The sequence below is a fragment of the Oncorhynchus nerka genome, linkage group LG6, assembly GCF_034236695.1.
Source record: "Oncorhynchus nerka isolate Pitt River linkage group LG6, Oner_Uvic_2.0, whole genome shotgun sequence".
NCBI lineage: Eukaryota > Metazoa > Chordata > Actinopteri > Salmoniformes > Salmonidae > Oncorhynchus > Oncorhynchus nerka.
The window spans coordinates 16,970,128-17,041,068 of NC_088401.1; the positions used below are offsets into that span (position 1 = coordinate 16,970,128).

The 70,941-nt window shown below is 44.8% G+C and overlaps 4 protein-coding genes across 7 annotated transcripts in view; 1 reads left to right on the forward strand and 3 right to left on the reverse strand.

Moving 5' to 3' along the window:
• The first annotated feature begins 8,639 nt into the window (after nt 1–8,639).
• LOC115116304 (zinc-binding protein A33-like) lies at nt 8,640–18,201 on the forward strand. Of its 2 annotated transcripts, none has more exons than XM_029644781.2 (6): nt 8,640–9,084; nt 15,903–15,998; nt 16,122–16,352; nt 16,445–16,467; nt 16,553–16,671; nt 16,886–18,201. In XM_029644781.2, exons 1-6 carry the CDS (start codon nt 8,677–8,679, stop codon nt 17,422–17,424), a joined length of 1,416 nt encoding a protein of 471 aa, XP_029500641.2. In that variant the 5' UTR covers nt 8,640–8,676; the 3' UTR covers nt 17,425–18,201. The 2 variants fall into 2 exon arrangements, with proteins under 2 accessions (XP_029500641.2, XP_064875365.1); XM_065019293.1 differs by lacking the exon at nt 8,640–9,084 and adding an exon at nt 9,574–11,380.
• A 10,500-nt stretch (nt 18,202–28,701) lies between these two features.
• On the reverse strand, nt 28,702–41,518 carry LOC115116302 (histone-lysine N-methyltransferase EZH2-like). 3 transcript variants are annotated; one of them, XM_029644779.2, is made up of 20 exons: nt 41,117–41,518; nt 39,151–39,262; nt 38,939–39,067; nt 38,220–38,339; nt 37,462–37,582; nt 37,218–37,385; nt 36,894–36,999; nt 36,651–36,820; nt 36,466–36,563; nt 36,169–36,382; nt 35,930–36,090; nt 35,688–35,785; nt 35,512–35,552; nt 35,252–35,347; nt 34,957–35,135; nt 34,187–34,282; nt 33,970–34,051; nt 33,816–33,896; nt 33,508–33,592; nt 28,702–29,035 (listed from the first exon to the last, which is right to left on the reverse strand). In XM_029644779.2, exons 2-20 carry the CDS (start codon nt 39,253–39,255, stop codon nt 28,975–28,977), a joined length of 2,211 nt encoding a protein of 736 aa, XP_029500639.1. In that variant the 5' UTR covers nt 39,256–39,262; nt 41,117–41,518; the 3' UTR covers nt 28,702–28,974. The 3 variants fall into 3 exon arrangements, with proteins under 3 accessions (XP_029500639.1, XP_029500638.1, XP_029500637.1); XM_029644778.2 differs by having other exon boundaries at nt 35,222–35,347; nt 36,657–36,820; nt 41,117–41,517; XM_029644777.2 differs by having other exon boundaries at nt 35,222–35,347; nt 41,117–41,517.
• Nucleotides 41,519–47,037: 5,519 nt separating this feature from the next.
• On the reverse strand, nt 47,038–53,625 carry LOC115116301 (protein disulfide-isomerase A4-like). Its single transcript, XM_029644776.2, has 10 exons — nt 53,342–53,625; nt 52,850–53,024; nt 52,506–52,711; nt 52,156–52,294; nt 49,954–50,159; nt 49,660–49,818; nt 49,326–49,477; nt 48,534–48,690; nt 48,089–48,322; nt 47,038–47,851 (listed from the first exon to the last, which is right to left on the reverse strand). Exons 1-10 carry the CDS (start codon nt 53,418–53,420, stop codon nt 47,436–47,438), a joined length of 1,923 nt encoding a protein of 640 aa, XP_029500636.1. The 5' UTR covers nt 53,421–53,625; the 3' UTR covers nt 47,038–47,435.
• A 17,226-nt stretch (nt 53,626–70,851) lies between these two features.
• LOC115116307 (sperm-associated antigen 6-like) overlaps nt 70,852–70,941 on the reverse strand; it is a 7,684-nt gene continuing 7,594 nt past the window's right edge. Inside the window, exon 11 of the mRNA XM_065019117.1 lies at nt 70,852–70,941. This exon is cut by the window's right edge and continues 99 nt beyond it. The gene's annotated coding sequence lies outside the window, so the exon portion shown is untranslated.

A 70,941-nucleotide genomic window follows, 5' to 3' on the forward strand; every position in this document is an offset into this window, starting at 1 on the left:
GCCTGCTCGCTGAAGTGTTTCAGGGAGCGTTTGACAGTGATGAGTGGAGGTCGTTTGAACGCTGACCCATTACGGATGCAGGCAATGAGGCAGTGATCACTGAGATCTTGGTTGAAAACAGCAGAGGTGTATTTAGAGGGCAAGTTGGTTAGGATGATATCTATGAGGGTGCCCGTGTTTACGGCTTTGGGCTGGTACCTGGTAGGTTCATTGATCATTTGTGTGAGATTGAGGGCATCAAGCTTAGATTGTAGGATGGCTGGGGTGTTAAGCATGTTCCAGTTTAGGTCGCCTAGCAGCACGAGCTCTGAAGATAGATGGGAGTCAATCAGTTCACATATGGTGTCCAGAGCACAGCTGGGGACAGAGGGTGGTCTATAGCAGGCGGCAACAGTGAGAGAGGTGGATGTTTTTAGAGAGGTGGATTTTTAAAAGTAGAAGTTAAAATTGTTTGGGTACAGACCTGGATAGTAGGATAGAACTCTGCAGGCTATCTTTGCAGTAGATTGCAACACCGCCCCCTTTGGCCGTTCTATCTTGTCTGAAAATGTTGTAGTTAGGGATGGAGATTTCAGAATTTTTGGTGGTCTTCCTAAGCCAGGATTCAGACACGGCTAGAACATCCGGGTTGGCAGAGTGTGCTAAAGCAGTGAATAAAACAAACTTAGGGAGGAGGCTTCTAATGTTAACATGCATGAAACCAAGGCTATTAAGGTTACAGAAGTCATCAAAAGAGAGCGCCTGGGGAATAGGAGTGGAGCTAGGCACTGCAGGGCCTGGATTAACCTCTACATCACCAGAGGAACAGAGGAGGAGTAGGATAAGGGGACGGCTAAAAGCTATGAGAATTGGTCGTCTAGAATGTCCGGAACAGAGTGTAAAAGGAGGTTTCTGGGGGCAATAAAATAGCTTCAAGGTATAATGTACAGACAAAGGTATGGTAGGATGTGAATACAGTGGAGGTAAACCTAGGTATTGAGTGATGATGAAAGAGATATTGTCTCTAGAAACATCATTGAAACCAGGTGATGTCATTGCATGTGTGGGTGGTGGAACTGAAAGGTTGGATAAGGTATAATGAGCAGGGCTAGAGGCTCTACAGTGAAATAATCCAATAAACACTAACCAGAACAGCAATGGACAAGGCATATTGACATTAAGGAGAGGCATGCTTAGCCGAGTGATCATAAGGGTCCAGTGAGTAGTGAGGTTGGTTGGGGTCACGGCGATTCAGACAGCTGGCCGGGCCATCGGTAGCAAGCTAGCAGAGGATGGAGGTCTGTTTTTAGCCACCCCGTGCGTTTCCGTCGGTAGATTAGTGGGGTTCCGTGTGGTAGAGGGGACAATCCAATTGGCAAAATAGATATAGTTATAGTGACCCAAGATAATTGACCCAAGAAAGTGATGAAGGAGAATATTGAGGAGATGAGCAGAGAGATATCGTCACAGCAACTAACTAGGATAGTAAGTAATAGTGTAATGTCAACAAATATGTTTTATTAACATTCAAGAAACTCAAGCAAATATTGAACCATTTTTGTGAAACATCAAATACCAACCAGTGGTATGATTGTTTCTCAACTTGTTTTCAAAGATAAGCTTTGCTTCCACTATATTCACCTCACTAAAGTACCTCACTAGAGTGTCTCTAACGGCTTTGTTCTACTGTTACAGAGGTCTTCCCTGTTAAGATACACAAGGAGAGAAGTTTGTAGCCATGTATAGAAAGCAGCTGCGTTCTGATCCTCTGTGCTACTGTGAGGAGAGTGAGAGGTCTTGGTGGGGAAAATGCCTTGCATGTACTATGGAGTTGCCATCCATACCGTCTCTTCTTTCCTTCTTCTGGACAGACTATCACACCCAGGGTCTAGTTGTTACTGTCCCCTACCTCAACGTCCCAGCTGTGTCCCTGAGTTAAAGCCCAAGACTATTTTATAGTAATTAAACCTCTCCGGGTTGTCAGGAAGCTGCTGTCTCTCTTTATTGTATATGGCACTGTTCCACTGTTCAGGTTCTCAGACAGGATGAGACTGGTGTAGGCAGTGTTGGGGTCCAGAATCACAGGATCAGAGGAGGGAGATCAGAGATCCAGTGTTGTTACCACCTATAGACCTAGTTGTGGCCTCTTACTTCCATTTAGTAGTACCATTCACTGTATGTCACATAGTTTTTTCGCATTGTTTGTCACTTATTTTGTACATAATGTTGCTGCTACCATCTCTTATGACCAAAAAGAGCTTCTGGATATCAGAACAGCGTTTTCTCACCTTGAACTGGATGAATAATTTTTCTTTAATGAGAGGGATTTACTCCAGACACCCGAACAGGCCCTCATCCCTGTCATTCGCAGGAGAAAAAGATATCGAGGAAGGAGATCGGGGTGCCTTGTAAGGATCTGGCGATGAGTGGCTAATCTTCCTTTGCCATCGGTACTATTGGCCAACGTACAATCGCTGGATAATAAAGTGGACGAACTACAAGCACATATATCCTACCAAAGGGACATTTAAAAACTGTAATAATCTAATGTTTCTGCGAGTCGTGGCTGAACGACGGCATGAGTAACATACAGCTGGCGGGTTAAACACTGTATCGGCAGGATAGAACAACAGCCTCTGGTAAGACACGGGGTGGCGGTCTATGTACTGTATATTTGTAAACAACAGCTGGTGCACGATATCTAAGGAAGTCTCTAGGTTTTGCTCGCCTGAGGTAGAGTATCTCATGATAAGCTGTAGACCGCCAAGAATCTACCAAGAGAGTTTTCATCTATATTCTTAGTAGCCATCTATTTACCACCACAAACTGATGCACTAAGACCGCACTCAATGAGCTGTGGAAGGCCATAAGCAAACTAGAAAACGCTCATCCAGAGGCGGCGCTCTTTGTTGCCGGGGACTTTAAGGCAATTTAAATCGGTTTTACCTCATTTCTACCAGCATGTTAAATGTGCAACCAGAGGGGGGGAAAAAACTCTAGACCACCTTTACTCCACATACAGAGATGAATACATGTGCTTTAAAATAGTGTCTTATTCCTCCTCTGGGATGACACTCGTATTACATCTGTTTTCGTAAGCTCAACCAAGTTAAGCCAGGTGGTATGCATTATTTTTGGGGAAAGTGCTTGCAACAATGTTGACAGGAGATATATTTTGAAAGGTTCACATTCATGGTTAAGTAATTAGAGCCTATTGAACATAGAGTATAATCTCTCAGAAACCCAGCGCATCCACAAGGGATCCCAAACTTTGTCACAGAAACCCAGCGCATCCACAAGGGATCCCAAACTTTGTCACAGAAACCCAGCGCATCCACAAGGGATCCCAAACTTTGTCACAGAAACCCAGCGCATCCACAAGGGATCCCAAACTTTGTCACAGTTGTTAATTAATTGGATGCAGCTGAGAAGAAGCAAAACACTAAGTTGGGGAATTTAGTGGAAACCTGCCCATTTGTAGCAAGCATGGTAACAAGCATTCGTTGCTACACTTCTGTAGTTACAGACCACACTTACTACCAGGTACATGTTGTTAGTACATTGTAAAATATGAATTGTTACAGTTACTGTAACTACAATACTTGATACAGTGTATTTACAAATGTGATTACACAGTAATAAGGACCCTTGAAAGGAAGTGTTAACCTAAATTCACATGTGATTACACAGTAATAAGGACCCTTGAAAGGAAGTGTTAACCTAAATTCACATGTGATTACACAGTAATAAGGACCCTTGAAAGGAAGTGTTAACCTAAATTCACATGTGATTACACAGTAATAAGGACCCTTGAAAGGAAGTGTTAACCTAAATTCACATGTGATTACACAGTAATAAGGACCCTTGAAAGGAAGTGTTAACCTAAATTCACATGTGATTACACAGTAATAAGGACCCTTGAAAGGAAGTGTTAACCTAAATTCACATGTGATTACACAGTAATAAGGACCCTTGAAAGGAAGTGTTAACCTAAATTCACATGTGATTACACAGTAATAAGGACCCTTGAAAGGAAGTGTTAACCTAAATTCACATGTGATTACACAGTAATAAGGACCCTTGAAAGGAAGTGTTAACCTAAATTCACATGATTTGTCGGTTTTTATTGATTGACAGATTGTTATTGATTGTTTGATTGTTAAATACATTTAATATGGCCTTTTGTTCCTCTGCAGAACTTTAATAGCCTCTGAGCCGCCTGATCCCCCGAGCTTTCATGAACGGTTCACTGCAGCTGTAATCAGCCTGGTAATTACTTTAAGGCCTTCAGGGAAAGTTAAGTGACCCTCCTCCTCTCTCTCTTCTCTTTCACTCTGAACCTAACCAAATGTAGCAGGCGTAGAAGATACAAAAAAAACTGCAGGTTCTCTTCTGCACTGTAGAACCAATCCAGTAAATGTGAGTTAGGATGGAGTGTCACCTTGTTAACATCCAAAAGAGGAAGTGGTGTCACAGGCTCTCTTTCCATTTCCCCTGAAAACCGGATGCATCCGATTGCTTTGCGACCCTGCAGGTGGTCTGACTACATTCCTAACTAAAATAATGTACTTTTTACTCCATACATTTGCCCTGGCACCCAAAAGTACTCGTTATATTTCAAAGGCTTAGCAGGACAGGAAAAAAGTCAATTCACACAGAGAACATCCCTGGTCATACCTACTGACTCTGATCTGGTGGACTAAACACAAATGCTTCGTTTGTAAATGATGTCTGAGTGTTTAAGTGTGTCCTGGCTATCTGTAAATAAAATAAAACAAGAAAATGGTGCAGTCTGGTATGCTTCAGCAAATACTTTCAGACTTTTACTCAAATTTTACTTTAACTTAATTAAGTAGTATTTTACTTTTACTCAAGTAGTATTTTACTTTTACTCAAGTAGTATTTACTTTCACTCAAGTAGTATTTACTTTTACTCAAGTAGTATTTTACTTTTACTCAAGTAGTATTTACTTTTACTCAAGTAGTATTTACTTTTACTTAAGTAGTATTTTACTTTTACTCAAGTAGTATTTACTTTTACTCAAGTAGTATTTACTTTTACTCAAGTAGTATTTACTTTTACTCAAGTAGTATTTTACTTTTACTCAAGTAGTATTTACTTTTACTCAAGTAGTATTTACTTTTACTTAAGTAGTATTTTACTTTTACTCAAGTAGTATTTACTTTTACTCAAGTAGTATTTACTTTTACTCAAGTAGTATTTACTTTTACTTAAGTAGTATTTCACTTTTACTTAAGTAGTATTTCACTTTTACTTAAGTAGTATTTCACTTTTACTCAAGTAGTATTTTACTTTTACTCAAGTAGTATTTACTTTTACTCAAGTAGTATTTACTTTTACTCAAGTAGTATTTACTTTTACTCAAGTAGTATTTTACTTTTACTCAAGTAGTATTTTACTTTTACTCAAGTAGTATTTACTTTTACTCAAGTAGTATTTACTTTTACTCAAGTAGTATTTTACTTTTACTTAAGTATGACAATTGGGTGCTTTTTCCACCACTGCAAACACCTGGGCAACCTGCAGTACACAGTCTGGGAGAAGATGCAGGGGGTTGTGAAATACAATGAGTATTAATTCAATCAATCAATCACATTTTACTTTGATTAAATATAAATATTGCAATACAGTATGGAGGGAACCAGTATAGTCTAAAATCACAGATATTTGTATTGTGTCTAATCTCTGTTTTCTCTGTTCATCTCCTGTGATTCTGGACCCGAACACCGCCCACCCGCGTCTCATTGTGGGATCTGATGAATGTGAGACGCAGTGAAGAGCAAGAGCAGCTTCCTGTCAACACAGAGAGGTTTAATAGATATGTATGGCTCCTGGACTGAGGGCTTTAACTCAGGGACTCACCACTTGGATGTTGAGGTAGGGGACAGTTATGAATGGTCACTGGGTGTTATACAAGAGTCGGTCCAGAGGAAGGAAGCAGTTAGGAGCTGTAGCGGTCCCTGGGTAAAATCCCTGGGGAAGCCCCTCCCCCAAAACGTCATATTACAACCTATATGTTGTGATAATTGTGTTGTTTGCTCTATAAACTGTTAGTTCATATGTCTTGACACCGTGATATATACTGTAGGTCTAAAGGCCGAGACACTAAGAAGACACAGTGGCAGAATAAATTCAACCACATCTTTGTTTCATCACAAAACCGGACAGTGACCTCTTGTCTGATGAAGTCCACAAAGCATGTTGAATGTAACAGACAGTTACATGACCTACAGCATGGTCTAGCAAGTTAACGTTTCCCACATTTTCGGACCACTGAACAACTATTGATTAAGTTTTTCTGTCAATGACATATGCTCTCAATGGGATTTGATAGGAGTGAGGCCAAATCCAAGCTGGTTTCCCTTGACACTTTTTTTTTGGTGTGCCAGGACCATTCACAGTTGAGCTCACTCAGTTTAGCTCAAAGCTGACTGACAAATGTTGTATACTTTTTTGTCAAGGGAGGCCAGATGCTCGCTGGCTTCCCTTGCCTTCAACGCTACAGGCAGCAACAATGTCATAGTGGTTTGGAACAGACATCATCAGATCGATGGCCTACACTTAGAGACAGAGGGGTGCTGTTTCACTCGGAGGCTTTCTCATTTGAGATACATTCAGACTATTGTGAATTGAAGGAAAATTATGAAACACAGAGAGACAAAAGATAATTTATTTGATGTTTTATCATTTTTATGTTGGTCAATTATTTTGGGAAGGCTGGCATCCCTGGGCATCCATGAATACACACCACTGGTTAGGACTAGATACTGGTGACTGAAGCAGTTTGATGATAAATACACAGCACGGTCTCCACCAGAGCCCTTGACCTGACCATTGACCTAACAGTAGACCTGACAGTAGACCTGACTGTAGACCTGACCATTGACCTGACAGTAGACACAGTACCTGACAGTATACACGGGACCTGACAGTAGACCTGACAGTAGACACAGTACCTGACAGTATACCAGACAGTAGACCTGACAGTAGACACGGGACCTGACAGTAGACCAGACAGTAGACCTGACAGTAGACACGGGACCTGACAGTAGACCAGACAGTAGACCTGACAGTAGACACAGTACCTGACAGTAGACCTGACAGTAGACACAGTACCTGACAGTATACCTGACAGTATACCTGACAGTAGACCTGACAGTAGACCTGACAGTAGACACGGTACCTGACAGTAGACCTGACAGTAGACACGGTACCTGACAGTAGACATGACAGTAGACCTGACAGTAGACCTGACAGTAGACACGGTACCTGGCAGTAGACCAGACAGTGGACCTGACAGTAGACCAGACAGTAGACCTGACAGTAGACCTGACAGTAGACACGGTACCTGACAGTAGACCTGACAGTAGACACGGTACCTGACAGTAGACCTGACAGTAGACACAGTACCTGACAGTAGACCTGACAGTAGACACGGTACCTGACAGTAGACCTGACAGTAGACCTGACAGTAGACACAGTACCTGACAGTAGACCTGACAGTAGACACGGTACCTGACAGTAGACCTGACAGTATACCTGACAGTAGACCTGACACAATTGCTGTAAACTCCACCCTCTGAGGATGTTACCATTCAAGGCCTCTGTAACAGTGGAAAAGCCCAGTCATGTTACATCTCCTCTGCCTGCTGCAGCTACCGAGAGATTCATATTACTATGGTTTGGGTTGCATACTCATTACATCACTGATTAGTCCCTACCCAAGGTTCCTAACCGCTCCCGAGTGGGGCAGCTGTCTGAGGCACAGCATCTCAGTGCTAGAGGCCTTACTACAGTCCCTTGTTCAAATCCAGGCTGTATCATATTCGGCTGTGATTGGGAGTCCCATAGGGCGGCGCACAATTGGCCCAGTGTCGTCTGGGTTAGGGTTTGACTGGGGTAGGCCGTCATTGAAAATAAGAATTTGTTCTTAACTGACTTGCTTAGTTAAATAAAGGTTAAATTGCATAGGCATATTATTATTTTGTATAGGCCTACAGATAATTGGTTTATAAAGGCCTTGATTGCCAATAGTCTGCAAATAGTAATAAATAGTGATAAACATTGACTGAAATTGTGAGCTTGTCCTTGAGCTGCTTGCAAAATTGCTTCCTTTTTCCTCATGTTCAGCTGTTGGCAGAGAAGGGACAGTGTGGTGAGGGTAGCTGTGTCTCTCAGACAGTCTAGCCCTACCTCTTAGCCACTCCCTCTTGCCCCTATGCTTCCTGATTTCTCTATGCGTGCTCACTAAGGTATAATAAGAACGCATGCACTGCCATGCCAAATAGGTTTTCTGGTCTCAGAAAGCTCCACCCCTTTGGAATAAAGGGAACGAGCTCAGTTCCTCCCAGTGACTAGAGACTGCCTTTACACAGCAAGGATTACTAGCCAAACACTGACCTCAAGCGGCTGCTGGCTGAATCACAGTTTCGTTTCTAAAGCCTTGAAAGTTAACTTTGGTACTTGGCAGAGGGTGAATCTCAATATCATACTCCTTGTAATCCTCCCTCCTTGCCTCCTTCTCAAAACCCATTGGATGAGAAAGCCAGAGGTCCCGCCCCTCTGACTTTCTCCTCCAATGGGTTTTGAGAAGGAGGCAAGGAGAGAAGATGCGAGGAGTATGAAATTAAGATTTCTCTAAATCCTTCCAGATAAGGGAGTGTCTCAAAAACAGAATGGCTTCCAGATCAGCTTCTCCTGAGGAGGATCTCTCCTGTCCTTTTTGCCGTGAGATCTTCAAAGATCCTGTGGTCTTGTTGTGTAGCCACAGCGTCTGTAAAGCCTGTCTGCAGGAATACTGGAAACAGAGGCGATCTCGGGAATGTCCAGTGTGCAGGAAGAGAAGCAAATCAAAAGGCAATCCTCCCTGTAACCTGGTCTTAAAGAACCTGTGTGAGGCCTTCTTACAGGAGAGGAGAGGGAGAGATTCAGGGGAGTCTGAGGAGCACTGCAATCTGCACAACGAGAAACTCAAGCTCTTCTGTCTGGATGATAAACAGCCCATCTGTGTTGTGTGTCAGGCCTCCAGAAAACATAAAAACCACAACTGCTGCCCCATAGATGAAACTGCACAGTATCAAAAGGTACAGTAGCATAAACAGGTGAATTTAAAATACAGTACATAATTTATATATAATATACAATATACAGTTAGTATCAATGTGTTGTATTTCCGGTACTTCCGTGTGTGAAACCAGTGTCAAATCTATATTTTCCAAGTATTTTTCTCAATATTCCTTTCCGGTCACAACTTGTAGACTTGTTTACGTGTTGTTGTGCGTTTTGTTGCCAACCTATTTTGCTACCTGACAACTTTACGGTTTTTACTTTTTAATTACCGTTCATATTTTTGTTTTTTCCCTCAACTTTTTCACTCCGGACGCTTTATCTGGACACGGTTCGTCAGGACCTCCAACAGCCGAAGCTAAGTAGTAACAGTAGTAACATTAACATGATGCCTTCTAATTGCAGTCGCTGTACTCATAATATACAGGAGAACGATCGCCTTACGGCGAGGATAGCTGCGCTTACAAGCCCAGCTTCAGACGCAATCGTTAGGCAAGGGTAATTTCAGTGTAGGAAAGGATGAAACCGCGTCTGTGCCACCAGTAAGTACAGATAGTAACGTTAGTATTAAATCCCCTCGCACGGTCCCGGCAGCCGGACAACTTTCTCACGGTTGTAGAAATACTCAACCGGTGTCGCTCATTCAGCCGACAGAAACTTTCAACCGGTTTTCCCCATTAAGCAGCGAGTCGGAGTCAGAGGCGGAGCCTTCTCTTGTCTCTACTCCCCCCGTTACGGGGTCTGAGACGCCGAAGCCTCCCACCATTAGCTCTGACAAATTGAAAACTCTAGTCATTGGCGACTCCATTACCCGCAGTATTAGACTTAAAAACGAATCATCCAGCGATCATACACTGTTTACCATGGGGCAGGGCTACCGAAGTTAAGGCTAATCTGAAGATGGTGCTGGCTAAAACTGGCGAGTATAGAGATATTGTTATCCACGTCGGCACCAAGGATGTTAGGATGAAACAGTCAGAGGTCACCAAGTGCAACATAGCTTCAGCGTGTAAATCAGCTAGAAAGATGTGTCAGCATCGAGTAATTGTCTCTGGCCCCCTCCCAGTTAGGGGGAGTGATGAGCTCTACAGCAGTCTCACAACTCAATCGCTCGTTAAATTGTTTTCTGCCCCTCCCAAAAGATAGAATTTGTAGATAATTGGCCCTCTTTCTGGGACTCACCCACAAACAGGACCAAGCCTGACCTGCTGAGGAGTGACGGACTCCATCCTAGCTGGAGGGGTGCTCTCATCTTATCTACCAACATAGACAGGGCTCTAGCTCCACAATGAAATAGGGTGCAGGCCAGGCAGCAGGCTGTTAGCCAGCCTGCCAGCATAGTGGAGTCTGCCACTAGCACAGTCAGTGTAGTCAGCTATCACCATTGAGACTGATTGAGTGTCTGTGCCTCGACCTAGGTTGGGCAAAACTAAACATGGCGGTGTTCGCCTTAGCAATCTCACTAGGATAAAGCCCTCCTCCATTCCTGTCATTATTGAAAGAGATCATGATACCTCACATCTAAAAATAGGGCTACTTAATGTTAGATCCCTTACTTCAAAGGCAATTATAGTCAATGAACTAATCACTGATCATAATCTTGATGTGATTGGCCTGACTGAAACATGGCTTAAGCCTGATGAATTTGCTGTGTTAAATGAGGCCTCACCGCCTGGCTACACTAGTGACCATATCCCCCGTGCATTCTGCAAAGGTGGAGGTGTTGCTAACATTTACGATAGCAAATTTCAATTTACCAAAAAAAAATGATGTTTTCGTCTTTTGAGCTTCATGAAATCTACAGTGGGGCAAAGAAGTATTTAGTCAGCCACCAATTGTGCAAGTTCTCCCACTTAAAAAGATGAGAGAGGCCTGTAATTTTCATCATAGGTACACTTCAACTATGATGGACAAAATGAGAGAGAAAAAAATCCAGAAAGTCACATTGTAGGATTTTTAATGAATTCATTTGCAAATTATGGTGGAAAATAAGTATTTGGTCAATAACAAAAGTTTAATTCAATACTTTGTTATATACCCCTTGTTGGCAATGACAGAGGTCAAATGTTTTCTGTAAGTCTTCACAAGGTTTTCACACACTGTTACTGTCTACTGTCAAAAAGTTATATTTTTGTTTCATCTGACCATATTTTTGTTTCATCTGACCATATGACATTCTCCCAATCTTCTTCTGGATCATCGAAATGCTCTCTAGCAAACTTCAGACGGGCCTGGACATGTACTGGCTTAAGCAGGGGGACACGTCTGGCACTGCAGGATTTGAGTCCCTGGCGGCGTAGTGTGTTACTGATGGTAGGCTTTGTTACTTTGGTCCCAGCTCTCTGCAGGTCATTCACTAGGTCCCCCCGTGTGGTTCTGGGATTTTTGCTCACCGTTCTTGTGATCATTTTGACCCCACGGGGTGAGATCTTGCGTGGAGCCCCAGATCGAGGGAGATTATCAGTGGTCTTGTATGTCTTCCATTTCCTAATAATTGCTCCCACAGTTGATTTCTTCAAACCAAGCTGCTTACCTATTGCAGATTCAGTCTTCCCAGCCTGGTGCAGGTCTACAATTTTGTTTCTGGTGTCCTTTGACAGCTCTTTGGCCTTGGCCATAGTGGAGTTTGGAGTGTGACTGTTTGAGGTTGTGGACAGGTGTCTTTTATACTGATAACAAGTTCAAACAGGTGCCATTAATACAGGTAACGAGTGGAGGACAGAGGAGCCTCTTAAAGAAGAAGTTACAAGTCTGTGAGAGCCAGAAATCTTGCTTGTTTGTAGGTGACCAAATACTTATTTTCCACCATAAATTCCAAATAAATTCATTAAAAATCCTACAATGTGATTTTCTGGATTTTTTTCTCTCATTTTGTCTGTCATAGTTGAAGTGTACCTATGATGAAAATAACAGGCCTCTCTCATCTTTTTAAGTGGGAGAACTTGCACAATTGGTGGCTGACTAAATACTTTTTTGCCCCACTGTATGCAGCCTACTCAATCACTTTTTATAGCTACTGTTTACAGGCCTCCTGGGTCATATACAGCATTCCTCATTGAGTTCCCTGAATTCCTATCGGAACTTGTAGTCATAGCAGATAATATTCTAATCTTTGGTGACTTTAATATTCACATGGAAAAGTCCACAGACTCACTCCAAAAGGCTTTCGGAGTCATCGACTCAGTGGGTTTTGTCCAACATGTCTCTGGACCCACTCACTGTCACAGTCATACTCTGGACCTAGTTTTGTCCCATGGAATAAATGTTGTGGATCTTAATGTTTTTCCTCATAATCCTGGACTATCGGACCACCATTTTATTACGTTTGCAATTGCAACAAATAAATTGCTCAGACCCCAACCAAGGAACATCAAAAGTCGTGCTATAAATTCACAGACAACACAAAGATTCCTTGATGTCCTTCCAGATTCCCTCTGTCTACCCAAGGATGCCAGAGGACAAAAATCAGTTAACCACCTAACTGAGGAACTCAATTTAACCTTGCGCAATACCCTAGATGCAGTTGCACCCCTAAAAACTAAAAACATTTCTCATAAGAAACTAGCTCCCTGGTACACAGAAAATATCCGAGCCCTGAAGCAAGCGTCCAGAAAATTGGAACGGAAATGGCGCCAAACTGGAAGTCTTCCGACTAGCTTGGAAAGACAGTACCGTGCAGTACCGAAGAGCCCTTACTGCTGCTCGATCATCCTATTTTTCTAACTTAATTGAGGAAAATAAGAACAATCCGAAATTTATTTTTGATACTGTCGCAAAGCTAACTAAAAAGCAGCTTTCCCCAAGAGAGGATGGCTTTCACTTTAGCAGTGATAAATTCATGAACTTCTTTGAGGAAAAGATCATGATTATTAGAAAGCAAATTACAGACTCCTCTTTAAATCTGCGTTTTCCTTCAAAGCTCAGTTGTCCTGCGTCTGCACAACTCTGCCAGGACCTAGGATCAAGAGAGACGCTCAAGTGTTTTAGTACTATATCTCTTGACACAATGATGAAAATAATCATGGCCTCTAAACCTTCAAGCTGCATACTGGACCCTATTCCAACTAAACTACTGAAAGAGCTGCTTCCTGTGCTTGCCCCTCCTATGTTGAACATAATAAACAGCTCTCTATCCACCGGATGTGTACCAAACTCACTGAAAGTGGCAGTAATAAAGCCTCTCTTGAAAAAGCCAAACCTTGACCCAGAAAATATTTAAAAAACTATCTGCCTATATCGAATCTTCCATTCCTCTCAAAAATTTTAGAAGAGGCTGTTGCGCAGCAAATCACTGCCTTCCTGAAGACAAACAATGTATACGAAATGCTTCAGTCTGGTTTTAGACCCCATCATAGCACTGAGACAGCACTTGTGAAGGTGGTAAATTACCTTTTAATGGCATCAGACCGAGGCTCTGCATCTGTCCTTGTGCTCCTAGACCTTAGTGCTGCTTTTGATACCATCGATCACCACATTCTTTTGGAGAGATTGGAAACCCAAATTGGTCTACACGGACAAGTTCTGGCCTGGTTTAGATCTTATCTGTCGGAAAGATATCAGTTTTTCTCTGTGAATGGTTTGTCCTCTGACAAATCAACTGTACATTTCGGTGTTCCTCAAGGTTCCGTTTTAGGACCACTATTGTTTTCACTGGGCGGCAGGGTAGCCTAGTGGTTAGAGCATTGGACTAGTAACCGAAAGGTTGCAAGTTCAAATCCCCGAGCTGACAAGGTACAAAATCTGTCGTTCTGCCCCTGAACAGGCAGTTAACCCACTCTTCCTAGGCCGTCATTGAAAATAAGAATTTGTTCTTAACTGACTTGCCTAGTAAAATAAAGGTAAAATAAAAAATTGTTTTCACTATATATTCTACCTCTTGGGGATGTCATTCGAAAACATAATGTTAACTTTCACTGCTATGCGGATGACACACAGCTGTACATTTCAATGAAACATGGTGAAGCCCCAAAATTGCCGTCTCTAGAAGCATGCGTTTCAGACATAAGGAAGTGTATGGCTGCAAACGTTCTACTTTTAAACTCGGACAAAACAGAGATGCTTGTTCTAGGTCCCAAGAAACAAAGAGATCTTCTGTTGAATCTGACAATTAATCTTAATGGTTGTACAGTCGTCTCAAATAAAACTGTGAAGGACCTCGGCATTACTCTGGACCCTGATCTCTCTTTTGAAGAACATATCAAGACCATTTCAAGGACAGCTTTTTTCCATCTACGTAACATTGCAAAAATCCCGGTTCCCCTCTTTCCACTGGGATTCTCTGCCTCTAAACCTATTACAGGGGCTGAGTCATTGGCTTACTGGGGCTCTCATACCGTCCCTGGAGGGGGTGCGTCACCTGAGTGGGTTGATTCACTGATCTGGTCATCCTGTCTGGGTTGGCGCCCCCCCTTGGGTTGTGCCGTGGCGAAGATCTTTGTGGGCTATACTCAGCCTTGTCTCAGGATGGTAAGTTGGTGGTTGAAGATATCCCTCTAGTGGTGTGGGGGCTGTGCTTTGGCAAAGTGGGTGGGGTTATATCCTTCCTGTTTGGCCCTGTCCGGGGGTGTCCTCGGATGGGGCCACAGTGTCTCCTGCAGTAGTTTGTGTCGGGGGGCTAGGGTCAGTTTGTTATATCTGGAGTACTTCTCCTGTCCTATTCGGTGTCCTGTGTGAATTTAAGCGTGCTCTCTCTAATTCTCTCTTTCTCTCGGAGGAGGACCTGAGCCCTAGGACCATGCCTCAGGACTACCTGACATGACTCCTTGCTGTCCCCAGTCCACCTGGCCGTGCTGCTGCTCCAGTTTCAACTGTTCTGCCTTATTATTATTCGACCATGCTGGTCATTTATGAACATTTGAACATCTTGGCCATGTTCTGTTATAATCTCCACCCGGCACAGCCAGAAGAGGACTGGCCACCCCACGTAGCCTGGTTCCTCTCTAGGTTTCTTCCTAGGTTTTGGCCTTTTTAGGGAGTTTTTCCTAGCCACCGTGCTTCTACACCTGCATTGCTTGCTGTTTGGGGTTTTAGGCTGGGTTTCTGTACATCACTTTGAGATATCAGCTGATGTACGAAGGGCTATATAAATAAATTTGATTTGAAATCATTTCCTAATTCCTGTAAAAAAAACAGATCTATCTGGATTGAAGGCGTACAAACATCTAACCACACACATATAGCGTGACACCTATCTACTATACTCACCAAGAGACACCTAACTACTATACTCACCAAGTGACACCTAACTACTATTCTCACCAAGTGACACCTAACTACTATACTCACCACGTGACACCTAACTACTATACTCACCACGTGACACCTAACTACTATACTCACCACGTGACACCTAACTACTATACTCACCAAATGACACCTAACTACTATACTCACCAAATGACACCTAACTACTATACTCACCAAGTGACACCTAACTACTATACTCACCAAGTGACACCTAACTACTATACTCACCACGTGACACTTAACTACTATACTCACCACGTGACACCTAATTACTATACTCACCACGTGACACCTAACTACTATACTCACCACGTGACACCTAACTACTATACTCACCACGTGACACCTAACTACTATACTCACCACGTGACACCTAACTACTATACTCACCACGTGACACCTAACTACTATACTCACCACGTGACACCTAACTACTATACTCACCACGTGACACCTAACTACTATACTCACATACCCTGGCTTGTACACAGAGGGGAACAGTCCATTCACCTTCCCCTCCATGTCGATCAACTCTGTAATGAAACAACAAAGTACAAATTCTCTTCAATAAAACAATGTCTCTTTCCAGGAGGAACTCCAGACTTTCCTGAAGCCCTTAAAGGAGAAGCTGGAGGTCTTTAATAAAGTTAAACAAACCTGTGACCAAACAGTGAAACACATTAAGGTGAGGATGCTGAGTTGTAAGAGAACATAGAATTGTATGGATTTTACTCAAAAGTATTTTGTGGATAAACTGTGAAAATGAACATTTAAATAATGTAATGCCTTTGTTATCTCTTGTGTCCAGAACAAGGCCCAGCACACAGAGATGGTGATTAAAAAAGATTTTCAGAAGCTCCACCAGTTTCTACGAGAGGAAGAGGGGGTGAGGATAGCTGTTCTGAGGGAGGAAGAGAAGCAGAAGAGTCAGGTGATGAAGGAGAAGATTGAGGAGATGAGCAGAGAGATATCATCACTTTCAGACACAATCAGAGCCTTAGAGGAGGAGCTGAGAGCTGAAGACATCTCATTCCTGAAGGTCAGCACTGCTCTCTCTAAATTTTAGGGTATGTTTATCGGTTGACTGGTTAATATTGATTGACTGACTCAATCTATTATTTTGTTCTGTAGAACTACAAGGCCATAGTGAGAAGGTAAGTCATCTGTCTGCTGTCTCTCTCTGTTCTGTGGTTCTGAATCCAACCCTACAGCAACACTGACTCCTGAATGTTCTTCCAGAACCCAGTGCACATTGCCGGATCCACAGCTGGTCTCAGGGTCGCTGATAGACGTGGCCAAACACCTGGGAAACCTGCAGTTCAGAGTCTGGGAGAAAATGCAAGGGATTGTGAAATACAGTAAATAAATATCAATTTATGATGATACTAAAATGCATTTATCTGCCTGACCGTCAACTGTGCAGTACAAGTAACCAGTATCATTGACAGTGGTACAAAACTATTATAAATTTGACTTGTTCTTCCAGGCATCCAAAAATATATATATTTTTAAACCGCATCAACCAGAAATCACCCACCGTTCTAATCTAGTAAATTTGCTCTTTGCACTCAGGTCCTGTCACTCTGGACCCCAACACTGCCCACCTAGGTCTCCTCCTATCTGAGAATCTGACCATTGTGGAATGCACAAATGAGAAACAGCAGCTCCCTGATAACCCAGAGAGGTTTGATTACTATGCATGGGTCTTGGGTTCTGAGGGATTTAACTCAGGGACACACAGCTGGGACGTTGAGGTTGGGAACAATACATTCTGGTCACTGGGTGTGATGGAAAAGTCTGTCCAGAGGAAGGGAGCAGTTAATACTGGACACTGGCGATTCTGGCACTTCAAAGGTAAATATGGAGCATTTTCCCCACCAGAATCAACCAGTGTCCTCCCTGTGGCAAAGAAACCCAAAAGGATCAGAGTTCAGCTGGACTGGGACAGAGGAGCGCTGTCATTCTCTGACCCTGATGAGAACACATGTTGTTTACACACTATTTCACACACTTTCACTGAGAGAGTCTTTCCATACTTGGGTAGTTACTGCAAGCTCTCCCCTCTGAGAATCGTACCAGCGAAGACCTCTGTAAAAGTACAGCATAGTTAGAATCTCTGTCTAGCGCAACAGCATCTATTGATCATGATACGTGTGTCAATACATGTTTTATAGGTAAAAAATAATCTTACAAATCAACTCAATTTTATTTTACAATGAACATAAAATAGTTTGACAGTGAAATGTATAGAATGTTAAAGGTAATGGAGCCCTTTTTCTTGATCACCCTCATCACAGTGCACTACCCTTCCCCTTCATGTGATGTTTCTGCTCATCTTACAAATTTACTTGACAGTCAGTCACACTTAACTGTATATTCATCGTAACATTATTTGGGAAGCTTAGCCATTAGAGGCTTCTGTTCTGGAGGATGCCAAACAGAGCGTTATAATAATACGGATAATGATTCCCATCTGGCTCAAAGAACCATGAAACATAATGCAATCTAGTGGTGGGGTTGTCTCAGAGAGAGGTGTTTAGAACAACCAACGCAGGTACTTGGTGCTGCTACCTGCCCATTGGTCAGTGGGACGGGTACAGAGTGTTCATACTGTAGGCAGGTGAGCTGACCGACGCCTGGTCAGTGAGGACTAGGTATGTATGAAGTGTCCTGGCAGTTGCACAGCTCCAGGTGGTTTGACCTGTTAGGAGACAGCCTGACCAGGCTTTGGACCTCAGCAGAGCAGGCCGACCCTGTCTGAGAAGGATCTGTCAAACTAAACGTGAGGTATTCTATCCGCCCTGTGTATTGTACATTATTTGTAAGGCCTGTTGTATGTCTTGTTATTACCAGTAATTCTCTATAATAAAATTGGACAAAAATGTGAATTTTCTCCATGTGAGGTTTAAGAACAGCCTGAGTGCCAGGCTGTTGGTGTGCTGTCATACCAATGACTTGACAACGGAGTTGACAAGAACACACAGATCTGAGACCTGGCTAGGTTCAGAACAGGGCTGTTCGATGTCGGTCCTGGAGGGCCAGAACACTTCCGGTTTTCATCCTTTCCTTCTATTAAGGGACTAACTTAGACCTGGAACACCAGGTGAGCACTATTCTACCTGGTAGAAACCCAAAACAGAAGCGTTTGGGCCCTCCAGGACCAGAATTGAGCAGCCCTGGTTTAGAACACTGAGGAGAACAGTACCACAATGTGCAGGGTTCTAGTTGACTGAAAGTTCAACCCCTCATTCACATTGTCATCCGGTGATATACTGCACAACACTGGAAAACTCAGCTCTCTCAGGTACAGGTGATTATTTCCATTTAAAAAAAAGGATTTAAAACAGGACTTATCTCATTATAAACAGCCAGATTCAGAGTTTCAGAGTTAAAACAGAACAAAATAATATTCCACCTAAACCGTGACTTTCAGGTCCTGCTAACGAACCAAGAGTGAGTCTTGGAAGTGACCTGTTGCCTCCAGAAGCCATTCTTGAGGAGGGAGTGTGACCATGAGAGAAAATGGCTTCCAGATCGTGTCTCCCAAAGGAGAAAAGATCTCTGCTGTCCTGTTTGCTATGACATCTTCAGGGATCCTGTCATGCTGTTATGTAGCCACAGCATCTGTTCATTGGTAGACAGCCATAGATTTTCAAGCTGATAAGTCAAAACTGTAACTAGGCTACTCAGAAACATTCACTGTATTCTTGGCAAGCAACTCCAGTGTATATTTGGCCTTGTGTTTTAAGTTATTGTCCTGCTGAAAGGTGAATCCATCTCCCAGTGTCTGGTGGAAAGCAGACTGAACCAGGTTTTCCTCTAGGATGTTGCCTGTGGTTAGCTACATTCCATTTATTTTGTATCCTGAAAAACTTCCCATTCCTTAATGATTATAAGCATACCCATAACATGATGCAGCCACCACCATACTTGCGAGTATAAACTTATGTGTTGTGTTAGATTTGCCCCAAACCTAATGCTTTGTATTCAGGACAAAAAGTTCATTTCTTTGCCAAATGTTTGGCAGTGTTGTTGCAAACAGGATGTGTGTTTTGGAATATTTTTATTCTGTGCAGGTGTGCACACCCTTCTGCCCTCACAACAGCCTCCATTGGTCAGGGCATGGACTCTACAAGGCGTCGAAAGCGCTCTGCAGGCATACTGACCCATATTGACTCCAATGCTTGATACACACGGGAAACTGTTGTGTGAAAAACCCAGCAACATTGCAACGTTTGTCACACTCAAACCGGTGCGTCTGGCACTTACCATCATACCCTGTTCAAAGGCACTTCAATATTTTGTCTTTCCCATTCACCCTCTGAATGGCACATACAATATCCATGTCTTTAACCTGTCTCCTACCCTTCTTCTAAACTGATTTAAAGCGGATTTAACAAGTGACATCAATGAGGGATCATAGCTTTCACCTGGTCAGTCTGTCATGGAAAGAGCAGGTGTTCTTAATGTTTTATACACTCAGTGTATATCTGTATTCCAGGTATACTCTGCAGGTGTCTAACTTCCAGATGGCTATACTACCAGAGTACAACACAGAGGACATGTACACTGTATGACTGATAACACACGGATCAAAACTGTTTGTTCTCCCGAGTGGCGCAGTGGTCTAAGGCACTGCATCACAGTGCTAGAGGTTGTCACTACAGTGGTCTAAGGCACTGCATCACAGTGCTAGAGGTTGTCACTACAGGCCCGTGTTTGATCCCAAGCTGTGTCGCGGCCGGCTGGACCCGGTAGACCCATGAGGCGGCGCACAATTGGCCCAACGTCGTCCGGGTTAGGGGAGGGCTTGGCCAGCCGGGATGTCCTCATCCCATCGCGCTCTAGCGACTCCTTGTGGCGGGACAGGTGCATGCACGCTGACATTGGTCGCCAGCTGTACGGTGTTTCCTCCTCTGGCTTCCGTGTTAAGCGAGCAGTGTGTCAAGAAGCAGTGCGGTTTGGCAGGGTCGTGTTTTGGAGGACGCATGGCTCTCGACCTTCGCCTCTCTCGAATCCATACAGGAGTTGCAGCGATAGGACAAGACTGTAAGTACCAACTGGGGTAAAAAGTATTTTTTAAATAATAAACTGAGTTCTACTGATAATTCTGTGGTGTAAATATATGACAAGTATTTTTGTTATTTATTAAATCACCCCTGATATGATAGTTGTATGGTACTGACTGTGAGCAGTCCCTGAGGTTGAAGGTTTAGCAGATCTTGTTCAAATCCAAATTCAACCAGGATTCTTTCTTCTGTGTTTTATTATGATGGTCAACTAGAGGGACTTCTGGACTTTAATGGCAAACAGTACTCCTATGGCAAACAGTCGACACTGTTCAAACCAGAAATCCTGATCAGTCTTCCTGGGATACAAGAAGTCCTCCACTGTCTACCTTTAGCTCCTTCTCTCCCTCCCTCCATATTTATTTATTTCTCCCTCCATTTATCTTCCTCTCTTCCTCTGCCTGTCAACTGCTCTCTCTCACTTTATCTCCTCTCCCTCCATCTAGCTTTCTCTCGCTGTCTGTCAAAGCATGGATGTAAGATGTAATCCTATGTGTTGTTCTTATCTCCAGTAAGAAGCGGCGTGTGAACATTAACGTTCCTATGAAGACTGAACAGGAGACGACACACAAGAACATCGAGGAGGACCACAAACTCAGGGTCCCTGTCATCAAGATAACACACTTAAGTGATAATGCCAGATAAGCTGGTGTTTTGGAGGATATATTGGCACGGGTGTAGTTAGGCCAGAGAGGAAGTCCATGGCTGGCAAACCGTGCCAATATATCCTCCAAACAAACACTGGCTTCTAGGGCATTATTTTTATACAATGGGTTAAAAACATATTCATTTACATTTAAGTCATTTAGCAGACGCTCTTATCCAGAGCGACTTACAAATTGGTGCATTCACCTTATGACATCCAGTGGAACAGTAGTGCATCTAAATCTTTTAAGGGGGGGGGTGAGAGGGATTACTTTATCCTATCCTAGGTATTCCTTAAGAGGTGGGGTTTCAGGTGTCTCCGGAAGGTGGTGATTGACTCCGCTGTCCTGGCGTCGTGAGGGAGTTTGTTCCACCATTGGGGGGCCAGAGCAGCGAACAGTTTTGACTGGGCTGAGCGGGAACTGTACTTCCTCAGTGGTAGGGAGGCGAGCAGGCCAGAGGTGGATGAACGCAGTGCCCTTGTTTGGGTGTAGGGCCTGATCAGAGCCTGGAGGTACTGAGGTGCCGTTCCCCTCACAGCTCCGTAGGCAAGCACCATGGTCTTGTAGCGGATGCGAGCTTCAACTGGAAGCCAGTGGAGAGAGCGGAGGAGCAGGGTGACGTGAGAGAACTTGGGAAGGTTGAACACCAGACGGGCTGCGGCGTTCTGGATGAGTTGTAGGGGTTTAATGGCACAGGCAGGGAGCCCAGCCAACAGCGAGTTGCAGTAATCCAGACGGGAGATGACAAGTGCCTGGATTAGGACCTGCGCCGCTTCCTGTGTGAGGCAGGGTCGTACTCTGCGGATGTTGTAGAGCATGAACCTACAGGAACGGGCCACCGCCTTGATGTTAGTTGAGAACGACAGGGTGTTGTCCAGGATCACGCCAAGGTTCTTAGCGCTCTGGGAGGAGGACACAATGGAGTTGTCAACCGTGATGGCGAGATCATGGAACGGGCAGTCCTTCCCCGGGAGGAAGAGCAGCTCCGTCTTGCCGAGGTTCAGCTTGAGGTGGTGATCCGTCATCCACACTGATATGTCTGCCAGACATGCAGAGATGCGATTCGCCACCTGGTCGTCAGAAGGGGGAAAGGAGAAGATTAATTGTGTGTCGTCTGCATAGCAATGATAGGAGAGACCATGTGAGGTTATGACAGAGCCAAGTGATTTGGTGTATAGCGTATATTCGAATGATTGACATATTTTCATTAAAAATGTCATTGATTAATAAATAAAACGAAAGACCAGCAGGCTTGGGTAGCAATCCTAGATGTGTGTCGGGACTATATCTTGTGGAAGAATGAAATATTATGAATAAATTAATCAAAATGTCAATCATTATTTGAATATGTTGGTTATCCATTTAAAAGTGATAATGCCCAGCTGTCTGGCAACTTGGAGAAGCCCCTGTCAGAGAGGAGACACTGGGAGGAGAGGAATAGAGAAGGCCCAGTCAGAGAGGAGACACTGGGAAGAGAGGAATGGAGAAGCCCCAGTCAGAGAGGAGACACTGGGAGGAGAGGAATGGAGAAGCCCCAGTCAGAGAGGAGACACTGGGAGGAAAGGAATGGAGAAGCCCCTGTCAGAGAGGAGACACTGGGAGGAGAGGAATGGAGAAGCCCCAGTCAGAGAGGAGACACTGGGAGGAGAGGAATGGAGAAGCCCCAGTCAGAGAGGAGACACTGGGAGGAGAGGAATGGAGAAGCCCCAGTCAGAGAGGAGACACTGGGAGGAGAGGAATGGAGAAGCCCCAGTCAGAGAGGACACACTGGGAGGAGAGGAATGGAGAAGCCCCAGTCAGAGAGGAGACACTGGGAGGAGAGGAATGGAGAAGCCCCAGTCAGAGAGGAGACACTGGGAGGAGAGGAATAGAGAAGCCCCAGTCAGAGAGGAGACACTGGGAGGAGAGGAATGGAGAAGCCCCAGTCAGAGAGGAGACACTGGGAGGAGAGGAATGGAGAAGCCCCAGTCAGAGAGGAGACACTGGGAGGAGAGGAATGGAGAAGCCCCAGTCAGAGAGGAGACACTGGGAGGAGAGGAATGGAGAAGCCCCAGTCAGAGAGGAGACACTGGGAGGAGAGGAATGGAGAAGCCCCTGTCAGAGAGGAGACACTGGCAGGAGAGGAATGGAGAAGCCCCTGTCAGAGAGGAGACACTGGGAGGAGAGGAATGGAGAAGCCCCTGTCAGAGAGGAGACACTGGGAGGAGAGGAATGGAGAAGCCCCTGTCAGAGAGGAGACACTGGGAGGAGAGGAATGGAGAAGCCCCAGTCAGAGAGGAGACACTGGGAGGAGAGGAATGGAGAAGCCCCAGTCAGAGAGGAGACACTGGGAGGAGAGGAATGGAGAAGCCCCTGTCAGAGAGGAGACACTGGGAGGAGAGGAATGGAGAAGCCCCTGTCAGAGAGGAGACACTGGGAGGAGAGGAATGGAGAAGCCCCAGTCAGAGAGGAGACACTGGGAGGAGAGGAATGGAGAAGCCCCTGTCAGAGAGGAGACACTGGGAGGAGAGGAATGGAGAAGCCCCAGTCAGAGAGGAGACACTGGGAGGAGAGGAATGGAGAAGCCCCAGTCAGAGAGGAGACACTGGGAGGAGAGGAATGGAGAAGCCCCTGTCAGAGAGGAGACACTGGGAGGAGAGGAATGGAGAAGCCCCTGTCAGAGAGGAGACACTGGGAGGAGAGGAATGGAGAAGCCCCAGTCAGAGAGGAGACACTGGGAGGAGAGGAATGGAGAAGCCCCTGTCAGAGAGGAGACACTGGGAGGAGAGGAATGGAGAAGCCCCTGGACCAACTGAACTGATGCCACTGCTGCTGTTTGCTGCGTTTTACATCGGCAGCCCAATTCTGATTTTTTTTTCTCACTATTTGTTCTTTTGAACAATCACATCAAATCTGCCTGTATAAAACGCAGCCTGTGAGAACAAAACATTGGCGGCTCAAAGAACAATTGACACCTTCGATTTGCTCTTATTTTATTAAGCATAACGTTGAACAATACTCCCTGTAAACAGTCAAAATCAGCACCTTGGTAGTGAGAAGAGTGGTCCCGGAGAGACAACTGGGAGGAAACCAGGGCTACGTTCAGGAGGGAACATTAGAAATGTCTCGTGTAGAGCAGTTTCACTATTCTATGTGACAGAGAAGCATGGCTCTTCTATAGAGTAGGCCTGTATTTATATCTGAACATTCTGGAATGTTGAATCCCACTGGACGCCAGCCATGTATACTTGAGGGAGTATACATCTAAGAGATCGGTGGGATACTAGCCAAGATGGTGGATAAATGTCTTACTCAGGCTGTTAACCTCTTCAACTGTGTCATTATTGGATAAAAAGACGTGCCCGTTTTAAGCGCAATATTTTGTCACGAAAAGATGCTCGACTATGCATGGAATTGACAGCCTTGGAAAGACAAAACTCTGACGTCTCCAAAACTGCAAAGATATTATCTGTGAGTGCCCCAGAACTAATGCAACAGGCGAAACCAAGATGAAGTTTCATACAAGAAATGCCCCAGATTCTGAAGGCGCTGTGTTCCAATGTCTCCTTATATGGCTGTGAATGCGCCAGGAATGAGCCTGCGCTTTCTGTCTATTCCCCGAGGTGTCTGCAGCATTGTGAGGTGTTTGTAGGCATATCATTGGAAGATTGACCATAAGAGACTACATTTACCTGGTGTCCCGCCCGGTGTCCTGTGTGCGTAATCTGTAGGTCCATGCGCCTTCCATTTCTTCAGAAGAGAAAGTAAACTGCCACGATGGATTTCATCGTCGATAGATATGTGAAAAACACCTTGAGGATTGATTCTAAACATCGGTTTGCCATGTTTCTGTCGATATTATGGAGTTAATTTGGAAAAAAGTTAACGTTTTAATGACTTATTATTATTATTTTTTCCTTACCCAAACGTGATGAACAAAACGGAGCGATTAGTCGACACAAATAATATTTTTTGTAAAAACGGAACATTTGCTATCTAACAGAGTCTCCTCATTGAAAACATCTGAAGTTCTTCAAAGGTAAATTACTTTATTTGAATTCTTTTCTGGTTTTTGTGGAAAATATTGCATGGTGAAAGAGGCATAATACTATGCTAGGCTATCAATACTGTTACACAAATGCTTGTTTAGCTATGGTTCAAAAGCATATTTTGAAATTCTAAGATGACAGTGTTGTTAACAAAAGGCTAAGCTTGAGAGCAAATAGATTAATTTCATTTCATTTGCGATTTTCATGAATAGTTAACGTTGTGTTATGCTAATGAGCTTGCGGATAGATTTACACAATCCTGGATACAGGTTTTTTTTCGTAGCTAAACACGTGACGCAGAAAACGGACCAATTTGTCAACACAAATAATATTTTTTGTAAAAACGGAACATTTGCTATCTAACTGAGTCTCCTCATTGAAAACATCTGAAGTTCTTCAAAGGTAAATGATTTTATTTGAATCCTTTTCTGGTTTTTGTGAAAATGTTGCCTGCTGAATGCTAACGCTAAATGCTACGCTAAATGCTACGCTAGCAATCAATACTGTTACACAAATGCTTGTTTTGCAATGGTTGAGAAGCATATTTTGAAAATCTGAGATGACAGTGTTGTTAACAAAAGGCTAAGCTTGAGAGCAAATAGATTAATTTCATTTCATTTGCGATTTTCATGAATAGTTAACGTTGCGTTATGGTAATGAGCTTGAGGCTGTAGTCACGATACCGGATCCGGGATGGCTCGACGCAAGAAGTTAAACATTGAAGAAAATGGTCACAGTTGAGGTCTATTTAAGGGGTGTCTCCCCCACAGACACCAAAGGGATAGCGACTGGGCCTGGTCTACTTAGTTCATTGACTGTATATGAACCAGAAACAACGAGGGAGTGGGATGTCTCTCTTCCTCTTCCATCTCTGACACTAATCTTCGGGAGCTGCTGTGTCTGCTGGTTTTCCAGTGAGACCGATTTAGACCTGAGCAACCAGGTTTGTGTCTGAGCAATGTGTGTATCATTTGATCAATGCATCTCCCAGAGTTCCCCAGCCCTGTCCTAACACGAGCAACATAAACTACTTAAAACAAAGGAGTCTCCTGACTTCACCCATCCACTAAACAACAGCGTCAGTCATCGGTATCTGTTCGCAGGCCTTCACAGAGCCCTCCCAGCTGCTGGTAAAGTTGACACAATAAGTTAGTTGTAAAAACAAGAGACAGGAGCAGTCCGTCTCACTAAACATGATTCAAGGCTGGTCGTATTGCTTCAAATCTGCAGTATTCACTAGCACCAGGTATCACTAGATTCCTTCTGCCCCTGAACAGGCAGTTAACCCACTGTTCCTAGGCCGTCATTCAAAATAAGAATTTGTTCTTAACTGACTTGCCTAGTTAAATAAATGTAAATAAAATTATCATCTAGAACAGAGACCACATCATAGCATCCCTCAGGTGGTCATTAATCATCATCATCTAGAACAGAGACCACATCATAGCATCCCTCAGGTGGTCATTAATCATCATCATCTAGAACAGAGACCACATCATAGCATCCCTCAGGTGGTCATTAATCATCATCATCTAGAACAGAGACCACATCATAGCATCCCTCAGGTGGTCATTAATCATTATCATCTAGAACAGAGACCACATCATAGCATCCCTCAGGTGGTCATCATCATCTAGAACAGAGACCACATCATAGCATCCCTCAGGGGGCCATTAATCATCATCATCTAGAACAGAGACCACATCATAGCATCCCTCAGGTGGTCATTAATCATTATCATCTAGAACAGAGACCACATCATAGCATCCCTCAGGTGGTCATCATCATCTAGAACAGAGACCACATCATAGCATCCCTCAGGGGGCCATTAATCATTATCATCTAGAACAGAGACCACATCATAGCATCCCTCAGGTGGTCATTATCATCATCAAAACATTGAAACAAGTGAAACAGACAGATTTTTGGAATAAACCAGATGTAGTCACTACACAGGTAGTTCTGCTCGTCATCACTCATCCTTTCACTGTCACCAAGCTCAGATGGCGCCGACAGAGATGGTCGTCTCGAGTCCTTAGGAAACTATGCAGTATTTTGATTTCTCATCCAAATATTTATGTACATATTCTTATTCCATCCCTTTAGATGTGTGTATAAGGTAGTTGTTGGGAATTGTTAAGATTACTTGTTAGATATTACTGCACTGTCGGGAACTAGAAGCACAAGAATCCGCTACACTCGCATTAACATCTGTTAACCATGTGTATGTGACCATTAACATCTGCTAACCATGTGTATGTGATCAATAACATCTGCTAACCATGTGTATGTGATCAATAACATCTGCTTACCATGTGTATGTGACCATTAACATCTGCTAACCATGTGCATGTGACCATTAACATCTGCTAACCATGTGTATGTGACCAATAACATCTGCTAACCATGTGAATGTGACCATTAACATCTGCTAACCATGTGCATGTGATCATTAACATCTGCTAACCATGTGTATGTGACCATTAACATCTGCTAACCATGTGCATGTGACCATTAACATCTGCTAACCATGTGCATGTGACCATTAACATCTGCTAACCATGTGTATGTGACCAATAACATCTGCTAACCATGTGTATGTGACCAATAACATCTGCTAACCATGTGCATGTGATCATTAACATCTGCTAACCATGTGAATGTGACCATTAACATCTGCTAACCATGTGCACGTGACCATTAACATCTGCTAACCATATGCATGTGCCCAATAACATCTGCTAACCATGTGCATGTGCCCAATAACATCTGCTAATGTGTATGTGACCATTAACATCTGCTAACCATGTGCATAATAACATCTGCTAACCATGTGTATGTGACCATTAACATCTGCTAACCATGTGCATGTGCCCAATAACATCTGCTAACCATGTGTATGTGACCAATAACATCTGCTAACCATGTGCATGTGCCCAATAACATCTGCTAACCATGTGTATGTGACCATTAACATCTGCTAACCATGTGCATAATAACATCTGCTAACCATGTGTATGTGACCATTAACATCTGCTAACCATGTGCATGTGCCCAATAACATCTGCTAACCATGTGTATGTGACCAATAACATCTGCTAACCATGTGCATGTGCCCAATAACATCTGCTAACCATGTGCATGTGCCCAATAACATCTGCTAACCATGTGTATGTGACCAATAACATCTGCTAACCATGTGTATGTGACCAATAACATCTGCTAACCATGTGTATGTGACCAATAACATCTGCTAACCATGTGTATGTGACCATTAACATCTGCTAACCATGTGTATGTGACCATTAACATCTGCTAACCATGTGTATGTGACCAATACAATTTGTTTTGACCTCCAATATCAGTCTATAGACTCAAACCAGTGTTCTGGCACTCCAGTGTGTGTCTGTGGCATCTGAGACCAAGGTTTGAACACTGGCTAAGGGAGTGTGGAAATGACCAGCCACGGAGATCTTTTGAATCCACATTTAGTCTAGCTGGTGGTCAGGGGCTAATGCCAGGCCCGGGGGTAAAAAATGATTTTTGGTCCCAGTAAAAGATTGACAACCAGTTGTGATTTCAAAGTCAATAATGTGTGCATTCATTTGGATTGACCTCAAGTATTTAAAAAAGTATCACAGACCTAAAGAGAACCAGTCAGTGGATTTATTAACACCTGTTAATGTTTGTTAGCTGTGAAACAGGAAGGACGTTCTAGTGACCATAATTACCAAGAGGCTCACAAATCCCAGAGAACTGGAAGATTTGTTGGGAGAAAAATTATTCAAAGTGAGAAAGAGACTTTCCAGAATTCTTGAAGCATCCCAGGATTCTGACAAAGAGTTGTTTGCGTTTCCTGAAGAGTGTGTGTGTGTGTGTACAGCCTTTGTGTGTTGATCCAGAGGTAGAAGAGAGGATCATGGTATCTCTGACTCCCGCTCGATGCCGACGTACTTCAGAGCATCAGCCTGACTGTACCTGAGAGAGAAACATGACCAGTTAGCTAGAGATGTCAAACCAACCACAAAGTGTGTGAGTGTACGCGTACGTATAAAAGTCGGTTTACAGTTGCTCTACTCTAACGTCATGTCAGTTAGAATGCGAGAAGTGTTGATGGTTAAAAACACTTCATTTGCAATCAGGAGGAAATGTCTGAAGACGGTCAGTTTCCTTGTCTCACAGGCATGAAAAGAGTGAATGTCTCCGCGACTGTCATTGTCGTGGTTACCGGGCTGCTACAGCAACAAGACCAAATCCATCTGTGCAGAGACTGTGCTGCAGGTCTAAAATAGTCCAGTAGCATTAACTGCGTTTACTTTAGTCACAACCGTAAGCTGTTTTCTGTCAGCTCGCCATTCCCTTGTAGATAATGTTGTTCCTCAATTAATAAAAAAATAGATATACATTTAGATTAAAACTAGTCTCGTATTCACACACTATCACTGATCAACTCTCTCACGTTAGAATACTTACTGGGCGATACAGCAACTTATACTTTTTTTTTTTTTTTTTTTTTTTTTTTTTACTAAAATCCTGGCATTGAAAGGGCATTTTGAGCTCAGGGTGTTGAAATTAACCTTGCTATGGTCTTTTGTCGCTTGACAAAGCTGCCGTACAGGAATGCCTGCCCAACTGTCAGCTATACCTCGGGTCATTAACGAGCTAACAACGAACCAAAACGCTTTTAGTTGCCTGGCTTGCTAAATTGACATTTACGTAATTTAATTTTAAACTGATGGGTTTAATAGAGTTCAAAAGGACTTCAAACTCAACTCTGGACCACTAATAAAGGGACTGATTTCCACCTAGGAGACCAGGTGTGAGCAATTAATTATCAGGTAGAACAGAAACCCAGAAGGTTCCGGACCTTGTAGGGTAAGAGATGAATACCCCTGAAATAGAGCAAGTATGCTATTTGGAACACCAGGCTGCTGAAGTCATGCAGAGTCTGTTGTTTTGTTTACACTTCTTCATAACGATGACACGTATGATGTTGGACGACAGAATGTTCATGTCGCTGCGACAGAGACCCGAATGCACAGTTTCCAGTTGAAAGTATTCAGACCCCTTGACTTTTTCTACATTTCAGCCTCATTCTTAAAATTAATTAAAATTACTTTTTTCCCCCTCATCAAACACACACACATTCATCCATAATGCCACAGCAAAAACAGGTCTAGAAATTCCTGCAAGTGTAAAAAAAAGAAAAGAGAAAAAAAAGGATTGTGTCAAAGCACAGATCAAGGGAAGTTTACCAAAAAATGTCTGCAGCATTGAAGGTCCCCAAGAACACAGTGGCCTCCATCATTCTTAAATGGAAGAAGTTTAGAACCACCAAGACTCTTCCTAGAGCTGGCCGCCAGGCCAAACTGAGCCAATTGCGGAAGAAGGGCCTTGGTCAGGGAGGTGACCAAGAACCCGATGGTCACTTTGACAGAGCTCATCTGTAGAGATGGGAGAACCTTCCAGAAAGGAAACCATCTCTGCAGCACTTCACCAAACAGGCATTTATGGTAGAGTGGCCAGACTGAAGCCACTCCTCAGTAAGTCACATGACAGCTCACTTGGAGTTTGCCAAAAAGAACCTAGACTCAGCCCATGTGAAACAAGATTCTCTGATGAAACCAAGATTGAACTCTTTGGCCTGAATGCCAAGATACACATTTGGAGGAAACCTGGCACCATCTCTACGGTGAAACATGGTGGTGGCAGCATCATGCTGTGGGGATGTTTTCAGTGGAAGGGACTAGGAGACTAGTCAGGATCGAGGGAAAGATGAACGGAGCAAAGTACAGAGAGATCCATGATGAAAACTTGCTCCAGAACGCTCAGGACCTCAGACTGGGGCGAAGGTTCACCTTACAACAGGACAATGACCATCAGCCCACAGCCAAGACAGAGCAGGAGTGACTTCAGGACAAGTCTCTGAATGTCCTTGAGGGCCCCAGCCAGTGCCTGGACTTCAACAGGTGCTCCAAGCTTGTAGCATCATACCCAAGAAGACTTGAGGCTGTAATTGCTGCCAAAGGTGTTTCAACAAAGTACTGAGTAAAAGATCTGAATACATATGTAAATTAGATACTTTTTTGCTTTTAATACATTTGCAAATGTTTCAAAAAACCTGTTTTTGATTTGTCATTATTTAGTATTGTGTGTAGATTGATGGTGCGATAAAACAAACATTTAAATCGCTTTTAAAATAAGGCTGTAACGTAACAAAATGTGGACAAAGTCTAGAGGTCTGAATGAGGCCCTGTACCTTAATTAAGAGTTAGTCATTGAGACCAAATGGGGAGGGAAATCGACACCCTCCTCAGAGTATTCACATGGACACGTGCTGATTAATACGATCCTAGTTGACCCGGCCGCTAGGCTGCAGACTGGCTGGTCAGTAACCCTGTTGACCCGGCCGCAGACTGGCTGGTCAGTAACCCTGTTGACCCGGCCGCTAGGCTGCAGACTGGCTGGTCAGTAACCCTGTTGACCCGGCCGCTAGGCTGCAGACTGGCTGGTCAGTAACCCTGTTGACCCTGCCGCAGACTGGCTGGTCAGTAACCCTGTTGACACGGCCACTAGGCTGCAGACTGGCTGGTCAGTAACCCTGTTGACCCGGCCGCCAGGCTGCAGACTGGCTGGTCAGTAACCCTGTTGACCCGGCCGCTAGGCTGCAGACTGGCTGGTCAGTAACCCTGTTGACCCGGCCGCTAGGCTGCAGACTTGCTGGTCAGTAACCCTGTTGACCCGGCCGCTAGGCTGCAGGCTGGCTGGTCAGTAACCCTGTTGACCCGGCCGCTAGGCTGCAGACTGGCTGGTCAGTAACCCTGTTGACCCGGCCGCTAGGCTGCAGACTGGCTGGTCAGTAACCCTGTTGACCCGGTCACTAGGCTGCAGACTGGCTGGTCAGTAACACTGTATAACTGGCCGCTAGGCTGCAGACTGGCTGGTCAGTAACCCTGTTGACCCGGCCGCTAGGCTGCAGACTGGCTGGTCAGTAACCCTGTTGACCCTGCCGCAGACTGGCTGGTCAGTAACCCTGTTGACACGGCCACTAGGCTGCAGACTGGCTGGTCAGTAACCCTGTTGACCCGGCCGCTAGGCTGCAGACTGGCTGGTCAGTAACCCTGTATAACTGGCCGCTAGGCTGCAGACTGGCTGGTCAGTAACCCTGTATAACTGGCCGCTAGGCTGCAGACTGGCTGGTCAGTAACCCTGTTGACCCGGCCGCCAGGCTGCAGACTGGCTGGTCAGTAATCCTGTTGACCCGGCCGCTAAGCTGCAGACTGGCTGGTCAATAACCCTGTTGACCCGGCCGCTAGGCTGCAGACTGGCTGGTCAGTAACCCTGTATAACTGGCCGCTAGGCTGCAGACTGGCTGGTCAGTAACCCTGTTGACCCGGCCGCTAGGCTGCAGACTGGCTGGTCAGTAACCCTGTTGACCCGGCCGCTAGGCTGCAGACTGGCTGGTCAGTAACCCTGTTGACCCGGCTGCAGACTGGCTGGTCAGTAACCCTGTTGACCCGGCCGCTAGGCTGCAGACTGGCTGGTCAGTACCCCTGTTGACCCGGCCGCTAGGCTGCAGACTGGCTGGTCAGTAACCCTGTTGACCCGGCTGCAGACTGGCTGGTCAGTAACCCTGTTGACCCGGCCGCTAGGCTGCAGACTGGCTGGTCAGTAACCCTGTTGACCCGGCCGCTAGGCTGCAGACTGGCTGGTCAGTACCCCTGTTGACCCGGCCGCTAGGCTGCAGACTGGCTGGTCAGTAACCCTGTTGACCCGGCCGCTAGGCTGCAGACTGGCTGGTCAGTAACCCTGTTGACCCGGCTGCAGACTGGCTGGTCAGTAACCCTGTTGACCCGGCTGCAGACTGGCTGGTCAGTAACCCTGTTGACCCGGCTGCAGACTGGCTGGTCAGTAACCCTGTTGACCCGGCTGCAGACTGGCTGGTCAGTAACCCTGTTGACCCAGCCGCTAGGCTGCAGACTGGCTGGTCAGTAACCCTGTTGACCCAGCCGCTAGGCTGCAGACTGGCTGGTCAGTAACCCTGTTGACCCAGCCGCTAGGCTGCAGACTGGCTGGTCAGTAACCCTGTTGACCCAGCCGCTAGGCTGCAGACTGGCTGGTCAGTAACCCTGTTGACCCGGCCGCTAGGCTGCAGACTGGCTGGTCAGTAACCCTGTTGACCCGGCCGCTAGGCTGCAGACTGGCTGGTCAGTAACCCTGTTGACCCGGCCGCTAGGCTGCAGACTGGCTGGTCAGTACCCCTGTTGACCCGGCCGCTAGGCTGCAGACTGGCTGGTCAGTACCCCTGTTGACCCGGCCGCTAGGCTGCAGACTGGCTGGTCAGTAACCCTGTTGACCCAGCCGCTAGGCTGCAGACTGGCTGGTCAGTAACCCTGTTGACCCAGCCGCTAGGCTGCAGACTGGCTGGTCAGTACCCCTGATATACTGACCTGTAGTCAAAGAAGAGCTCCTCTCCAGTCTGGATGCTTCTCTTAGCGAAGATCCCTATCCTGTGGTCCCCATTCACCATCATCACTGCAGAGAGAGGAGACTGTCAGCACAACACAGAGGTTGCATCAGAGTGTTACGTCTGTTGGTCCCATCTGCCGGTGTATTAAGTTATATACACCAGACTGGCCAGATCAGCTGATATACATCTGGTGGTTTAAACACGGCTGTAGGATACTTTCTCATCTTGACCCCTGGAGAAACATTCACACAAAAACATCTAATCAAAGTGTTTTAGGGGCTGTCTGACCTTTTGCATAGCAGTTGGGATGGACGGAATGGTTGGCGAAACGAACCTTGTTTCCTTTCCTAGTAGCATCCACTACAAAATCTGGGGAAGGGGGTTAGCTTGCCCTCCCACTTAACAAAAACGTTATTTCAATACTTTTGTGTGTGTGCGTTACCATTGTTGAGGTTGAACAAGAAGCTACACATGTATTTGTCATAGACCTTCCCTCTGCGATCAGCCTCATCTTGGGAGATTATCTACAAGGAGAAGAGAGAGAGAGAGAGAGAGAGAGAGAAACACACAGGAACAAACAGAACACAATTATTTTCCACAGGTTTGTACATCACATACATGCAGGCAAAACCCATCACCCAGACAGAGTTGAGCCTCACCTCTCCACAGTACTCAGAGATGAACTCATTCTTCTGAACTGGCTCTTTGATGAAGATGCCCCAGCCTGCGACGTCAGACGGCGCTAAGAGTAGGTGCTGAGAGGTGGGGAAAAATAGTGAGCAACAGATAGCAAACCAACAGATAGCAAACCAACAGATAGCAAACCAACAGATAGCAAACCAACAGATAGCAAACCAACAGATAGCAAACCAACAGATACCAAACCAACAGATACCAAACCAACAGATACCAAACCAACAGATACCAAACCAACAGATACCAAACCAACAGATAGCAAACCAACAGATAGCAAACCAACAGATAGCAAACCAACAGATACCAAACCAAGATACCAAACCAACAGATACCAAACCAACAGAGGAAAGGTCCTGTCCAGCTGGACGATGTGATCCTTACTGAGTGTTTTACCAGATACCAAACCAACAGAGGAAAGGTCCTGTCCAGCTGGATGATGTGATCCTTACTGAGTGTTTTACCAGATACCAAACCAACAGAGGAAAGGTCCTGTCCAGCTGGACGATGTGATCCTTACTGAGTGTTTTACCAGATACCAAACCAACAGAGGAAAGGTCCTGTCCAGCTGGACGATGTGATCCTTACTGAGTGTTTTACCAGATACCAAACCAACAGAGGAAAGGTTCTGTCCAGCTGGATGATGTGATCCTTACTGAGTGTTTTACCAGATACCAAACCAACAGAGGAAAGGTCCTGTCCAGCTGGACGATGTGATCCTTACTGAGTGTTTTACCTTCTTGGCCCCCCTCTGTATGGAGCAGTTTTTACAGGAGACGTTCTTGCTGTCCCAGTGTTCAGCGGCTCCGCAGGTCAGACACAGGTCAGGGTCACACTCCCTGACCGCCAGGTAACACGGACACTGCTTGGTGTTGCACTGGGCCTTACACCTGCATCCTGGGAAACGGTTCTGACCTACACAGACAGAGTGAGTGTGTCACAGAAACCGGTCATCTGCAATGTAATATTGTATGAAAATAAAGTATTTAAAATGTCCTCACACTCTGAGCTGCACTGGCAGAATTTCTCACAGAAGTTCTGAGCGGTGACGCAGGGGCAGGAGGAGTCACAGGGCTGGCGGGGGTGGTCACATGGCTGGTAGTTATACACGTGGTTGGACGAGCCATCTACAGGGGGAGGGGTCAAGCACAGGTCAGCAACTTGCAACAAAAAATAAATTAGTCATAAACTCGTCACATTGACCACAACACATTCAAAGTTTGTGTGGAGCCGCAAGCTAACAGAGTATTGTGAAGGTTCCAATGCTAGGAGAGATGGAGACAATAGTAACCTTTCTTCAGCTGGATCTTCCTGCAGTAAGTGGCCCATAACCTGAAAACACCACCACCAGTAAGTTAGTATATATTTTCCATGAAAGGTGACAAGCAGATCCTCCGACTGTACCCTTCTCAGTCACCCCATTAGTGCACCCTGAAGCAGGCAGTCTATATTTTGGGCGAGGCTCACCTGTGGTGTTTCCGCTTCTTCTTGCGAGGGGGCGTGTCTTCGTTCTCGGCCGGGGTGCGAGCGATGATACTAGACTCCTTTACACGGAACTCGTACACCTAGAGACACACATTACTAGACAATATACAACCTGCCAAGTTAGACCACAACGTTATGAGTTCAAAGGGGGAAAAATAATGTAAGAAATGTGAAAGACAGAGAAAATGACTTTCAGCATAGGTGCCGTGGTGATAGATACACACCTGTCTGCAGGTCTTGGTTCCTAGGAGTCGTGCTATAGGGCAGTAGTTATCATAGTAGGTTCCGATGAGAACCCTAAAGAGTGAAGCCTCGGCAGCGCTCCAATCAACAACCTGAGGATCACACGTCAGCTTCAACTTCACTGGAGTCTGTGAGATACCCTCTAGAACACACACAAAGTAATGGTTGGTGTGTGTTGGTGTGTGTGTTGACGTGTGTGTGTGTGGGTGGTGGTGCGTACCTGAGCTGCTGATGGTGTCCTCCTTATCATCATCATCATCGTCGTATTTCCCCTCCTGCTCGCTGTCCGTGTCTTTGGTATCCGTGGAGACTGTTGGTGTGCTGGGCCGACTGTTGCCGCTGGGTCTTCCCCGGCGACGGATCATGGGGCGTTTAGAAGGAGTCTTGGACCTCTCGTTTGCCAATCCGTCAGGGTACTCCCTCATCAAACCATCCTAGACAACCACCACAGAACAACAATCAGAACTGGAGGTGTGTGTGTGTGTGTGTGTGTGTGTGTGTGTGTGTGTACACTTGCCTGCACCAGGTACATATAGCACTGGTCACCACAGGGTTTACTGTCCACCAGATTCTCCATGTTTTTTCGCTTATAGGTGTTAGGAGTGGCATGGAAGGCTGGAGAGAGACAGATGAGTGGTCACAGTGAAGTCAGAGAGGGGTAGAGCAGAACAGTCTAAATGAGGAGAGAGAGTGTGTCCGTACACTCACGGTGCAGGAAGCAGTCGTATTTGAAGCAGCGTCGGCAGAACAGTGTGTGAAAGGAGTGTAGACTGTGTTCCCTCTGAACGGAGCGAGCGTTAGGACCGTCCATGTTAGGAGTACACTCTGGAGGCAACGCACCCGGCAACTGGGGCTCTGTCAGCTCCTTGTACCTGATAACACACACCTCATTATAGTACAGACAAAACAGAAATATGCACTACTGACACACACAGGAGTACTTACTTCTCTTTGAGTTCCTCTGCGGAGCCCTTATCAGGGAACATGGAGGAAATGGCCTCAAAGATCTTATCAGACGGAATCTTCTTGGAACTGTCACTGCTGCCTTGGCCTGCAAGCAGAGAACACATAGGGGTTTACACACACACACAACTTCCTAAAAAACAGTCACTGCGTCAGCCCACACTGGACACAGGAGGGTAAGCAGAGATCAAGACCTGAGAGGACCTAGGGAAGGGAACTAGGTGAGATAAAGGGGAGAGGGAATAGTTTTGGGATAAGCCTAATTTCTATTCTTGGTTGGATAATAGCAGAGGCAGTCAGCCTTACTTTCAGTGTTGATCAGGGATTCCTGGTGGGGATCCTCAACCATGTGGTCCTTCCCCTCACACAGCTCCATCTTCAACTCGTCTTCATCAAAATCCTCCTCGTTGTCACTGTACTGGGTCAGGGCCCCCACCAGCTCCACAAAGATCTCATCGTTAATGAAGCCACACTCTGGAATCAGACACGGCAGTCATTAAACATGACACCACATCAAATCAAAAGGTGATTGTTTTATACTGTGTCTTACCCCTGTCTCCGTGAACTTTCCCGTCGTAGTTCTTGATGAGCTCCTCTATGAAGGTTCCGTCTTGGTCCAGAATCTCGTCTCCCATGTAGGGGATGTTGTGGAGAACCGTCTCATCTTCTACCTACAAGGCAGACCAGGTGTGTCAATAGGCCAGTGTCTACTGACACACACACACACACACCTGGCCTACTGACACACAAACACCTGGCCTACTGACAACCACAAACACCTGGCCTACTGCCACACACCTGGCCTACTGCCACACACCTGGCCTACTGCCACACACCTGGCCTACTGCCACACACCTGGCCTACTGCCACACACCTGGCCTACTGACACACACCTGGCCTACTGCCATTCTTCTGACACCTGGCCTACTGCCACACACCTGGCCTACTGCCACACACCTGGCCTACTGCCACACACCTGGCCTACTGCCACACACCTGGCCTACTGACATTCTTCTGACACCTGGCCTACTGACATTCTTCTGACACCTGGCCTACTGACATTCTTCTGACACCTGGCCTACTGACATTCTTCTGACATACACCTGGCCTACCTTGTAGGTAGAAGTAGCGAGTCAGTAGGCCAGGTGTGTCAGTAGGCCAGGTGTGTCTGAACAACTCCATTAAAGTTTAAGAAATCACTATCATCAAGTCGGGACTAGACTACTACATCAGATTGGATAACTACAGTTTCAGTGCACGTGTAAGTACAAGCTTAGTATGGAACAGTTTGTGTGTTTTTATGTTTACCATGAAGTTCTGCTGTAGCGGGGACCAGGAGTACATGACAGGTACAGAGGTCACAGCGTTGAGCGTCTTCAGAGGGATCACCTGTTTGGAGAACTCAGAGAAACCACTGTCCACCGTGCACTGTAGGAGACAATATACACATTAGAGAACTCAGAGAAACCACTGTCCACTGTAGGAGACAATATACACATTAGAGAACTCAGAGAAACCACTGTCCACTGTAGGAGACAAGATACACATTAGAGAACTCAGAGAAACCACTGTCCACTGTAGGAGACAATATACACATTAGAGAACTCAGAGAAACCACTGTCCACCGTGCACTGTAGGAGACAATATACATATTAGAGAACTCAGAGAAACCACTGTCCACTGTAGGAGACAAGATACACATTAGAGAACTCAGAGAAACCACTGTCCACCGTGCACTGTAGGAGACAATATACACATTAGAGAACTCAGAGAAACCACTGTCCACCGTGCACTGTAGGAGACAATATACACATTAGAGAACTCAGAGAAACCACTGTCCACCGTGCACTGTAGGAGACAAGATACACATTAGAGAACTCAGACAAGTCACACTGGTGAAGAACTATAAAAGGTGAAACATGGTGAAAAACAATAAACGGATGTTTAAAAAAATGGACATCTGTTAGCATGTAAAACATGGATTTACAATATCTTTGGCTAGGTGCGTGTGTGAAGTGCACGCTGACCTCTCTGGTCCCTCGTAAGGAGCTAATAGATGTCATGATGTGAAGGGGCTGGATCCTCCTGGACTTCCACTCAGCGTTCAGGATGTCTGTCCGCTCCAGGATCCTCTGACGGTTAGAGTTAAACATACTCTAAGGAGAAAACATACTGTCAGAAACCTCTCTCTGTGTGTGTGTGTGTGTGTGTGTGTGTGTGTGTGTGTGTGTGTGTGTACCTTGACTTCGTCGGCCCGTCTGAAGCGTAGCCTCATGTACTCACACTTCACCCTCCTCCCCCAACCCACTGGTCCCTTCACAGACCGCTTCCCTGTCAGCACCATGGTCAACCTGGAACACAGGCCTTTACAATCATGCACAGTACAGGAGAAAAGGTAAAGACCGACGCTTCCGCATTAAGGGCTGAGATTTGTATTTTTTTTTTTTTTAAACACAACGGAACTTTGGACACCATTGTTCGTCATTGTACATGTTAAGGGGCGGAGTCTATTTCCAGAGTCATGAACGGTCATTCTAGTTTCCATTCCCATCTCTCTACACCTGTTCTACAGATGCACAGAGAAATTCAACGCCAGACCAGATGGGGAAACACCCCAAACTAACTTCATGTTTCATGTCTCTAATTCACATTCAAAAGCTTTATTGTGCCTTTACTTGGGGTAAAACAGAAATCACAAAATCAGTCTTTGGCTTCCATCACAGGCTCAGTGCCAAACACAGTACTGCAGCCTCCATAATAACATGGAAATTAAATGGATGTTGAAGATGGCCCACATTCACAAGCTCCAGAAATCATGTGTCTGCTTCAAGACTGCTGTCTGATTGGTCAAAACCACGTACCGATGACACACTACTAGAAAGAATACTGCCGTTTGCTCTGGGTAGAGGAACTAGTCTCTCCGTTTGTTTATCTGCCCTGACATTGTCATATCTGACCAGCCTGGGTGGGTCTAATCCAATCAGGTCTTCTTCCTTGAGGACACATACACTCTACAGGCTGCCATGGAAACCTGTCATCACACACCACCAGGCTCCACACTGGATACTGATGTCTAGCGTTTCTCTAAGCAGAGAATGACTCGCAGTACATTTACACAATATAACTTTACTTTGACCAGTTACAGGAAACACAACGTATTCTGCTGTCATTTCTCTACACAGACAGCACACCTCATACAGACATGCTCTTTGAGAGGAACACAGGGTCGAGTTGCAGTGCAGCACCCCTGGATGGAGAGCAACGGGGATTGTTGTGAGGAGGAAGTGAACCCAGCAGCCCTACAGTTGCCAGATCAATTTCCCAAACACCAGGTCCGGATTCGAACAGGCGACCTTTAGGCTATAGGTCAAACTTTTTAAGCCGCTGGGCTGCGGCGCTACTCGAATCTTTCTGTGTTTAACAGTTCGATACACACACGTTCAGATGTTCGATGAGGGTCTCAATATTAAGACGAAGACGGAGGGTACAATTAACAATCGTATACGGTAATACTGTACTACACTACTAGTAACCCGCTGCGTAAATTCTCCTAACCTGCTACGAAAAAGTAACTTCCGGTCGTAGTTAACACCGAGTCAAAACCCTCTCAACTGTCTCTAGTTGGGTTTTTTGTTTGTTCATCAAACCGCTTTGATGTCATTGCCATCGCCAAATCAATCGCTGTCATGTCAAATGTGACAATTTGACAGAATTGTAGCTAACAGTAATTTTCAACGTAGCTAGTATCAAGCAAACTTGCCAATTCATATGAAGCTAGCTAAGTGTATTTCAACCCATCCTACCAAATAATTCTGATTCTTGTGAATGTATGCCTTGACATGACGGAAACTGAGTAACCTTAAGGCTTGAATGGCTACAAAGTTCAATAAAGTTAAACGTTGCCAAGCATGAGTCAATGCGGAAACATTGAAGGAAAACTGGTCCACAGCAGACAAAAATAGTTAATTGGCACAACTATCATATTTACACATTGGCTGGCTAACTGTTTTGCTTTATGTCTGATAACTGCCAGATCAGGCAAGTCCAGAGAGGTGTCAACGAACAGTAGTATCCTTCCCTACCTAGCTGGTTGGCCAGCAAGCGATCTAGCGACCAAGACAGAGGAAACTAACGTTGTGACTTGCTATTAGTATTATTTGTTTTTCAATGAGGAAACAATTGTATATTTTGACAGCGTATCTTACCTGCAGAGGGGTCGGTCCTCATTCAATGTAGTGACTCGGGATCAACTGGACACACACCGAGAAATAATATTTCGTTTATCGGAATTACTACTGTTTTGTTGGCTAGCTCGTTAGCAGAGAGAGAAGGGGCTGGTGGTGATAAATTGAAATCGCGCATCCGCGGAGTCGACTTCTAGCTAGCGAAAGAACAACACCGGCTCGCTACACAAAACCGGGCGCTTCTCTTTGGTCTGCACTTCCCAGTGAAAATAACACGGATTTATTGTAAATATACTATTTTATTGAACAGTTTTTCTCAATTGCGATGTTTTTCCGCTTAACGACCTGGCTCACTATTCAAACATCTCTCCATCTATCGCTCAACATTCGCCGCCCACCTCAACCGCAGTAGCGTCAACGCGCGCCAAACATATGGGCCAATCACCGCAGCGGGTATTCAGGCTTCTCACTGCGATGCATCACGATAGGTCTGATTGAATCGGGGAGCTGGTCAATAATAGACAGCGCTACATTGGGGGGCCCGGATTGGGGGACATGTATACAAGTTCCTTTTGTTCTCTCGGTTTTCTTTTATAGCATTATGTTTTCAATTATACAAATGTGTATATGCGAGGTGTTTACAGTCGCCCCTGGTACCACGTTAACGTGCAACTATTTACAGTTACGAGACCCCATTAGATTAAGGTAATAATACCATATTTAATCATCAATGAGACAATTAGCCATGTATAATTTCAGTAGATAAGAGTAGCCTAAATATTGGTAGCTAAACCGTTATACACAAATCAAAGCAATTTGCTCAACGGTGGATGTGTTTTATATTGTAGACGACCGTTTATATAGTAAATATACACTGTATTTCTATTTTGGCCACGGCCTATAAACCTTGCAATGGTAGAGTGTAGTCGCAACAGTCTGAATTCACTTCCTCTCCTCATCCCCACGGCCTGTAAACCTTGCAATGGTAGAGTGTAGTCGCAACAGTCTGAATTCACTTCCTCTCCTCATCCCCACGGCCTGTAAACCTTGCAATGGTAGAGTGTAGTCGCAACAGTCTGAATTCACTTCCTCTCCTCATCCCCACGGCCTGTAAACCTTGCAATGGTAGAGTGTAGTCGCAACAGTCTGAATTCACTTCCTCTCCTCATCCCCACGGCCTGTAAACCTTGCAATGGTAGAGTGTAGTCGCAACAGTCTGAATTCACTTCCTCTCCTCATCCCCGTTCCTCTATCTGCACTGACCGCTGAGAGCGAGACTGGTCAAAACATCCTCCGGTCCATAATTTCCCGCTAGACTGGGAAGTTTACAAGGAGAGTAGCCCACTAAGGTATACTAAGGAGTAGCATCTGCCGAGTCCGGAACAAGCGGATGATTTTTTAAATTCAGACATTTTCAAAAATCAAACAGGCATAATTCACATATATAAATAACATGTATTTCAATAGACAGAACACGTGTAAAAAAAAAAAATAAAACAAATGTAATAAAACAAATCACAGGGTGGTCTATTCAGGAATCATTCTATTTGTCACACATATTTAGTAGATGTTATTGGATGCTTGAGTTCCTAGCTCTTGATATGAGATCAAGGGCTTGTTTGGATTTAACCAATTTCAAAGATGTATATAATCACTTTTCCTCATTTAAGACAATAAACAGCGGGGGTAGTTTGTAAAAAAAAAAAAACATTTGTGAATGAAATATTTTGCCATGATGATCAAGTTATACACACATTCATTAGCTTCCCTGTCCTTATAGGTGACCGCATGTCCCGGATTGTGCGGGACAGCCGCATTTTGTCCCGCATCCTACAACCAAACAATCATGTCCTTCACTTTATCAACAAATTCACACCACTAATTTACAACAAAAAAAGTCAGCGTAATATCGTCAACCAATCACATTGTCAAATCCTTTCGGTCTAAATTCCAGCTAAATTTGGCGGTTAACTACTTACAAAAAGAGAGGAAGAGCTACAACAGAAAGTAAATAGCCGTAAGACCAATTTTTTTTTGGTCCCCAGGGGTGGGTGGGTCCCCGTGGGAATCGAACTTAAAATTCCCCCATGGAAATCGACAACCCTAGCATTGCAAGCGCCAAGCTTTACCAACATCACATTATCACAAACCATTTGATGTCTCAATTACTGTATTGTTTTTCTTCATGGTGATGGAAAGTCTACAGGTACTAAACTAGATGACCAGCCTATGTACAATACAGTAATGTACATTTACATTAAGTCGATTGTAAGGATAGTAAAATTAATACTGCTCAAAAAGTGGTTGTTTTCCATGTTATTTGATCAAGAAAAATATTTAATATGATGTGGATGTTTGGTGTCTTTGACCATAACTTTGCACCTTTTGATGTAACTGTTTGAGGACAAGGTTGTTATTTCTGGATCCCATTAGAATAACAAATTGCAGAGAAAGGGACAGAGCAACCACGCTTACAATTCCAACAATTGAATCCTGCAAGATACTGTTTTTAATTATTAAAACCTCTTAAGGTGACAGTCTCTGAAATCAGACACTATAATTACTTTAAAATATATGTATGTCTACATTACTTATTTTATTGATTTCCCACATTTCCAACATTTTACAAGACAGCCATCCAGACCTTCCTAGGACCATGTCAACGTCCTCTGTCGAATAAACATGTATTTGCCTCTCTCTGGTGGTCGGCTGCATCATTACATCCAGTTATATCACTTCACTGCGACATTGCATAAAAGTCCTTAGAAAAACATGTATCCAGCTTGACTGCTTCAAGGCACAGACATGGCAAAGCAAACGCTGAATTTGGCACGAGCAGGTGGTTCTAAATACACAACTTTCATAGCTCTACAATAAAGAATGCTACCTACACACTTCATTAAACCTAAAATAAGATGTCATTACGTCCGAGGCAGACATTGCATATGCTCAGGACGACAAACACGAGCCCTTTGCATAGCCCTTCTCCCCTTGTCTATGGAAGGGACACACACTGTCTAAATGGCCCAAATGTTGATTGACAAATTTAACAGATCTTAACTATCACTGATGTCATGCTATGTTTGGTAAAGTAATAAAGAAGGTGAACTATTTTGGGTAGATGTTCCTAAAACAGATTCAAAATTATATATGGACATATAAATCACAGTGCCATCCATTTTTTCACCAAAGCCCCATATACTACCCACCACTGCGACCTGTACGCTCTCGTTGGCTGGCCCTCGCTTCATACTCGTCGCCAAACCCACTGGCTCCAGGTCATCTACAAGACCCTGCTAGGTAAAGTCCCCCCTTATCTCAGCCCGCTGGTCACCATAGCATCACCCACCTGTAGCACGCGCTCCAGCAGGTATATCTCTCTGGTCACCCCCAAAACCAATTCTTCCTTTGGCCGCCTCTCCTTCCAGTTCTCTGCTGCCAATGACTGGAACAAACTACAAAAATCTCTGAAACTGGAAACACTTGTCTCCCTCACTAGCTTTAAGCACCAGCTGTCAGAGCAGCTCACAGATTACTGCACCTGTACATAGCTCCATCTATAATTTAGCCCAAACAACTACCTCTTTCCCTACTTATTTATTTTGCTCCTTTGCACCCCATTATTTCTATCTCTACTTTGCACATTCTTCCACTGCAAACCAACCATTCCAGTGTTTTACTTGCTATATTGTATTTACTTCACCACCATGGCCTTTTTTTGCCTTTACCTCCCTTATCTCACCTCACTTGCGCACATTGTATATAGACTTATTTTTCTACTGTATGTTTGTTTTACTCCATGTGTAACTCTGTGTTGTTGTATGTGACGAACTGCTTTGCTTTATCTTGGCCAGGTTGCAATTGTAAATGTGAACTTGTTCTCAACTTGCCTACCTGGTTAAATAAAGGTGAAATAAATCAAATAAATACAAATAAAGTATGAAAAGGCTTATTCATTCACAATAAAAATAAAAATCTTATTTCTATGTTTTATTATACTTGTGTACTAGATCATATGGGTGCTTCTACACCTGCATTGCTTGCTGTTTGGGGTTTTAGGCTGGGTTTCTGTACAGCACTTTGAGATATCAGCTGATGTATATGAAGGGCTATATAAATACATTTGATTTGATTTGAAAAGTGTTTTTTTTCTCAGACATAAATTAACAATTCCAGGTGAAAGCCAAATGTTATAGCTTTCTGGGGGGGGAGGGGGGACACACTCTACAACATGAATAAAATATTGCACTCATGCTAGATTGATGACTAAAAGCATAGCGAAACAGTGCAAAACGGCTGTCAGCTCAACTTTATACAACTACCTTTTATGCCATAGTAGGGATGCTGATTTTTTTTCCCCTGAGCTACAGACATCTATATCAGGCCGCTAATACTAGTAAACGCCCAGTGCACTATTTTTAGGGGAAAAAAATATTTTATTAATATTTTTTTTAACATTTAAATTTTTTTAATTTCGATGTTCAGATTTTTCCCGTGGCTATGGCCGAGGGTCTGTTTTTTGTTTTTCCCCCCTTTCAATTAAGACCTAGACAACCAGTTGAGTGGAGTTCCTTACTGATTACTGACCTTAATTCATCAATCAAGTACAAGGGTGAAGCAAAAACCTGCAGACACTCGGCCCTTTGTGGAATGAGTTTAACACGTGTGCCCTCAATTTTTCCCTTTAGCCATCATGATGTTGCTACAACCTAGCCTATGAATGAAAGTTTACAACGTAAGTGCACACAGGTCGAAAGACTAATTCGATGTGACATGGACAGTGACATTCAATACCGCCTTGCACACTATTGCCTGCATCTAGCTGATTCATGTAGGTTTATCCCCGTTTTGTTCCGTTTGCTTCGGTTTAAGCAAATGTTTAACAGAATCAGCAGAATGAATACACCTCTGATCACATGTAAACACAGCCCAGTTTCATAGCAGCCACGTTGTATTCCTTCTTGCATCTACTTTATGCGCTCCTTTCACTTGTGGACTCCAATGCACAACACATCAGCTCTATGTGACCTTGCAAAAAACAAGCCAAACCACTAAACAGCCTACAGCGTTGTCACCATATTAGCTAAAGTAACGTCATAGTCAGCATAGCTAATAGAACTAACCCGTTAGTAAACCCACTACAATCATGCAGTAACGTTAGTGTCGTCATTAAGCAGTTACACCGGCGGGCCCCATTGTCAATAAATTAGTAAAACCAAAAGCTTACCTTGACTTGGAAGAGTTAGTGTTGTATAGTCATAGCCAGCTAGCTAACATAGCATCCCTCTGAGCAGGGTGTTTCAGTAAGCTAAACTAGCTAGCTGCATTTGCTAAGTAAGTGACACTGAAAAAAAAAAGACCATTTCTCATTTAAGAAATTTTGTTCAGAACTGTTACACTATTTTCTCTCTTGGAGTCAACTATTCACCACATGTTATGCACTGCAGTCCTAGCTATCTGTAGTGTATGCTTTCAGTACTAGACAAATTCTCTGATGCTTTGATTGGGTAGACATGTCAGTTCACGCTGCAAGAGCTCTGATAGGTTGGAGGACGTCCTACGGAAGTTGTCATAATTACTGTGTAAGTCCATTGAAGAGGGTGAGAAGCATGCACCTCCTAGGTTGTCTTGAAGTCCATGAACTCAGGACGGAACCTAGCTGTCCTCCGGCTTACACCAGGGTGCTACCCTACAATAATTTGGTAGTTATCTAAAAATTATAATTTATGAAATTCACTAAGGATGATAGTCTTCCCGAGGAACCTCCAATGAGTTAGACTGCAATATTACTGTAGTAAAAACATGTTATTTTGGATGCAGCATACTACAGTTATATTGCACTATGACTGCAATCTTTTTTCGTAAGGGAACAGCTCAAAGGAGCTGGGAAGATGAATTATGCAGCTACCAATCAGTACATAACTGTATACACAACTAACACATCAGTTTTCACAACATTTTATTTAGAAAGACTTAGAAATCTGGAACACAGTGCTTACATGCTTTTGGACATGGAAAAAAACAAAAGCTGAATCTGTAGATCACAGCAACTCACTAATAGCCCTCTTTGGGGACACCAACTCCTAGGCCCTAACCACCAGGCACTTCCCCTAGGTCCTAAACACTAGGCCCTAGAGGAGATTAGAGGGTTGAATACATCTAAACAATACGGTGGTAGCTCCATCTTGCTCTCTGATCCAACCCTCTAAGGTCTATGCATAAGTGGCTAGGGTGTAGGAGGGGTTCATTCGAGTTTGACAGCCTCTGCCCTCTGCTCCCCCAGGGCACCTGGGACTGCAGACTCTGCACAGTTGCGAGTTTAGGTACTCAAGAGCGACTCTCAAAGTTCATCTCTGCTCTGTGATAACTTTGTGGCGTGCTGTTCCAAGAACTTACTAAATCCTTCTATGGTTCTGTCTCCGCCCTCAAATTTGATTGGGCTCTGCTTGCTGTTGCTAGGCGCAAAGTAGATGGTGGGGAAGCCCTCTGTTTTGTAGCTGTCGTGAAGCACATCGTTGGCAGTGGCGTCCATTTTGGCAATGACCAGGTTCTTCTCACTCTTGTATTTCTTCCCCAGGGCTGTGTAGTCAGGTTCCAGCTTCTTACAATGGCCACACCACGGGGCGTAGAACTCTATCAGAACGTCTTTCTTGGTATCCATCACGATGTCGTCAAAAGTTTTCCCAACCACTACAGTCACAGGGCCTTGGTTGTTCTTGGGCACTGGCTGAGATTTGACGATGGGCTTCAGTTTGCCTGTAGAAGGGGACAGACAAGATCAGACATGCTGACCACTAATGTATAGTCTATTACACAATCTTGGCAATTCTGGGTCAACCTTGTCAACTCAATAGGACCATGAAGACCTGTCACATATTGACGTTTGGCTGGCAGCAGACAAGGCTCTCAACTCAGGTTAATCTGTAACTCAATACAACATGTGGTGTAAAGTCCTCTGACATACTTTCAATTGACAATTGCTGTCAAGCTCACCCTTCTTGAAGGCCATGATGAAGTCCCTCAGCACCTCAGAGTCAAACTCATCAGGCTCCATGGCAAACTTCTTGCCGCCATCTCCTAGGATACCCACGTTGACTTCCTCCCCGCTGTCACTGAGCCCCAAGCTTTTCAACTCGTCTGAGTAGTCCTCCTCGTCAGCGATGGCAAAGGTGTATTCTGGGAAATCCTTGGCCACCTCCAAAACCTTGCTCCTCCAGAACTGGGTCGCTGGAACAGAGAGAGGGGGGTAAATCAGACCTGAGCTAAAGGCTCCAATGAACTAAGCCAAGGCTGTCCAAACCTCGGGGAGATCTACTGGAAGTGCAGTATTTTGTTCTAGCCCTTCTGCCTAACAAGGTATTATGGAAGCTACGCAGCTTAATATTTGGAGAAGACCCACAATATTCACATAATATGGGAAATAAGGGGTTGAGGACACCTTTCCTGTAGTCGAAGCTGAAGTCCACTCCGTAGTAAACGACAACCAGTGGCCTCTTGGTGTAACGTTTAGCGTCATTGCTTTGTTTCCTGTGACCCACCAGTGGCAGGATGTGTTTCTTAAAGAAGTCCTGCACCTCCGACACCTCTGTGGAGTCCTGGGGACGGGGGACACACAGGACATTATACATGAATAATTGCAGAATTCTATTTGGGTTAGGAAAGCATGCTTCATTGAATTCTGCTAGATTCAGATATCCTTGCATATTGCAGTGATATGGATAAATGGCATCCATCCAGTGAATCAGGCTGGGAATTGCCATGGACCTCACAATACTATATCATAAAGATATATATGTATTGTGATTCGATATTGCAATTTTATTACGATTTGATGTAACATATATTGCTCACCATGTCGGCTGCAGAGAGACAACAGAGCATGAGAAAACGAGTTTTGATCAGTCATGGAAATAAGTGCTAAACATGGTGGCTCACTATTAAAAATGATGGATCCCAAGCTTTAGGATGAAAAATGCAAGAGTTTTTGGCGCAGATAAAGCCGTCTAGCGCTAGCTAACTCTACCTAGCAAAACATTTATAATAATGTCATTTTTTTTACAAATCGATATTTGGAAGTTGGAAGTCAAAGTATCGATTTAATATTTCCCAAAATAGTATTGTGATATGTAACTGTATAGACCCCCCCCCCATCACAAGGCTTACTTTCACAGAGAGTTTAAGAAGCTGACTAGTGTAACGCACGTAAACACACACCAGTTGGCAGACTTACTTTGATGGTGAGTGTATAAGAGTCTTTCTCGTATTTGGACCTGAACTTCTCAGGATGCACCATGACGACCTGGCTTGGGGAGGCCTTGAGGTGCTTGGCCACGTCTGAACTGAAGGTGTGGAGGAACTTGAAGTCCTCTCTAAGAATGTTACCTGGGAGGAGAGAAAAGAGGGTAAAACAACGACTATCTCCATTAGAAGGCCGCACTGGGAGGACAGGAGTATGGATTACATACATCCTCTGTATACTACACATCATATGCAATATTCTATGTATCATGAACACTGACAAATACATTCTCAAAGTCAATGTAATTGATTGAATGTGCACTCACAGGCCTCTAGGTAGAGGTCATAGGTCATATCCTGCTCTGAGGAGAACACGCCCACTATGACAGCATCATCACCATCTTTGATTAACTCCTGCACCTGTTTCACCGTCTGCACCTGCTTGGAGGGTGGCCCCGCCTGCTCACTCATATAGTCAACGATACCTACAGAGAGCACACACACAATAGTTTGTACCGTCGGCTATATCATTAACAAGGGACGTGTCCTAAAATCCATAATGTTAGCAGATATATTTAGTCATGGGGTAGTGACTGAAACAGTCTGAAGTGTGGACGTACCAATCTTCTCTCTGGGTCCGTTGTAGTCGAAGGCCTTCCCCTTCCTGAAGATCTTGAGGGTGGGGTACCCAGACACCCCGAAGCGGTTGGCGATGTCATTCTCCTGGGTGGCGTCTACCTTGGCCAGGGAGATGGGAGGAGAGCGCTGGCTCAGGGCCTTGGCTGCCTTCTCATACTCTGGAGCCAGCTGTTTACAGTGGCCACACCTGGAGTAGGGATCGGGCGTGGTTATTCAAATAGGCTGTATCACATCCGGCCGTTATTGGGAGTCCCATAGGGCGGCACACAATTGGCCCAGTGTCGTCCAAGTTTGGCTCGGGTAGGCCATCATTGTAAATAAGAATTTGTTCATAAGCGACTTGCCTAGTTAAAAGGTTAAATATATTTAAAATAGTATACCCAAACAGACATTAGTATTCACTTTTAAAGGTTTTTGTTGTGCACTGTAAAATGTACTAGCCAGGGATGTAAATCTATGTCAACCTTTCTGCAGACTAACTGACCCTTGTTAACTGGTTACATTTTTTTCCAAACAGTCAAATGATGTGACCAACAGAAAATACAATCAGAGATCTGTATAATGAGATGCTTATGTTTCTGCCCTAACAATGAGAGTCGTCCCAAGGCGGGAAGGCTCAAGCTCAAGACCAAAATAAGCCCATAGAAAAGCATTGGACTGATTTTGTCAAGAGTGAAAACCTCACACTTTGCCTCTTCCATACTATGCATGCATACAAGGACCAGACATTTTTCATTAAGAGGTTAACGGAAACATGCAACAATAGCAAGCCTATCGTCTCACAGTGACAAGGATAAAGCCTATTATAGAACATGCAACTCCTGTAAAGAAACAGCTAATAAGTCATTTTCAAACTTTTGCCCAAATACAATTAGCGGAGCACACCGTTCTAAAACAGAGAACCTAAGGCAAGCTGGTCCATATGTAACAGAGATGAAAATCTCTGTTAGAAACGTAGAAAGAAGGGGAATCTAATAGCAACAACTATGATGGTTTGCTAATACGAATAGAATTGTGCCTTTGGCTTCTGGACAAGGAAATAAAGTGGATATGAAAACCAATAGAACCGGAGAGAAATGCTGGTTCATGGCATCAGGAGGTCTTTATAAAATTGTCTTCACATTTCTACAGATGGATTTTCGCAAGTCTTATTTGAAGCAAGGTAGGACGTCTCATTATTTAAAGTAAAGTAAAACGTTCAGGTTTAAAACAACTATACTGCCTGAAGCTGACATTGCAGTGGTGGGTGAAGCGTTGATAGTCAACAGTAGGCAGGCTATAGTCTGCAGCTGAATGGGAGAAGCCTTACGAGTTGAGAAATAAAATGAGCTTCTTTTTAAATAGTGGCCACCAAAGTTAACATGATTCTAAATAGAATCGCAAAAGCAAAAAATTACAAAAGCAAGTTTCACTCCAGTAGACTACAGACTTTTTAAGGAGCTACTCTCACTATCTGACAGGTTGTAGACTATTCCTCTCCTCTAACTAGGCTCTGTATGCTGTCTGACAGGTGGTAGGCTATTCGTCTCTAACTAGGCTTTGTAGGCTGTGCGCATGTAATTTTAAAAAATTCATGCCGACTAGCGAAAATACACGTGCCAATTTAATTCCACTAAATTATGCAAATGAACCTATAGACCGATAAGCATGACCAGTCAAATGCAGCAGCTAACCGATTAACCGTGTACATCTCTAGTACTAGCCTACAGTTCTGAGGATGTACAAAGTAATTATTTTATTTTCAAGTACATGAATAACTCGTGTTGCGTTTTACATGAAAGGGCATTTTATTTTCAGAGCAGCCAGCCCTGACAATGGTAACTTTCTGTATTTCATTTCCCCTTTCAATAGCCTAGTGATAACAGGCGAGCACCTTCGGGAGATTCCACAAGACATGACACAGGTCAATGCAAAAACTCACCAGAAAAGACATGACACAGGTCAATGCAAAAACTCACCAGAAAAGACATGACACAGGTCAATGCAAAAACTCACCAGAAAAGACATGACACAGGTCAATGCAAAAACTCACCAGAAAAGACATGACACAGGTCAATGCAAAAACTCACCAGAAAAGACATGACACAGGTCAATGCAAAAACTCACCAGAAAAGACATGACACAGGTCAATGCAAAAACTCACCAGAAAAGACATGAATAAACATTGTGGGGGACTGACTGACCATGGGGCATAGAACTCCACCAGGATGATGTCAGCGCTGTTGACCACCTCGTCAAAGTTGTCCTTGGTCAGCACCAGGGTGGCCTCTGGAGGGGGCTTCCAGTCCGGCTGGGCCACTTCCATCACTCGAGCCACAATGTCTTAAACACAACCACAGTTACTAATGTTACTGTGGTGAAACTGAAAGTGGGTTACAAGCCACTCCAGCCACAAGACAAACCACAGTTACAACATTATAGTAGCCTGTTTAATAGTCTGTTCCTGCTTTAGCTAAACAAGCGGACAATGTAGAGTTGTCAAAGGCTGAAAAAGAGACTCGGGTACTGACTGGATCCTTAGTAGACATCTCACCCTGCTCCTTCCTGGCGCCATCATACTCCACAGGCTCCCCCTTCTTCATGATCTTGAAGGTGGGATATCCAGACACCTCGAACCTGCTCCCTAAGGAGCTGGACTTGGTGGCGTCCACCTTGGCCACAGGGATAGGAGGGTCATTCTCCTTCAGAGTCAGGGCAATCTTCTCATACTCTGAAGCAAACTGCTTACAGTGGCCACACCTGGGAGGGGAAGAAAACTGATTACATGTGTCAATTGAAGGAATATTAACAAAATTGCACAATAGACGAAGCGGATGGACACGTCTCCAATGACTGCCAAATATTGACTTTCTTAACTATCCCTTTATGCAAACTTACCATGGTGCATAGAACTCAACCAGCACGGTGTCCTTCCCCTCCATGAACATGTCGAAGTTGTCGTCGTTCAAGACCAACACTCCGTTCTCATCCTTCACCTCTGTTACGTCACCTTTATCCTCTTCATCATTATCATCCCCACCCTCCTCCTCCTCCTCGACTTCTTCCGCTACATCTGCAACACCATGGATAACAAAACAGTGAAATAAACATAACGTGTAGCAACGACAGTCTGACTGGACAACAAAGTTGGGATTGCATTGTAACATAACAAAGCCACGCTACAACATAACATAATACACGCATGTTCGCACAACATAAAAATAAATAAACTAGCCAGCAGTCAAGTTAGCAGCTAGCTAGCCAGCCAACTAGCTAGTTAATAAGAGCTGTCTGGCTGTTATAATTAGAGGAGACGCCAACTACCTAACTAGCTTAGTAAACATTCCTGGCTAACTTAATTCATCCCAAAGTAGCCAGCTAGCTACTTACCATCAGCTTCACATCGGATGACAGTGGCAAAGTGGACAACGCCAAGTCCCACAATCAGTAGCAGCGCTATCTTCCTCATTGTCCGCTTTTCCAATGGAATGCTACCCGTGCAACGAGTGAGACTTCTCCTTTTTAACTAGTAACGTTAGCTGATGAAAGTCACCAAAATTGTGTATTAATATAAATCTCTGTAGATATTTTTTGAATCCTGAAGTGGGGTTACAAACTGATCTTTGGCTTGTGGATTCTAGCTAAAGACTTCGGAAATCAGGCTAATACACTGACTTGCCACATTCTAATTGGCTGTCATCATCAGCTTTCCTCCAATTGCGTACCGCCACTTAATTCCTGGATCCAGGACGTTCGAGTGTGCCATTGGATAGTCAACCAGTTGTTGTAATGTCATTGGACTGAATGGTCTACTGTATTTTCAACAGTAAACATAGAACAAGCAAAAGTTTAACGCGTACTTTTGATGTCAAGGACGTCTGTCTCTAGATTTCAACAATGTAACTGTCGTGTAAACATTAGCGAGCCCTGTTTTCATTCTTCCAGAGTTCCCCCCTCACCTTAACCTGCACAGCACACCATTTATTTGAGCCGTTTGAACATCTTTTATAACCAGGGAACATTTGTTTACATTTTTGTGTAAATATACAGTAACCTACAGAATACTTATAATTAAGCCTGATTCACTCCACGCAGAGTATTTGAACATACAACTAACTTTAAAAAATGTCCCTCTTGAATAGTAGGCTTAGGTAGGTTACTTTATTAATGTAATCCGTTAGTTACCTGTCCAAAATTGTAATCAGTAATGTAATTTTGGGTTACCAAAACTACATATATTATATTTTGGATTACCCAAATAAAATCTGATTACATTCTGTTACTTTTAGATTACTTTCCCCTTAAGCGGCATTAGAAGAAGAGAAAAATGCATGTTACAAATTGAACGACATCTATTGCAGGATAAATCAATGTTAAAGTTTACATAGCTGGCCATATATGGATGTTACATTTTACGTTATGGGTTGGTTATGTAGGCTTATGCTAACCCATCGCTTTCTACCTCATATAATAATACGATTCAATTAAAATCCTTACGTCTATCTGTAAAGGCTGTTGGTGGAAGAAGGTGAGGACCAAGGTGCAGCGTGGTACGTGTTCATCCTTTATTAGTTGAACACTGAATAGCAAAACAACAGCGAGAACAACCGAAACAGTTCTGTCTGGTGCAGACACAAAAACAGAAAGCAACTACCCACAAAAACCCAGTGGGAAAAAGCTACCTAAATATAGTTCTCAATCAGAGACAACGATTGAGAACCTCTGATTGAGAACCACACCCGACCAAACAACAAAGAAATACAAAACATAGGAAATGAACATAGAATGCCCACCCTATTCACACCCTGGCCTAACCAAAATAGAGAATAAAAGCCTCTCTATGGCCAGGGCATGACACTATCAGAATTCCAGTCATTCCAATGTATGTTATATATGTTATACCCCTTGATCTTCAAGAATAGGACTTGGAAATATGGAAGTATAGATTAGCCTAATTGTTTTACCTGAGCATAACCCCAAAACTAAGGACTAATTAGCCAGCCCTACTTTTTTATGATTTTGTTGTCATGGAGGACTGATTGGGCTCATTGATTCAAGGTGAAAATAAATTCTGCACTCATGGAATGGCCTGCTTTGAGCACTACTGAACAGTGCTATTTACATGTGTAAAATGAATGCAATATGCTGCATTTGCTATAGGCCTATTGTTTACCTTTTTGTTGGTGATATCGCCGAAGTCAAGGATCAGGAGGATAGTCAGCTTTACGAGGGTATGTTTGGCAGCATTAGTGAAGGGGGCTTTGTTGCGAAATAGGAAGCTGATTCAATATTTAATTTTGGATTGGAGATGCTTAATGTGAGTCTGGAAGGAGAGTTTACAGTCTAACCAGACACCTAGGTATTTATAGTTGTCCACATATTCTAAGTCAGAACTGTCCAGAGTAGTGATGCTATTCGGGCGGGAGGGTGTGGGCAGCAAATCGGTTGAGGAGCATGCACTTAGTTTTACTTGCATTTAAAAGTAGTTGGAGGCCACGGAATGAGTGTTGTATGGCATTGAAGCTCGTTTGGAGGTTTGTTAGCACAGCGTCCAAAGAAGGGCCAGATGTATACAGAATGGTATCGTCTGCGTAGAGGTGGATCAGAGAATCACCAGCAGCAAGAGCGAAATCATTGATACAGTGGGGCAAAAAAGTATTTAGTCAGCCACCAATTGTGCAAGTTCTCCCACTTAAAAAGATGAGAGAGGCCTGTCATTTTCATCATAGGTACACTTCAACGATGACAGACAAAATGAGAGAGAAAAAAAATCCAGAAAATCACATTGTAGGATTTTTAATTTATTTATTCATCCACCTTACTGGAGGAGTTGACCAGGTCGAGAGTCCAGGTGTACCTGATGGTTCTGGGGGCAGTTCACTGAGTTCCCTTGGCCTGGTAACAATACACTGACACCCTCCTAGATAGAAGGAGGGGGAGAGAGAGAGTGTGTGTGTGTGTGTGTGTGTGTGTGTGTGTGTGTGTGTGTGTGTGTGTGTGTGTGTGAGTGTGTGAGTGAGAGAGAGAGAGAGACAGAGCTAGAGGGTGAGAGAGACAGAGGGGGAGAGAGACAGAACTAGAGGGGGAGAGAGACAGAGGGGGAGAGAGACAGAACTAGAGGGTGAGAGAGACAGAGAGGGAGTGAAAGAGGGGGAGAGAGAGAAGGGGGAGACAGGGAGAGGAGGGGAGAGAGAGAGGGTGAAAGAGAGAGAGAGAGGGGGAGACCGAGAGAGAGAGAGGGGTTGAACATTTGCTTTGTTCAGGAGTGAGGAGGAGCGAGGTACATGTTATTAGACTGTGCTTGAGAGAGGTCCCTCTACAACCTAATAAAATGACTATGTTGAAATACAGGTTTTGTTGGACTGCAATCAAGAACTCAGGGATCAGTGGAGGGTGAAAGCCACATAATCAACTTTGTATTGTTACTCTGCCCATCTTGGCAGTTGGCATCGTCCTTCTGTTCAGGCACATGCCACAATTCAAAAGCTTTCAACATTCACAAAAACCTAGACATATTCGGTTGAATCAGACTAGGCTAAAGCACATGAGAATGACACATTCCTTACCATTGACCTTGGTACTGAGAGCTAGGCTCGGCCCAGTGACCGGTGGTAGAGTTATATCCATTGTGACCGTGGGTGACCACTGGTGTCTCTGACCAGCTGGTGTTGCGAAACCAATAACTAGCCTGCTAATATTGTTGAAGTCACTAAGTCTAGGGGTCATAGGACTAGTTAACTGGTCTGTAACCTGATTTAAGATGAATCTATGTGAGAAATCAGCGCATGTGCCAAGGTGTTGAACATGTACACGTGTCCAGGGAGACAGCAACCTTTCCTTGGTCCATTGCCAGCTTTTTCTCTCTTGACCTCTTGGTCGGCCAGTCCAAGCAGATTATTGTTGGTTCAGATGGTGACGAAACAAATACGTACAAAAAGGAAAAATACAAAAAGATATGCCCAAACTAGACTCAAAAACAAACAAACCAGCAGCTCTCCAAGCTGAAACTCTGACTGACCATCACCTTAATTGGCAGCACCTGATGTGCTTATCAACCAGGCTCAGCACCTGATGTGCTTATCAACCAGACTCAGCACCTGATGTGCTTATCAACCAGGCTCAGCACCTGATGTGCTTATCAACCAGGCTCAGCACCTGATGTGCTTATCAACCAGGCTCAGCACCTGATGTGCTTATCAACCAGGCTCAGCACCTGATGTGCTTATCAACCAGGCTCAGCACCTGATGTGCTTATCAACCAGGCTCAGCACCTGATGTGCTTATCAACCAGGCTCAGCACCTGATGTGCTTATCAACCAGGCTCAGCACCTGGACAAGGTTGCTGTTTCCCCCTGGGGGATGTAGTGTAGAAGTATATTCTGGCTAGTGCGTTTGTCTATATCCTAACAGTGACACACCACATGTTCACAGTCCTGTTCTCAGAGGACACCAGGTTCTCAGCTCTGACCACAACCTCAGCAGACCCAGTACGGACAAACAACAAACCAACAGTCCCCTCCTCCTCTGCGGTGTAGCTGGGGTTCCGGGTACAGCACGAATACGTTCGCTAAGACCACCACAGACATGTTCGACCCTGTTGTGATGGTGAACGACACTGCGTTCGGACGGTCGACCGTTCATTGAGGGATCTTGGACCAGGAGGTGTGTGTGGAGGCCAGCCCAGCTGACTGGGTTGAAGGCTTTGACCATGACCAGACACAGTTCCTTGCAAAAGTATTCACCCCCTTGGCATTTTTCCTATTTTGTTGCATTACAACCTGGAATTTAAATTTATTTTTTATTTGGATTTCATGTAATGGACATACACAAAATAGTCCAAATTGGTGAAGTGAAATGAAAAATATAACTTGCTTCAAAAAATGTTTAAAAAATAAACAACTGAAAAGTGGTGGGTGCATGTGTTCACCCCCTTTGCTATGAAGCCCCTAAATAAGATCTGGTGCAACCAACTACCTTCAGAAGTCACATAATTAGTTCAAGTCCACCTGTGTGCAATATATGTGTCAGATGATCTGTCACATGATTTCAGTATATACAGTATATCATAAAAGTGAGTGCACCCCTCACATTTTTGTCTAAACCTCTGGCAACAAAAGTGAGTACACCCCTAAGTGAAAATGTCCAAATTGGGCCCAATTAGCCATTTTCCCTCCCCGGTGTCATGTGACTCGTTAGTGTTACAAGGTCTCAGCTGTGAATGGGGAGCAGGTGTGTTAAATTTGGTGTCATCGCTCTCACATTCCTTCATACTGATTGGTCACTGGAAGTTCAACATGGCACCTCATGGCAAAGAACTCTGAGGATCTGAAAAAAAGAATTGTTGCTCTACATAAAGATGGCCTGGGCTATAAGAAGATTGCCAAGACCCTGAAACTGAGCTGCAGCACAGTGGCCAAGGCCATACAGCGGTTTAACTGGACAGGTTCCACTCAGAACAGGCCTCACCATGGTCGACCAAAGAAGTTGAGTACACGTGCTCAGTGTCATATCGAGAGGTTGTCTTTGGGAAATAGACGTATGTGTGCTGCCAGCATTGCTGCAGAGGTTGAAGGGGTGGGGGGGGTCAGCCTGTCAGTGCTCAGACCATACGCCATACACTGCATCAAATTGGTCTGCATGGCTGTCGTCCCAGAAGGAAGCCTCTTCTAAAGATGATGCACAAGAAAGCCCGCAAACAGTTTGATGAAGACTAGCAGACTAAGAACATGGATTACGGGAACAGTGTCCTGTGGTCTGATGAGACCAAGATAAACTTATTTGATTCAGATGGTGTCAAGCGTGTTTGGCGGCAACCAGGTGAGGAGTACAAAGACAAGTGTGTCTTGCCTACAGTCAAGCATGGTGGTGGGAGTGTCATGGTCTGGGGCTGCATGAGTGCTGCCGGCACTGGGGAGCTACAGTTCATTGAGAGAATCATGAATGCCAACATGTACTGTGACATACTGAAGCAGAGCATGATCCCCTCCCTTCGGAGACTGGGCCGCAGGGCAGTATTCCAACATGATAACGACTCCAAACACACCTCCAAGACGACCACTGCCTTGCTAAAGAAGCTGAGGGTAAAGGTGAGGGACTGGCCAAGCATGTCTCCAGACCTAAACCCTATTGAGCATCTTTTTACGGCATCCTCAAACGGAAGGTGGAGGAGTGCAAGTTCTCTAACATCCACCAGCTCTGTGATGTCGTCTTGGAGGAGTGAAAGAGGACTCCAGTGGCAACCTGTGAAGCTCTGGTGAACTCCATGCCCAAGAGGGTTAAGGCAGTGCTGGAAAATGATGGTGGCCACACAAAATATTGACACTTTGGGCCCAATTTGGACATTTTCACTTAGGGGTGTACTCACTTTTGTTGCCAGCGGTTTAGACATTAATGGCTGTGTGTTGAGTTATTTTGAGGGGACAGCAAATTTACACTGTTATACAAGCTGTACACTCACTGCTTTACATTGTAGCAAAGTGTCATTTCTTCAGTGTGTCACATGAAAAGATATACTTGTAAGTCGCTCTGGATAAGAGCGTCTGCTAAATGACTTAAATGTAAATGTAAATGTTTACAAAAATGTGAGGGGTGTACTCACTTTTGTGATATACTGTTCTGAAAGGCCCCAGAGTCTGCAACACCACTAAGCAAGCAGGATCACCAATTGTAATTGTAATTTTACCTTTATTTAACCAGGCAAGTCAGTTAAGAACAAATTCTTATTTTCAATGACGGCCTAGGAACAGTGGGTTAACTGCCTGTTCAGAGGCAGAACGACAGATTTGTACCTTGTCAGCTCGGGGGTTTGAACTTGCAACCTACCGGTTACTAGTCCAACACTCTAACCACTAGGCTACCCTGCAGCGCGAAGACCAAGGAGCTCTCAAAACAGGTCAGGGACAACGTTGTGGAGAAGTACAGATCAGGGTTGGGTTAAAAATATATACGAAACATCCCACGGAGCACCATTAAATCCATTATTAAAAAATTGAAAGAATATGGCACCACAACAAACCTGCCAAGAGAGAATCACCACCAAAACTCACAGACCAGGCAAGGAGGGCATTAATCAGAGGCAACAAAGAGACCAAAGACAACCCTAAAGGAGCTTCAAAGCTCCACAGCGGAGATTGGAGTATCTGTCCATAGGACCACTTTAAGTCGTACACTCCACAGAGCTGGGCTTTACAGAGGAGTGGCTAGAGAAAAAGCCATTGCTTAAAGAAAAAATAAGCTAATACGTTTGGCGTTCGCCAAAAGACATGTGGGAGACTCCCCAAACATATGGAACTCTGGTCATTGGAGACTAAAATTGAGCTTTTAAGCCATCAAGGAAAACTATATGTCTGGCGCAAACCCAATACCTCTTATCACCCCGAGAACACCATTCCCGCAGTGAAGCATGGTGGTGGCAGCATCATGCTGTGGGGATGTTTTTCATCGGCAGGGACTGGGAAACTGGTCAGAATTGAAGCAATGATGGATGGTGCTAAATACGGGAATATTCTTCAGGGAAACCGGTTTCATTCTTCCAGACATTTGAGACTGGGAAGGAGATTCACCTTCCAGGATGGCAATGACCCTAAGCATACTGCTAAAGCAGTATGCAAACACTCGAGTGGTTTAAGGGGAAACATTTAAATGTCTTGGAATGGCCTAGTCAATGCCCAGACCTCAATCCAATTGAGAATCTGTGCTATAACTTAAAGATTGCTGTACACCAGGGGAACCCATCCAACTTGAAGGAGTTGGAGCAGTTTTGCCTTGAAGAATGGGCAAAAATCACAGTGTCTAGATGTGCCAGGCTTATAGAGACATACCCCAAGAGACTTGCAGCTGTAATTGCTGTAAAAGGTGGCTCTACAAAGTATTGACTTTGAGGGGTGAATAGTTATGCACGCTCAAGTTCTGTTTTCTTGTCTTATTTCTTTTCTTTTTCACAAGAAACACTTTGCTTCTTCAAAGTGATAGGCATGTTGTGTAAATCAAATGATACAAACCCCCCAAAAACCCATTTTAATACCAGGTTGTATGGCAACAAAATAGGAAAAATGCCAAGGGGGGTGAATACGTTCGCAAGCCACTGTAGCTCCCTGCTGTCGATAAGTTATGGTCAGGGTCCAGTCTTCCGTGGTCCTGTTGAATGCGGTGGTGTTGCCACTAGCAACTGTCCAAAGCACCTTAGAACCCATGCAGCTTGGTTACTTTAAAGTTGTGTTCTGACCATGATTGAACCACAGCACTCCACGGTCCAACAGGGGGCGAGGGAGGGAGGGAGGCGGAGAGCAGAGGCACAGCAAGGTCAGAGAAGGAGTAGACTGTGGCTGTGAGGTTATACTGCCCATGGTGGAGGGGAGGGGATAGAGCAGGCGGAACTGGCCGCAGCTGTTCTGGCCGGCAGCTGATCTTACAGGGGGCTGGAGGGAGGAGGACATGGACTGTGTGTGGTGAAGGAGAGGGACAGGGGGTTGGAGGGTTGGGGGAGGAGGACATGGATAGGGTGTGGCTAAAAGAGAGGGACAGAGGGAGGGTGAATGAGAGGGGAGGGTGAAGGAGAGGGACAGGGGGAGGGTGAAGGAGAGGGACAGGGTGAAGGTGAAGGAGAGGGACAGGGTGAAGGTGAAGGAGAGGGACAGGGTGAAGGAGAGGGACAGGGGAGGGCGAGAGAGGTACAGGGGAGGGTGAAGGAGAGGGACAGGGGAGGATGAAGGAGAGGGACAGGGGGAGGGTGAAGGAGAGGGACAGGGGGAGGGACAGGGTGAAGGAGAGGGACAGGGGGAGGGGGAGGGTGAAGCAGAGCGACAAGGTGAAGGAGAGGGACAGGGGAGGGTGAAGGAGAGGGATAGAGGGAGGGTGAAGGAGAGGGACAGGGTGAAGGAGAGGGAGAGGGTGAAGGAGAGGGACAGGGGGGTGAAGGAGAGGGACAGGGTGAAGGAGAGGGACAGGGGGGGTGAAGGAGAGGGACAGGGTGAAGGAGAGGGACAGGGGGGTGAAGGAGAGGGACAAGGTGAAGGAGAGGGACAGGGGAGGGTGAAGGAGAGGGATAGAGGGAGGATGAAGGAGAGGGACAGGGTGAAGGAGAGGGACAGGGGGGGTGAAGGAGAGGGACAGGGTGAAGGAGAGGGACATGGCTTTGGTTGTGGTAGAGTTCAAGCCCAAGGGTGTGGGTTTGGTTTTGATAGTTATCATGGTCAGGATCGTCATTGTCATTGGAGGTGTGGTTGTGGTCGTGTTTGAAGCTGTGTTCTCCCTAGTACGTTTTGAGGTCAGTTCGGTTTCGTAAAATTATTTTAAAAATAATAACGGTTTTTGATTTCAGTTTTGATTATTTTTCAACATTAAATGTACTATGCATTATGTGGGTTGAATGCTGTAACAACACTGAATAAAACAATGAATAAAAGTCCCATATTGGTAGTGACTGCCCATTACTGCTTATCACTTATCAACCATCATTTATTCACATTACTTCAATAAAATATTTTGTTGTGTATATTACATTTTATTTGATATCGTAATAATTTAATTCCAAATCATCATTTCATCTCTATAGAGCTGCTTCCTATGCAGTCTGACAAAATCACTATTTTATTAGTTCTTCAAAGTAAGTAAGGCATACTTTTATGACTGCTGAATACCAACTATCAATACCTCGCGAAGCAACTTCTGTCTCTTCTCCCTCTTTATGTCTGCCCCACACCAGGCAGGAAGAGATGAAACGAGGGGTTTCACTCTCACCAACATCTGTCCAAAATAAGCCCAATGCGTTTCTATGGACTTATTTAGGACCTACGTTTGTTGCTTACCTTCCCGCCTTTGGGACAACGACTCCCATTGTGAGGGTGGAGACATGAGCATCTCCTCATTATATACAGATCTCTGCCCATACAGACCAGACAAGTAGGCGCAGAATAGATTATGGTCATTGTAGTTAATTATCACGTTTTCTGCTCTAAACTACACTGAGTATACGAAACATTAAGAACACCTGCTCTTTCCATGAGATAGACTGACCAGGTGAATCTAGTTGAAAGCTATGATCCCTTAATGATGTCACTTGATAAATCCACTTCAATCAGTGTAGATGAAGGAGAGGAGACAGGTTAAAGAAGGATTTTTAAGAGACAATCGAGATATGGATTGTGTATAGGTCTGTTACTGTGACCGTATTACAGTCACACCAGTGACAAAATTCCACATGACCGTTTAGACACAGTAATTAGGCTTCTCCAAGCTCTGATGCTCATTAGTAGCCTACCATACTTGCACACTGCCTGTTACTCAGCAGTCTATTGTCCCTCTAATCACTCGACATAAATGCAAATGTGATCGCTGTGGTTTTGGAGTGTGTAGGGGAGTTGCCTTTCAGATTCTGACTCAGCTGTGTGTGAGTGTCTTTGCATTCCCTTCATACAGGACTAAAGGCTGCTTATTGAAAAGGTAACTCAAACACGCCTTACTCACAGTCTCCTATCCTGTCCCACCACTCAGCCTCGGTGGGGGCTGTTTATATGTACAGTATCTATGAATATCAAGTGGCAACCCACTACTGTGACAAAGTCAAATCCTCTTAGTATTTGTTATATTTATATCAAACAGTATACAGTTGGGGTTAAGGTAAGAGAGGGTTTTGAATAAAAACAACATTAAAAAAAATATTTGTTTAATTTTCTGTGGTGATTTAAAAAGAAGGGTCGACTCCCGGCAATCCAGACAGTCCTGTAAGCAGGTAACCGGGACGACGCGGGACGACGCCTCGACCAGCCGGGGCTTTTGACAGACCACTGGCAGAACTGCTGTTGATGTTACACCTACAAGTCACTGTGACGCTGTAGAATAAACCACATAACATTTTTTGTTTGATACAATGGGCTTACTTTCATTTAAGCAGTTGCATAACCTAGTCAATTATACTAACATGTTTTACATAAACTAATGTAATTTAAAACAACCAAGGCCTGTAACAACTGGTCACTCATTGGTTGACAGTTTAGTTTAGAAAAACACAGTTAATAATAAATGATCTATTTGAATTAATGAAGCTACTTTCCCCCCATGTAGTAACCTGTAATTTATATTAATTATAGCCTCTATATACAAGGGGTTCCCAACCCTGGTCCTCAAGTACCAACAACAGTACACATTCCTATTGTAACCCTGGACAAGCACACCAGAATCAACTAATCATAAAGACCTCAGAGTTGAATGAGGTGTTTATCCAGGGCTATAAGGAGAATGTGGGGGGTGGCAGGTAGGCTAGGGGTTAGAGGCAGGTAGGCTAGGGGTTAGAGGCAGGTAGGCTAGGGGTTAGAGGCAGGTAGGCTAGTGGTTAGAGGCAGGTAGGCTAGGGGTTAGAGGCAGGTAGGCTAGTGGTTAGAGGCAGGTAGGCTAGGGGTTAGAGGCAGGTAGTCTGGTGGTTAGAGGCAGGTAGTCTGGTGGTTAGAGGCAGGTAGGCTGGTGGTTAGAGGCAGGTAGGCTGGTGGTTAGAGGCAGGTAGGCTAGTGGTTAGAGGCAGGTAGGCTAGTGGTTAGAGGCAGGTAGTCTGGTGGTTAGAGGCAGGTAGTCTGGTGGTTAGAGGCAGGTAGGCTGGTGGTTAGAGGCAGGTAGGCTAGGGGTTAGAGGCAGGTAGTCTGGTGGTTAGAGGCAGGTAGGCTAGTGGTTAGAGGCAGGTAGACTGGTGGTTAGAGGCAGGTAGGCTAGGGTTAGAGGCAGGTAGGCTAGGGGTTAGAGGCAGGTAGTCTGGTGGTTAGAGGCAGGTAGGCTGGTGGTTAGAGGCAGGTAGGCTGGTGGTTAGAGGCAGGTAGGCTAGTGGTTAGAGGCAGGTAGGCTAGGGGTTAGAGGCAGGTAGGCTAGGGGTTAGAGGCAGGTAGGCTAGTGGTTAGAGGCAGGTAGGCTGGTGGTTAGAGGCAGGTAGGCTGGTGGTTAGAGGCAGGTAGGCTAGGGGTTAGAGGCAGGTAGGCTAGGGGTTAGAGGCAGGTAGTCTGGTGGTTAGAGGCAGGTAGGCTAGTGGTTAGAGGCAGGTAGACTGGTGGTTAGAGGCAGGTAGGCTGGTGGTTAGAGGCAGGTAGTCTGGTGGTTAGAGGCAGGTAGGCTAGTGGTTAGAGGCAGGTAGGCTGGTGGTTAGAGGCAGGTAGGCTAGTGGTTAGATGCAGGTAGGCTAGTGGTTAGATGCAGGTAGGCTAGTGGTTAGAGGCAGGTAGGCTAGTGGTTAGAGGCAGGTAGGCTAGGGTTAGAGGCAGGTAGGCTAGGGGTTAGAGGCAGGTAGGCTAGGGGTTAGAGGCAGGTAGGCTAGGGGTTAGAGGCAGGTAGGCTAGGGGTTAGAGGCAGGTAGTCTGGTGGTTAGAGGCAGGTAGGCTAGTGGTTAGAGGCAGGTAGGCTGGTGGTTAGAGGCAGGTAGGCTAGTGGTTAGAGGCAGGTAGGCTAGGGGTTAGAGGCAGGTAGGCTAGTGGTTAGAGGCAGGTAGGCTGGTGGTTAGAGGCAGGTAGGCAGGTGGTTAGAGGCAGGTAGGCTGGTGGTTAGAGGCAGGTAGGCTAGGGGTTAGAGGCAGGTAGTCTGGTGGTTAGAGGCAGGTAGGCTGGTGGTTAGAGGCAGGTAGGCTAGTGGTTAGAGGCAGGTAGGCTAGTGGTTAGAGGCAGGTAGGCTAGGGGTTAGATGCAGGTAGGCTAGGGGTTAGAGGCAGGTAGGCTAGTGGTTAGATGCAGGTAGGCTAGTGGTTAGATGCAGGTAGGCTAGTGGTTAGAGACAGGTAGGCTAGGGGTTAGAGGCAGGTAGGCTAGGGGTTAGAGGCAGGTAGGCTAGGGGTTAGAGGCAGGTAGGCTAGGGGTTAGAGGCAGGTAGTCTGGTGGTTAGAGGCAGGTAGGCTAGTGGTTAGAGGCAGGTAGGCTGGTGGTTAGAGGCAGGTAGGCTAGTGGTTAGAGGCAGGTAGGCTAGTGGTTAGAGGCAGGTAGGCTAGTGGTTAGAGGCAGGTAGGCTGGTGGTTAGAGGCAGGTAGGCTGGTGGTTAGAGGCAGGTAGGCTGGTGGTTAGAGGCAGGTAGGCTAGGGGTTAGAGGCAGGTAGGCTAGGGGTTAGAGGCAGGTAGGCTAGGGGTTAGAGGCAGGTAGGCTAGGGGTTAGATGCAGGTAGGCTGGTGGTTAGAGGCAGGTAGGCTAGTGGTTAGAGGCAGGTAGGCTAGTGGTTAGAGGCAGGTAGGCTGGTGGTTAGAGGCAGGTAGGCTAGTGGTTAGAGACAGGTAGGCTAGGGGTTAGATGCAGGTAGGCTGGTGGTTAGAGGCAGGTAGGCTAGTGGTTAGAGGCAGGTAGGCTAGGGGTTAGAGGCAGGCAGGCTAGGGGTTAGAGGCAGGCAGGCTCAGGGTTAGAGGCAGGTAGGCTAGGGGTTAGAGGCAGGCAGGCTCGGGGTTAGAGGCAGGTAGGCTAGTGGTTAGAGGCAGGTAGGCTATGGGTTAGAGGCAGGTAGGCTAGGGGTTAGAGGCAGGTAGGCTGGTGGTTAGAGGCAGGTAGGCTAGTGGTTAGAGGCAGGTAGGCTAGTGGTTAGAGGCAGGTAGGCTGGTGGTTAGAGGCAGGTAGGCTGGTGGTTAGAGGCAGGTAGGCTAGTGGTTAGAGGCAGGTAGGCTAGGGGTTAGAGGCAGGCAGGCTAGGGGTTAGAGGCAGGCAGGCTAGGGGTTAGAGTCAGGCAGGCTAGGGGTTAGAGGCAGGTAGGCTAGTGGTTAGAGGCAGGTAGTCTGGTGGTTAGAGGCAGGTAGGCGGTAGAGGCAGGTAGGCTGGTGGTTAGAGGCAGGTAGTCTGGTGGTTAGAGGCAGGTAGGCTGGTGGTTAGAGGCAGGTAGGCTGGTGGTTAGAGGCAGGTAGGCTGGTGGTTAGAGGCAGGTAGGCTAGTGGTTAGAGGCAGGTAGGCTAGTGGTTAGAGGCAGGTAGGCTATGGGTTAGAGGCAGGTAGGCTGGTGGTTAGAGGCAGGTAGTCTGGTGGTTAGAGGCAGGTAGGCTGGTGGTTAGAGGCAGGTAGTCTGGTGGTTAGAGGCAGGTAGGCTGGTGGTTAGAGGCAGGTAGGCTGGTGGTTAGAGGCAGGTAGTCTGGTGGTTAGAGGCAGGTAGGCTGGTGGTTAGAGGCAGGTAGTCTGGTGGTTAGAGGCAGGTAGTCTGGTGGTTAGAGGCAGGTAGTCTGGTGGTTAGAGGCAGGTAGTCTGGTGGTTAGAGGCAGGTAGGCTGGTGGTTAGAGGCAGGTAGGCTGGTGGTTAGAGGCAGGTAGGCTGGTGGTTATAGGCAGGTAGGCTGGTGGTTAGAGGCAGGTAGGCTGGTGGTTAGAGGCAGGTAGGCTGGTGGTTAGAGGCAGGTAGTCTGGTGGTTAGAGGCAGGTAGTCTGGTGGTTAGAGGCAGGTAGTCTGGTGGTTAGAGGCAGGTAGGCTAGTGGTTAGAGGCAGGTTAGAGGCAGGTAGGCTGGTGGTTAGAGGCAGGTAGGCTGGTGGTTAGAGGCAGGTATGCTGGTGGTTAGAGGCAGGTTAGAGGCAAGTAGGCTGGTGGTTAGAGGCAGGTAGGCTGGTGGTTAGAGGCAGGTATGCTGGTGGTTAGAGGCAGGTAGGCTGGTGGTTAGAGGCAGGTTAGAGGCAGGTAGGCTGGTGGTTAGAGGCAGGTAGGCTGGTGGTTAGAGGCAGGTATGCTGGTGGTTAGAGGCAGGTAGGCTAGTGGTTAGAGTATTGGACTAGTAACTGATAGGCTGTAAAATCAAATCCCTGAGCTGACAAGGTAAAAATCTTTCGTTCTGCCCTGAACAAGGCAGTTATCCCACTGTTCCTAGGCCGTCATAGAAATTAAGAATTTGTTCATAACTGACTTACCTAGTTAAATAATGGTAAACAATGTGAACTGTTGGGGGTACGAGTTGGGAAACACTGGCCTATACAACAGTTCAGTTGGGCTTTTAAAAAAAATATATTGTCTTAATAAACTTCTACCTTTTCCTGAAATGGTTTCGATAGCTCCGTTAACAAAAACGGAATGGAATAATGCAAACGATAACCGTTTGATTTGATTTGTGTGTTTGTGTGTGTGCACAAGAAGTGCATTTTCCATTTCTCTGCTTTCATGGGGTTAATAAGTCAGGCGGCCGGAATGCAGTTAAAGAAATACAGATGTCTGGAAATGAAGGACTGCAGAGGCTGTGTCGATCAAGTGAAAGGTTGGAGGGTTTTCAAACCAACAACCGATGAAGACCGGTAGTAGGTTCAACAAGCCATGCGTGAGAAACAATACACACTGGCGTGAGAAACAATACACACTGGCGTGAGAAACAATACACACTGGCGTGAGAAACAATACACACTGGCGTGAGAAACAATACACACTGGCGTGAGAAACAATACACACTGGCGTGAGAAAAAAACGTGAAAAACTGAAACTAAACCATTTCAAGAGGAAGAGAGAAAGCATCGCGTTGTAAAATTAAACAATTATCTTCAACCGGGAGCAGAGCAGATTGCATAGCACGCACTAATTATACACATTAATTAACCATGAATACATGTACTCACACGCCCTGTATCGAATGTTTGAACAAAATGTATAATAAACTAATTGTCCTTCGATGTGAACAATCGTTCCAAAACCCTCTTGAAAATAATGAAATGCGAAGACTTGTTTTGTAGCTTAAATAAAAGTTCAGATTTCTAAATTAGTAGACAACCAGCATATACATCTAAAAAGAGACCATGAATGACAAGAGATGTTTCACGCGCAGAATGTAGTCCTCTGTTGCTCAGTTGGTAGATGGTTTGCAACGCCAGGAAGGTGGGTTCAATTCCCGGGATTACCCATACGTGAAATGAATGTACGGAAGACCGTAAATGCTTTGGATAAATGGCATATATTATTTTTATTATAATTAATCCAGTGTGTATCAGGGCCTTGGTTATTCTTGCAACAACAAAAAATCTCTCCAATAAATGTTATTTAAAATGCGACAATTACCTTAATTAACATTAGCCTATCAAAAACAAAACTCCCATCACAAAAATAGTTTGTTTCCAGTTGGTCTGTATATTAATATTATATTATTAATTAGCTTACATTATTTAGTGAGATTGTAAAAGAAAAAATAAATAATGTTGCTGTTCATTTGGACATACTTTATTCATTCTGACGTGTGCTCCAGAGAGCTCGCATTGAGTTCTCTCTCTTGTCTGAGGGTCATGACTACAGTGAACCTCTAAACCATTCCTGATTATGCAGCCTTGTTGCACCCCACGGGCCATTTCATTTCTGCACGTGTTTGTCCAAATTTACATGGCATCCAACACAGCTGAGCTCTCTTCATTCAATTCTATATCCAAGCGATTTTTTTTTAAAGGGAAAATATTCTGGTGGTCATGTCCAGTCCTGTGGTTTATATGCTAATGAAACATACTATGTTGTTGTCATAGGTCTCTCTTTATGTAGTGCTGTGCTGTCCCTCTTGTCGTGATGTGTATTTTGACCTATATTCTTATTTCATTCATTTTTTATTTTTAATCCCAGCCCCGGACCCCGCAGGAGGCCTTTTGCCTTTTGGTAGGCCGTCATTGTAAATAAGAATTTGTTCTTAACTTACTTGCCTAGTTGAAATAAAGGTTAAATAAAACTATTCAATAAAAGGCTCTTCGCCCATATGTGTCAATAGCGTCACATAGGCTGATACAGTGGTTAGAAACCCTCGCACACACACCAATCATATATTTTTTACCGTCAATGCAATCCCTAGTTAAAGCTTGCCGGGGCCAGTAAACAAAGAGGGGAGGGTCGCCATGTGCGGCACGGCTGTTGGAGAAAGGAAATGTGAGCTGGGAGGAGAAAGCGGCCGCCAGGGGGTAGCAGAGTGCTGGTTACAACTGATAGGGGTCTGTGCGGTAGTCTACAACAACCGCACAAAATACACCTAAAGACAGCTCTCAACAACATTCCGTCTGTACGATCGAAAATGGCAAGTACATTTCTTAATAATAATCTGAATTAATTTGTTAACATCCAACTGAGTAGACCTTCTAGGTTATGAGATGATATCCCGTAAATTAATCGAACGGAAGACCTTCTATGAACGAAGAAGATGCATCTACATTCAGGTCATCGTTAGCCCTCCTAGGAAACATTCTTTTAAGGTAGAAATATGGAAATAAAACAGAAGAGTTCGTATCTAATATTGGGTTAATCTATATTTTCACTGACCTGTTTTAACGATTTTTTTGTATGGTATTAGGCTTGTTACATTACATTTCTATCCTTCTTGTTTTAATACCTGCATGCTGGATGATTGGGTTTCTATCACCAAAAACGTAATATATCCTTTAAATATAACCTGGGTGGTTCGAGCCCTGAATGCTGATTTTCTGACAGCCGTGGTATATCAGACCATATACCAGTGCTATGACAAAACATTTATTTTTACTGTTCTAATTACGTTGGTAACCAGTTTATAATAAAACAATAAGGCACCTCGGGTTTGTGGTACTCCACGTTAAGAACAGCCTTTAGCCGTGGTATATTGGCCGTTTACCACAACCTCTCTGGCCTTATTGCTTAAATATAAAACCCTCTGAATATTAACAGGTAGTCTAGTGGTTAGGGCGTTGGGCCAGTAACCGAAAGGTTGCTAGATTGAATCCCTGACCTGACAAGGTAAACATCTGTCATTCTGCCCCTGAACAAAGCCACTGTTCCTAGGCTGTCAATGTCAATAAGAATTTGTTCTTAACTGACTTGCCTGGTTAAGTAAAGGTTAAAAAATGTAAAATAACACAAAACTAGGTGCATATACAATGTTCCAAAGGTACTAGTAAATTACTTGTTCAGCAAATTAATGAGGAAGTTTGTCATTCCTCTTCAAATGCTAACATAGGCCAACTCAGCTATGATAATGCACATACAAAGACAGACAACAGAATCAGTGCAATAATAAAATCATGTTTTATAGAGTCTTCTGTCCTCATATTCATGGATGAGGGTGAAACAGTAAAACGGTAATATCACATTC

Excerpts from the sequence above, each read along its gene's own strand:
- LOC115116304 (XM_029644781.2), top strand. The coding sequence starts at position 8,677 with ATGGCTTCCAGATCAGCTTCTCCTGAGGAGGATCTCTCCTGTCCTTTT. Across the intron at positions 15,999-16,121 it reads AAACAGTGAAACACATTAAG|AACAAGGCCCAGCACACAGA; the intron begins GTGAGGATGCTG and ends TCTTGTGTCCAG. Across the intron at positions 16,468-16,552 it reads TACAAGGCCATAGTGAGAAG|AACCCAGTGCACATTGCCGG; the intron begins GTAAGTCATCTG and ends ATGTTCTTCCAG.
- LOC115116301 (XM_029644776.2), bottom strand. The coding sequence starts at position 53,420 with ATGAGGAAGATAGCGCTGCTACTGATTGTGGGACTTGGCGTTGTCCAC. Across the intron at positions 49,819-49,953 it reads CGGACCCAGAGAGAAGATTG|GTATCGTTGACTATATGAGT; the intron begins GTACGTCCACAC and ends TGCTCTCTGTAG. Across the intron at positions 48,691-49,325 it reads CTTATACACTCACCATCAAA|GACTCCACAGAGGTGTCGGA; the intron begins GTAAGTCTGCCA and ends CCCCGTCCCCAG.
- LOC115116302 (XM_029644777.2), bottom strand. The coding sequence starts at position 39,255 with ATGGTGCTGACAGGGAAGCGGTCTGTGAAGGGACCAGTGGGTTGGGGG. Across the intron at positions 36,383-36,465 it reads GCTATATGTACCTGGTGCAG|GATGGTTTGATGAGGGAGTA; the intron begins GCAAGTGTACAC and ends GTGGTTGTCTAG. Across the intron at positions 33,593-33,815 it reads TCCCAACTGCTATGCAAAAG|TGATGATGGTGAATGGGGAC; the intron begins GTCAGACAGCCC and ends CTCTCTCTGCAG.